Source organism: Dermochelys coriacea, chromosome 7 (assembly GCF_009764565.3).
Source record: "Dermochelys coriacea isolate rDerCor1 chromosome 7, rDerCor1.pri.v4, whole genome shotgun sequence".
Taxonomy (NCBI): domain Eukaryota; kingdom Metazoa; phylum Chordata; order Testudines; family Dermochelyidae; genus Dermochelys; species Dermochelys coriacea.
Genome location: NC_050074.1, coordinates 23,902,166 through 23,973,832, shown reverse-complemented (window position 1 = coordinate 23,973,832; position 71,667 = coordinate 23,902,166). Strand labels below are relative to the sequence as shown.

Below are 71,667 nucleotides of genomic sequence, written 5' to 3'. Positions count from 1 at the left end.
ATCCATCTCGCTGCCGTGTACCTGGGCATCTTGCTTATTTTGGAAGATTCATAAACACCATGTTGAGGTAACTGCTGGACCCTGTTTAATAGGGGGCTGTCACTGCTTTCAGGGCATAAAATAGTCCTGAAATATAGCCAGGGGCTGACCCAACCTCACAAGAGCATAACACACACAGCACTGAGCAGTGAAGCAACCTCAGTGTGGTAATGGGGGCATTCCCACATTAGCTTATGTGAGAGGTTTCCTTGGAGCAGAATGTTAATATGTTCCTTAAATCCTGTGCTTTGAAGCCTCTTTTACTCGGCAGTCAGCAATAAGGTGGAGGGGAGACTTTAGCAACCAGGGAGCTAGCAAAAGCAGCTGTTGCTACAGTTGCCAAGGAGCACAGTATCCTCTGACAGTCTCAAATGACTTCCTAGACCTACCTGATTGCTGGATTATCTGCTTTTCATGAACTGCCACATCAGCAGCTGCCCTGCAATCCCTGCACTACTCACTTGACACAGTCTGGTTTATGCTTTGCAACTGGCAAAGTCAAGACCACAGTAATAGAGGTAAAGGATCAACCCCCTGTTGCAACTATTTTCCTTGCAGACATTGATTTTGAGTGGTGGAATTTGAGAACTTTTTTTTTCTTCTTTTTTTCCCCACAGACTGTCAGGTCTGGTTCATGAAGAATCAAGCAGCAAGTTAGGGAGTAATTTTATTTTAGTCTCCTGTTGTAGTTTCTGTAGCTGTCCCTCAATGCCTGGCCCTGGTGTACCCCTGCCCACCACTCACCAACACAGCTGGAAAACTGCAAAGCCTGAGCCTATAGGGACAGCACCTCCAAATATTTAGCTCACTAACTTTAGCTTTTCACTCAGTAGTCAAACTGCTTCCAGACACTAAGGTCAGCTTCCTAACTGCCCCGTTCTGTAGTTCTGTCTGGCCTCATTGCTCCCAGAATTCCTTGTTTTGTAGTCTTCACTATAAACTGATTCCTCCTTACTAATCACACACACATGTATGGGCAGAACTTTTTCTAGTCATAGTTTTTCAGAGAATGGCTTATCCTGTACCAAATCAAATACATGATCATCTTCACCTGCTGCTGTGAAGCTCAATTTATACTCTTGCTTCCTCTCTCTCATTTAAATCTCAGTCTCTGTATATCAATCACTAACCAAGTGCCACATTTACAGAAGTGGCCTCTAATTTCAGGTTTCTCTGCTTCTCAGTGCCTAGTGTTAGACAACTCAGTATCTCAAGCTGATGTTAGAAAGTGAGGCACCCAAAATTAGAAGCTACTTTTGCAAATGTGGCCAAAAATTAATTTTCACAAGTACTCCCCCCCTTGATTTTGGGAACCCAGTTTCAACCATCAAGACACCTGAACTGACTGTCTTCAGTGGGATGGATCTGTGTATGTGCAGCACCTCTGAAAAATGAGACCACTTCTCTTGGAGTTTACATACGGACATAGATCACTAACTTAAGGCAGACATGCTTGAAAACGTTGGCATAAGTAACCTGCCAAAGGTCACAGAGAGTCATGTTTAGAACGCAAGTTACTTTAGCCACAAGACCATCCTTCCTCAGTACAACTGTGCTAATTCCTACCAAACCAACAGCACAATCAACTCAGTGTCCAATACACTGTTCAGTCTGTAATAACACAGGAATCTATTATTATTTATTTATTTTACAGTTGGCCAAAGTGTGCTACCTGCTTCCCAGTGCAGACAAGAAGACACAGTGCCTTCTGCAAAGAGCATACAGTCTTAAAGTGAATATTTGTAAAGTTTAGCACAGGCATTAGGGTTTGCAGGATGGGGGCCTGAGCATGCATTCACAAATATGGTGACAATTTTAAAATAAAATAGAACAATAGAGAACACACTGGTCTGGAGTTTTTTCTCACACATGCAAAATCCATTTTACAGCTTGCATGCGGTAGCCCTGAAACAGCCCTTTGATGACATGCAGGCCACGACATGGAGGTGCTGGTTTTTGCCAGCAGGAAAGGGAGATTTTGTGGTCTACCTTAGTTAATGAAGAATTCATTTTACATATACATCCTTATGGTATTGCCAGGAGGCTATATTTTACAGCTGTGACACTGTACCTATTCAAGAAGGCAGCACTATCTAGCGATCACCCCCCCAGGCCTGGAAGCCTGCATTCCTGGGTTCTATTACCAGTCATCTGTGCTATAGAGTCCTCGTGTGACTTCGGGACAGTAGTGCAGGAAGTGCTCCGTGCCTCGGTTTCCCTGTCTGTAAAGCCACGATAATACCTCCTGCCTATCTCAGAGCTGCTTTGTGAGGCTTTATTAACATTTGCAAAACACTTTGGGATCCTTGGACAATAGATGCTGTGAGGTACAAATTGTCAAGGCTAAACATGGCATTTTCAAAAAGCCTGGGGAAACCTCCAAACTGTGTGTATAGTGTTCCATCATTCACACAGCACGATCATCACCCCACAGGTTGGTCTGTCGAGCTATCTACCCTCGGCCCCGCAACAATTGCTCTTTTCCCTCCTCTTCTTCCTCCCCAGGCAGTAGATAGGGCAAGACTAATAATTCAGATGACAGAACTAAGCTGATCCTGATTAGAAAAGCCTTACCCCCAAAGAGACCCGATTCAGGCTCTGTTCTGCCCTGTAATCCAATAGTCTCTCCTGGCCTCAGCAGCAAACTCAAAACCTGCCTCCAGGCAAAGACACTTTGTCTTGAAATAAGGGAAGTTAAATGTGTCTTAATGGGAACTTTGACACGCTTTGCTTTGATTTTACTAAAGTTACAAAAGTAGCTGTTAGAAAATATTTCAAACCTTCTCACCCCCCCACCCCGCCTCCCGTGAGGGACTCACTCCTGATGCATGTCAGCTTTCCAAAAGGAATCAATGATTGCAGAAATTAAAAGCCTGGGTGCCAAATCTCACTCAGCACTCCCTCCCTGAGGGCACAATCTGACTATTTAATTACAGTTTTATCGGGAAACTGGCATCCCACAATCTGAAACAGTCGTAGTCTGACAGGTGAAGAAACGCACCTGCCTTGGCTCTGAACACTCAGCTGACGAGCTGGCACTGGGGTGCCAGTATCATGATCTCACAGTACACTGACCAGTCCAGGAGCCCATGGGAATGGGAGAGAAGGGTGGGGGTAGGGGATGTCAAGTGAAGGTTTGACTACACCATTCCAGAACATCTTGTAAACCTTAAAGGGGCGGTTAACCCAGTGAAGAGACTCCTGGGTCCCGCTACCCCAGAATCATGGAGTCTGTCACCGGGCTGCACACAGAAGGTAACTGAAGACACTGGAAGCTGGAGGAGAGGGAGTGGGCAGCCCAGATTCTGTCTAGACAGAGGGTCCATAACTCCTATGAGATGGCCCTGCAAACCTTCAGTGAAAGAATGTTTCTGAGGCACAGGGGACACCAGAGAGGGAAATGAAGCCACTTTCCACAACAGAGATGGGCAGAAGAGGCCTGGCACAGCTAGTTCACTGTGTCTAGGGTGGGGATCATGTCAACAAACTGGAGTGTGGGTATGTGCCACTGCCTCTGCAAGATAGGGTTAGAACAATTCAACTGTGTACATAGGCCTTATACAGCTAGCAGCTAGTGGAGAGTTTCCTCTAGTTCAAGTAACAGGAGGTTTGTCCTTTTGGAGCAGGAGGATCTGAATTCTCACCTTGCTAGGGCTGTGAAGATCCCAGGAGGCCACAGATTTGTTGCATTAACTTTGTCACTTTCTTACCTGTTCAACACAGGCTTCACTTCATGTCAGGAATGTCATTTCAGCCTCAGAGAAGTTCCATGAATATGATGACCCTTCACCCTTGAGTCCTAAAGCAGCATTGCTATCGTCATGCAACGTCATGCAGTCTGGAGCAAGGAAGAAGCACACATTGCAGGACAGACCACAAAGACTGTCTGACACCAGAAATATACATATAGAGAGGTCTGGCCCTACAGAGACAATACCTGGGAATATACACATTATGCAGGTTACGCCAGATGGCAGGATGTTTGCTGCTCTAGAATATGCTGATTCCTAGCCATATAGGACTCCTTCCTCTGAACCACTATTCTTAGCCCAACACATCAGCACAGTGTTAGGAGAATTGTACTGAAGCAAGGACTGTCATTGGGTTAAGATGAGTTACAAAACCAAGGTCCATGTAAGGTGATCTGGATTCCATGGCATTTTTTGTAAGAGAAAGGGTCTTAGACCCAGTGTCCTGGCCAATCTCCACTTTGGGTAATTGTCCTCCCTGTCTAACTTCTGCCTTGTAACTTCAAGTGGACATGGGATTTGGCATCATTTCCTGTCCTCATGGCTGTATCGTGTTGCTGTCACACAGAGTGGCTGCCTTTCAGAGGTGGGTGAAATGACCCCTCTGTATTGTACAAGCTGTGAAGCACTATAGAATAAATGGGGCCACAGAAATATAATACTTCCATGCCCTGCCCTGGCTATTTTTGTTCTTTTCCTCATTTGGGGTTTCTGATCAAACAAGGGAACCCTGTATCTTGCTTCTATCTTTGGGCCATGGCAGGCCCCAGCCTCTTTGTCTGGGCATATACACGTACTTATGATTACATGACTAGCAGGCAGCATCTGAATTCTGGCCTGACTCTTCTTCCAAGGTCGTATACTCTTTAGGCTTTTCCATTATTATTTCCAACTCTGGTTTCTGTGATGGAATCTCTCATCTCCCCCAATCACAGCACAGAGGGATTCAATTTGAAAAAGGCAAGATAATGACATGAGCATGTTATTAATTTCCTGAAGTTGCATAAACTCAGCTCCATTTGGCTCTGAAACAGCAGCCAGTAACCTACCAGTTTTCACTGACATGATCAGTCTTGCACGGGGAACATGCTGTATGCTGCGTAAATCTCACTGCATGATTCATGAAACTGTTAGTGCAGTGTAATGACTGGATAGCACAAGTCAGTCCTCTATAAAAAGGCTGTTAATGATCAGTTGATACCTGGCATTCAATAATTGCATTAATGCACGTAAAGCGAGACTCTGCAGTCTCTATTTTATATTATCATCAGCTCACTACTAAATACTAAAGATGGGCCATGAGAAAAACACCTCTCAGCTCTGGGGTGTTCAAACTTCACCTCCCAATTTTGCAGCTGGGGCCCCTCTCTGACAAACTTATTTAGTAAATTGTAATAATTATCCAGATAAAATTCACCTCTGCAGCTGCAAACTCTGGGGAAGGGATTTCATAGTCTCTAGGGCCCTATTTCACCAAGCTTTAAGCATGTGAGTAGTCTCACTGGGCACAGTGCTTAATTACCTTGCTGAGTTGGGGCCTATAGTAACAGAGTCAAACAATGGTAGTTGGAATGAAGTATTCCTTCTACAGTCTGATTCCATCTAGCCTGTGACATTGTGGGGGTCAGGTACTACAGTGATTGACATGACAAGACAGGATGGATGGATAGAATAGGGACAGGAGGAGGGAATGAGGGTCTTTGCTAAATATGCATAGACAGGGACATCAAAGTAAATAAAATGTTTCTCTATCACCTTCCATTCTGCAAGATTCCAAAGCACTCTTGGGTGGAATGGTCAAAAGGAGTTTGTCTCCTAACTTCTATTTAGGCAACTAACTTCTGTTGAAATCAGTGGAAGTTAGGCACCTAAATAGAAGTTAGGAAGTGAACTCCTTTTGACCATTCCACCCTTTACAGACTTGATGTCGATCTGTTCATCCGCTGCTGAAATGCAGCCCACTCTAGGGTGGAACCTATCAGGTATTTAACAGTGCACAGCAATGCTACACAAGAGTTTAAGACAGGAAGCGAAGAAGAATCCTGGATCCAATATGCACTGCAGGGGGAATCATTTTAGGGAGGCAGAATGTAAATACCCAAACTGGAATAAATTAAACAGATAAACAATAAGGGTTCTGAAATTACAAGTGGAGTCTCTTGCACTCATCCACAAAGGCAGTGTTTACATGCTATTGTGGCTGGTGAAGCCCCATTCTTGCCCTGACACACATGGTATTACATTTGTAAGCTATTTTTTGTTGTTTTAAAGCAACGCTGCAATTTTAACCCAGAGTCTCAGATTGTCAAATAGTTTTTCTTTTCTTTTCTTTTCTTTTTTTTTTTAAATACAGCTGAACTAATTTGATGAAAGGAAAAAATAAAGCGTAAGCCAGACTAAACATACAGAGTTCCTACCTACAACCAGCATTCAGCTTCTCACTGCCAAAATCAACACGTGTCAATTTTTAACATGACAGGATTTTAAAGAGGAGGTTTAATTCCAGGACAAAGGGTGGCTGGAAAACATTAATAATGGGTCCTGTACAGGCTGGTATGACAAGCTCTTACAAAGGGTTTGGACTTTTATTTGGTGAAAAAATTATTTATGAACTTTGTCTATTAAGCTAAAACAACAGCATTTTCTAGCCTGTACACACCTTGTACTGGCCAGCGGGGTATATGTACCTGTGTGTGTACGAGTGTGCATGTCTTTGACTGTGTATAAATTCTATGAGGATAGATAGAGTGTGTGTCTTTGTGCATCTGTGGTGTGATGTGTGTGTGTAGATGTATTGATATTAATGTGGCTCTGTGTGTTGTGAATACTATATGTAAGTAAAAGCATGTTTGGGAGAGAGTTTGCCTCTGGGTGTGTAAGGGGTGATCTCTCTGTGTTTGCAAACATTTTTTTTTCCTCTCTCTCTCTGCAGGAATACTTATCTCTGCTTGTGTCTGTATCTGGGACTGCGTGGGTCTCTATGCAAGTCTGTGTGATGTGTGTGTATGAGCATGAATTTCTGTGTGGATATTCGTCTCTGTGCGAGTGTGTCATGTGAAGGTTTCTCTGCATGGCTGAAAATTGTACGTTTGGAACACATTGATAAATTAAAGAAAAACTGGTTATTTATTTAGGAATCTGGAGAACTGACCGGTTACTGAGAGTCAGGAGTAAAAGGTCAAGGACGAACTTTACCAAAGCTCATATTCCTGCCCATCCCATGCCACGCACCAGGCCATTTTACCTGATTTTATCTGGACAAGATGAGCAATGGGCTGGCTGGCCCAGCTCACTTGACAGGCCTGTCTTGTCTTGAGTCTGCCTTATCAGGGAGCATCAGTGTCAACCAGACTTCATAGAATTTATTGAGCCGAACTGACTTTTCCAGTGATGTGCCTGTCACATTGGAAATGGCAGTTTTGGGTTATAATGAAAAGCCACCTTTATCAGCCATGCAGAAACAGCGTATCGCTTCTGTGAACGGTGTGCACTTTTCATAACAAGGCATCCACGCATATTTAAAATAGGTCTGAAAGTGAATGAAAGACGCAGAAGCTAAAATGTCCCTGAAAAGTGTCTATTAAACTATACTGTAGGACCAAATATACTGAAATATGGAAACAAATCATATCCTAAGAGACGTTAACATTTGGCTGGTTGGCGTTATCTTTCAATGGCTTGGCATAATTCAGCACAGGGCCTGACTCTTCTCTCTCTTGAATTGGGGAGAGTCAGGAGTTAACATCAGAATAAGACCAGTTCTTCATTACCCTGCCCCTTGTGGAGTCACCTAGACACTGTAAAAATATGAGGGATCGTAGCCCTCTTAGAGATCAAGATGACACCCAACATGGGGGACAGATGATTTCACACCGGACAACTGAGGGATTCTTACACCTTCCTCTGAAGCACTGGCCACTGGCCGAGATAGGCTACTGGGCTAGATTGACATCATGTCTGATCCAGTGTGGCAATGCTTATGTCTCTCTCTCTGTAAATGACTGTGCTTTGCTAGGATATCTGAAGAGATGATTCACTTCGCTCAGCGTGAGGCAAATGAAAGTCACAAAGGGAAGACAAGTCAGCTAATGCCACCCACTTGCTGCTGTGCTTCCCCTCCTCCCACGCACCCCTTCTAGTGGCAGTGGCAGCATTTACAGGGGCATCACCCCATGACACAGGCTGAGAGGTCTCTAGGATTTTTCTATGGATTTGAAATAAGTACAGAGGGTCTTTTGAAAGTGTTAGAAGTTGGCTAAGCATCAAGTTGGTTATGCTTTTAGTGGGACTGTGACCCAATACGTTTCTTTTTTTTGTATTTCAAGTGCGTTTGTGTGCAAACTTGACACTGCTGTATAATGCAGGCAGGTGCTAAGCAAGCTTCATACACATACAGCTTTGCCAGCGTATCTCAGTCCTGATCTGCAGCACCGCCTGCTATTTCAGGCCTGGGTTCTCATACATGCAGCTTTGCCAATGCACCACATTTCTAACCTGCAGGCAGCCCCCTGCTACTCAGATATTCCAGCCCTGGGCTCCCGTGAACACAGAGCTTTGTCCATACACCTCCATCCAGACCCGCAGCAGCCCCTGCTATTCCAGTCCTGGTCTTCCCATTCAGCTCTGCCACAGCATTTCAATCCTGAATGGCAATACCTCCACTAACCTGGATCTGGGCTGCTTCTTGCCAGAGGCTGTTAAACATGAGGCCGGATTCTCTGTTGTGCTGACCCAGTCAGTGCAAATTGGAAAGGTCATGTTGCACCAGAGTAAATGACTCCACAAGGTGCAGGATAATGGTGAATGGGGCATATTGACTTCACCAAAGTTAACTCCTGATTAGCACCAGTGCAAAAGAGAGACGAATCAGGCCATGTGCACGTGTAAATTGTGAGGATTGGATCGGGGGTTAGGAGGTTAAAGAGTTACCTTATTTGTTACTTTTCTCACTGCCACAACACTCAACTTTATTTGGGTTTAGGGCTTTGTAGCGAGGGTCTTGGTTTCACTTGTTCACTTGCAAGTAAAAATTCTTTTCACCGTTACACATTAAAAGGACAAGATAAAAAACTAGTCAACCATTTTTTAAAAGGCCATCTTCTTTTTAACAATCCCACTTATTCCCTCTTCCTCTATTTCCCCCTTTAAACGTCTGTAGCAGGGTAGTCAATAGGCAGAACATGGGCCAAATGTGGACTGCTAGATTCTTTTTATTTACTTATTATTTTTGTATTATTTTCTGTGGAGTCTGGGCCTTGACTATACCTTGACCAGAAAATTTGATCTTGACAAAAAAAATAATCTACTATCCCTGGTCTATAGGAATAGAGGATGAGGGAATACATGGAATTGTTAAAAAGAAGGTAGCCTTTTAAAAAAAATGGTTGACCAGTTTTCTCCTGGTCCTTGTAATGTCTGTAATCGTGGAAAGAATTCTGGATTGCTAGTCTGAACAAGGCATGTGACTATATATATCTATATATCTATAGATATATATATATATATAGTATCATGGCTAAACTGCTCATGTTAAAGCCTAAGCCTCCCTATAGGTTTTAAAGCAACCAGTTTAGCAGATGTTCGCGGCAGCATGCCTATATCTTTAAAATATATTGGTTAACTCCTCAGCTAGACCAGGCCTCGGGCCCTGTCTTGGGCAGGCCTAGGCTATAACTCACTCTACTAAATCAAGTCATTCAACTGCATCCACATTGGTGTTAAGTGGGAGTTTCAGCTAATTCAGCTGAAGAAAGTACCATTTTCCTGGTCTAGACGAGGCAAAGGAGCGTGTTCTTCATTCAAAATGAGCTAACATGACTGAAAATACACCCTTTTTGTCTATTAAAACAGGGCCTTACCAGTCAGCTGCTCAGGCATCGGGGTTCGCTTGCCATTTGGTCAGAGTAGAGTGTCAACCAGTTGCTAGGGCTGCTGCCAAACAGAGAGCAAACAGAGAGAGAAAAGAGGTAGGTGGAAAATAGAATGAGGAGGAAGGTTATTCACTGGGGATGGGCTAATGGAAGGAACCTTACATCTCTCTCTCAAGAGTTGCTGAGGACACAGCCGTGGAGACAGTGATGTTGTCTGGTACCCTTCCTCGCCTTTCTGGTCAGAACATCTTTCAGGTCCAGGAGATAAATCCCCGCTGCCTCCCAGTGTTTGAGATGGTGACAGCCATGAGGACAATGCTGGTTGATGCTTCTGGCCATGCACAAGCAATTTGCCAAGTGCACCCAGGAAGGAAATGTCTCAAAGGAGGCAGCAAGCATGTCCCATCAAACCAAGAATCTGATGCTCACATCTGGGGACACTTCCTCTAATCTTAAGGGATTTTTAGTGTGTTACTATAACAATTCCATAGGCTCACAGGAGCCTGGGAATGCTCTAATCACCAGCTTTTTCAATTCAGACAAGCTCACTTCACATATTCCTTTGGTTCTGTTCTGTGCTTTCTTTGAATAATAATTTAATGTAACATGTTTATAGATGACAGCGATCTCTCTGCCACCTTCTACCCACTCCGGACAATTTACAGCTTCATCCAAAGGTAGGAATCAACACAACTAGAGGACCTGTGAGCCGGTAGATGCAAGTATTTTCAGGTTCAACATAGGACCACCTGTGAGAAGGGACCAGCCGTTTAACTTGAACTTTGGAGTCTCAGGCAGCATCTACCCTAAGTATTTCCCACACAATTGCCTATCATTGCTGTCTCTGGTTGTAGCAATGGTGGGAGTGACCGTGTGGATAATGCTGGCATCCACCACCATGTGATCTAGATCTTCTCTGAGCAGGGTTAGCTGACATGGTGTTAAAATGCCAGCTACCAAGAGATCTGTGTCTATACTAAGGCTCCCACCATTGCAGTCACCCATGGAGCTGAACTAGTGGGAAATGTTAGGAAAAATGGTTAGTGTAGACGCAGCCTTAGTTTTGGAATGGCCACGTCTAGTGTGTGCAATAGAGGAGATTTAGCCTTTTGGCAGGCAAAGCTCTTGACTCAACAGCTCAGAAAGTTATTTGATGTCAGTGTTCTGTGCCCATAACTTCTAAAAAGCACTTACCAATGCATTTTGTGAACCTGCTCCCTACCAGCCCTATGGTAACCAAACCAAAGTCATCTCTGCAGGCAGCTGCCTAGTGCATGAACTGGAAAACACTACCCCCAAACAATGAGAGCACCTTGTTCAAAGTCAATAGTTACTGCTTGTTCACTTTGAGGCAGTCATTTAAATCATTAGCTCCTGGTGGTTGCTAACAAACCCCATTCTCAGTAGCTATGTAATGGGTGAATGATTGCTGTCAGCACTCTGCTAACTCAACATTCCTCAGGACAAAGTCAGGGCTGCTCCTCCTGGGAGGTGGGGTAATAAGTGGGGAAGGTATAAACACAAGCAGACACAACCTAGGCTGATTTATTGGTCTTCAGCCAATGTATTGGTCAGTCTTGGTCTTTTTACATTTATGTAATTACAACTCAGTGAATGAGGGTGGGAGTGGGGGACAGAGCTCTCTGGTCAGGCAGAGGAAAGATGGGCACTGTACCAGCTGCTTAGGGCAGACAGGCACTGTTCCCGCTGCCCCACATATTCTGCCAACACATCACAAGCCTGATAAGCAGGTCCTCCCCTCCCCTGCTGTTTCAGTCCTAAGCCTGTGACATAGTTCTGCTGATGTCTCTCCAGCCTGATCCAGCAAGCCCTCCTTTTATACCAGTGCTAGAGCTCTTCTGAGCAGAGATTGGGAAGCACATACTCAATTCTGCCAAACTAGTTAGTGTGTTTGTGTTGTGGACACATGCACTAGGAGTAAGATTCATACCTCCCAAAACAGATTTCAAGTGTGATATCATCTACACACAAACCAAGTTCTCCACTATGGAGAGGCTAGTGCATTATCCTACTGCACCCCTTAGCTTCTTCTCGGTCTTCATGCTGGCTACAAGTGCTACCATCCCCAACTCAATGTTTGCCTACTAGGTTCATAGACATTGCAAAAACAGGCCTTTTAAATTAAGTCGTCCCTGCCCCCCCACCCACAAGAGAGGATAATTTTCCCACTCCCTGTTAGAAAAGGCATCTTAGGTGCTAAATTCATGCAATATTTGATCACAGCCAAAGAAATCAAGATTATTTACAGAATTCATTCATCTTTAAATGTAAGCCATGCTATTTTTCCTATTCTGAATGGTGAAATTACTATATTTCCCCATTTTCCTATTAGAATAGTAGATCATGTAAATAGGAGACCTTTCCATTGTAGGACTACTGTAACATCATCAATCTGAGACTGAATCTCAACTCAGCAGAACCCCAGGATGGAATTCTCTTGTTAAATATATATTGTTATTACTGTAAAATAGAGAACTTCCATTTACATTCAGTGGATCATATTCTGCTCCCAGTTATACTGGTATAAATCTGGAATGATGCTACTAAAATCAATGGAGTTACTTTAGATTTACCTGGGTAACTTAGAGCGGAATTGGGTTCAACTTGAGATCATTCAGAGTAGCATGACTGTGTGGTACCGTGGTGTGACTGCTTAAGAGTATCATGATGGTATGATGCGATAGGTAATAAATTGAAAGTCTCAGGGCTGCATGACATCATTGAGAGAGAATCTCAGGGCTCTATGAAATCATGGCAGGACTAATAGGACTTATCTTGTCTGCAAGTCTAGGTGACTTCAGACACACAGGTGAATTACAGAAAGAAGAAGTTCAGTATCTCATGTATACTAAATATGAATAACTAGCACTCGGAGGAGAAGTGGAACTGAAAGACTCTGCTTCCGTGGCTTATAGAGACTGTTTTCTGAGGCTTTTTAATAGTGAGGCTGATGCCTTTCATCATACACTACCATCCTCCAGCTGGGCCTCTTCCTGGGAACTATAAGTAAAGTGCCAGATGCCACAGAGAGACAGAGAAACAACTGAGGACTAACCTGTGGCATTTAGCCACAGTGCTGCATCCAGCACATCATGGAGCCATACCTTCCCACGCCCAGCAGTGAGCAGAATGCCTCTTGGAAGGCCTAGGTCACAGCGGATGCCAAGCAATTTGCTGCACTCTTTCGGAGATATAGTTCTCCCACTTGCACAGCCAGGCAGCTCAGCTGAGCAGCAGGAGGTGGAGTGGAGCCACTTGTCAAGTGCTGCCCCATGGTAGCCAGGTCTAATGGTCAGAGCAGAGATATAAGCCTGACTTAAGGTTGGGACTGGTCCGAGGGAGCCTGGAGAATCTGATATCTGACAAGGAACCTTCCTCCCAGTGTAACACTGTTGCAAAAACTGATCTGCAGCTCTAGTGGGGTTGGGGAAATACCTGGGCCTGAAGGTCATCTGACCCAGGCTCGGCTCAGCCATAGGCTGCTGCCACTCGTGCCTGAAGGCTGAGTCACTGCAGGCATTGTGGGAAGGGTAAGTCCGTGTAACTGGGTCCCGGCTGCTTGCCTGCATGGTGACTCAGCTCAGCTCTGTTGGAGAGGCACCTGTGTGAGCAGCCCGCCCTTGGCTGTGGGTTTGCCTCCCATCATGGTTCCACCTAATCCCTGCTGCCTTTTGGGTGTATTGCTCCTGGGCAAGAGCAGTGCACTAGCAGCCCCTAAACATCCCAGAGCTTTCCCCAACCAATAAATAAGCACCCTCTGTAATTAGTGTAAAAGCTTGAGTCCCAAGTGTCTGTTACCAAGCTGGTACCAGGCCATGATATACCACCACCAAAAACAAATCAACCAAAACTCTCCATGCTAGCTTGCAAAGGCATTAGCAGGAGTATGTGCGATAGACACTCAGGACCTGCGGTTCCCCCCAGATGAGAAACATCAGCTAATGCAGAATGTGGCTGCAGCCAGGCAGGGGCAGCAAGAACACAGAATGTGCATGCTCCATATCCTGCACTGGCTGCTAGAAACCCCCTAGGCAGGGACATTCAAAGAGCTAGGCTGGGCCCAACTACATCAGGGATCATCTCTTGCTCTCTGTCCTGGCACACAGCTAGCTTTCAGGCAGAATGCTTAAGCCAAATGTCTCAAGGGTGCTGGGCTCAGGGCATTCCCATTAGCAGACCTTTCCTTCTGGCAGCTATTAACTCTAGGAGTTTGCCAAAGCCCAAGACAAATTACAATGAGAAAATACTGTAAGACTTACTTATTGGTCCAGGCTTTCCCCTAAGTGTCAGCTCAAATTCCATTATGATCCACCCATTGTCAGCATCCTCATCATCTCTATCCTTTCCAATCGCGTCATGGAGCGGGGAGGCCTAGGGGTATTAGCTCCCTATACATGGGAAATGTTTTTCTGCCAACCTAAGCCTTACCTAGTTCATTCAGATACTATGGTGATGGGTACCACATCAGTGCTAGTAATCAGATAGATAGATATGCTTTAATACCCAGGCTCTAATGATAGAGTGAACTTTAACAAGAGAGGAGCTCTGATCCTCAGAGTATTTCATAGTTATTTTTGTTACCACTCTTCTTCTGGACTTATACAGCTCCAGGCCAAGCTTTGTGGTGCTTCACCACATGAGCATGAAACATAACTAAGAGTCACAAGGAGAGAAATTCATTCCCAAGCCACTAAAACCTGAGCAATAACAGTATTTTTAAGGCTCCTTCCTACAGCTTTGAACCCAAGGGTTCAAAAAAATCACGAGCCGATCCCCAAAATCATGGCAGTGGCTAAACAATCCCATGAGACTTTTTAAAAAAATACTAACTATGGTGTTCTCTTAGTTTGCCTCTCTCTTTTGGAGCTTTCAGGGTGCACGCAGATCAGATTCTCCAGCTTTTCTCTGCAACCACAAGTACTAGAAACTAATGCAGTTGTAAATGAGACCAGACGCTGGCCCTGTGGAGGCCCACACAAACAACTATTACTCCATTTCAGGCCAGAGAGATCTAAGAATTTCATTTCAAAAGGTAAGTGACACACTCAGAGCACAAAAGCAGTGACACAGCACAGTGGAGATATTGTAATGTTACCAGGCTGGTGTTCTGAGTCTGTGCTGAAAGCCTGCGGCCTGGCCTCCAATACGCTGCTGTCCACCTCCTCGTCATTCCCACCTTCTGTTGCCACTGCTGCTTCCAGGGCTGCCAGCCGCCCAGTGTCACTACTATCTCCTGAAGAGGATGGACACCCATAACAAGGGGGCTGGGAAGGGTGTGTGTGGGGGGGAAAGAAATAGAAAAACAATTCTTACTTCTCCTCTCTGACTGTTCTCCAACTGCTGTTGCTACCGTTGCTTTCCCCCACAGATATTCCCATATTTAAATATTCCAGAATAATCTCAAGAACAGCCCCTCCGAGTGCACAAAACATCATGGTTCTAGATAACAAACAGGCTTTTTGTACATCATGAGTGCACATGTACGTGTGCACACACACTCCTTCCCTCTTGGCCAGGCTCCCAGCAGTGACCTTGGAGGAGAGAAGAGCTGTAGTTCTTCATGTTGCAGAGAGAACATATTTGCCACCAAACTGTCTAAAGTCATAAAATAAAACCTGGGCAGACATTTCCAGGTGTCACCAAACCCCTCCCCCACATCTGCTTGATAACATGTGACTTTGTTTTACTTCTTTATGCCAGCCTGGGCAGGGTGGTTTAGATGCAGCGATTCAAATCTGTCAGCTTGGAAAATGGTGGTGTTTATATAATACAAGGCTTTTTAATAAATAAATAAATAAATAAATAAATACGTATTTAGCAGAAACCTGCAGTCTTCACGACAAAACCACCATGTAAATAAATAAATAGAACGTGGATACCAATTGTCGCAAAGGTAAACGCATAGTGAGCCATAAGCACTGGAAAAATGTGAAGTTGATCTTTAGCATATTATGAGAAGCGGTAGAGAGATCACCCTTGTGAAATAAAAAAAAACACATTTATTTACTCTGTGCCATTACTCTGCTCTGTTTGGTGATCAGAGACCCTCTGCAAAATTTCCTAGCTAATAGGAAGTTATAGAGAGAGTTCACTGAGAAAATCAGGCTTCAATACACCCAAGGACTTAAACCCATGATTAACTCTAGCTGCATATTTATATCTGGTTGACTTCAATGGGATTTCAGCACATGCTTAAAGTTAAGCATATGTTTAAGTGCTTTGCTGAATAGAGATGGACTTCTGAACTGGGGCATAGTTCTTAAGGCTCATTACTAACACATATTAATGGTTATATAGAACACTGTAGAAAAGGCTGTTGAAAAAGCTAACAGAATGTTTGGAACCATTAGGAAAGTGATAGGTAATAAGACAGAAAACATCATCATGCCACTACATAAATCCATGGTACACCCACACCCTGAATTCTGCATGCAGTTCTGGTCGCCCCATCTCAAAAAAGATGCATTAGAATTGAGAAAAGCACAGAGAAGGGCAACAAAAATGATTAGGGATATGGAACAGCTTCCATAGGAGGAGAGATTAAAACAATAGGGACTGTCCAGCTTGGAAAAGAGAGGACTAGGGGGAGATTTGGTTATAGAGGTCTATAAAGGTCTCTAAAATCAATTATAGAGGTCTATAAAATCAATAATGGTGTGGAAAAAGTGAATAAGGAAGTGTAAGTTACCCTTTCACATAGCACATGAACCAGGGGTCACCCAATGAAATGGACAGGCAGCAGGTTTAAAAACAAACATAAGGAAGTACTTCTTCTCACCATGCCATCAGCCTGTGGAACTCAGTGCCAGGGGATGTTGTGAAGGCCAAAAGTATAACTGGGTCTAAAAAAGAAAAGGAGTACTTGTGGCACCTTAGAGACTAACAAATTTATTAGAGCATAAGCTTTCGTGAGCTACAGCTCACTTCATTGACTTCACTGGGTCTAAAAAAAGAATCAGATAAGTTCATGGTGGAGAGGTCCATCGATGGCTTTTAGCCAAAATGGTCAGGGATGCAACCCCATGCTCTGGGTGTCCCTAAACCTCTGACTGCTAGATACTGCGACTGGACAACAGGCGATAGATGATTCAAACTGCCCGGTTCGGTTCACTTCCTCTGACACATCTGGCATCCAGCCACTTTTGGAAGACAGGATACTGGGTGAGACAGATCCTTGATCTGACCCAATATGGCCATCCTTATGTGCTTAAGGTCTCATCTCTTGTGAAACTGTGCATGTCTAGTGCTATGACTGTGAAAGGCAGCAGGATGGTGAGGATTTATCCCCTAATAAGGTTGATCTAATTTCTTCCTACTTTAGCTCATAATTAAGCCCAGCTTTTGCTTTTCCCCAGCAGAGTGAGTGAAGAGCTAGACAGGTCTGTTGCTCTTGGCCTTTCCTTGAATCCAGTTATCATGAAAGGTTTCAGAGTAGCAGCCGTGTTAGTCTGTATTCGCAAAAAAGAAAAGGAGTACTTGTGGCACCTTAGAGACTAACAAATTTATTAGAGCATAAGCTTTCGTGAGCTACAGCTCACTTCATCGGATGCATTATCATGAAGTGAACCAACCAAAAAAGAAGGGACAGGACACATCTACTTTTTATGTAAGATAAAGAAGAATCTTTATTTTAAACACTGATTAAATCCACTAGCTAGTACAATAAATAATAATAATATTATAGCCACTGGCTAGCCTGAATGAATCTGAGCGTGGGTCATTTTGAAAGCGAGAAGGCTAAATAATCCCAGCCACAGGAAATGGGTCTTACCTTTCCAATCCACGAGCTGGTCTCTTGGCTTTCTGACAAACCAGGAACACTCTTCATATCTCTCTGGCACATGATAGCTGTAGCAGAACAACCTTAAGTGCAGCTTTCTAGTCTAGTTGGCCATGAAATGGGTTCTCCTTTCCGGGCTTAACTTCTGAGTCCTACTGCACCATAAACAAACCAAGCGCTTTTGCTTAGGAAACTCGGATGCTTCTCCAATGCTGGCCAGAAGGTGGCGGCCTTCACCTGCAAATCTCAAAGAGCCCAATTAGCTGTTCAATATCACTAGAAATCATTGCTGTTGATAGAGATAAATGGGTAATACACTATCTATGTAACAATAGTTATTTTTTTTTTAAAAAAGAACTTTTCATCAACGGCTAATCATGTTTTTTTAGTGCTTTGCTTTGCATTTTCTGGGGAATAAAACCTCAGAGGAGCCCACTCTGGTGGAAAATGAAAGGGCATATAAAAATGAATGTACATGGATTCTAAATATTTCAGGTTGTATGACTTTGTGTTTGACCTTAGCAGAAGATGAACTAATCCTGCAATATAATAGACTTTCATAGAGATATGGAAAATGGCTGCTTTTTTATCTCAGTTGCCATGGGAACCATCAGAGAGAAGGCCTCGCTGAGATGCAATAGAAGGTTATTAAATGTGTGCTTGTGTATATTGGAAAAATACAGCTTTTTGTCATCCTGTGTCACTCATAGGTCTTTAATACCTAATGTTTAGGTTAATAAACTAACACAGGTCCATTTTTTGCAGGGAACAGCAGCGAATGTAGCTGTAAAAAAAAATTAGTACAAGTTGGACATTTGCAAAACTCTTTAATAGGGGCAGAAGTGTTGGGCTGGTTTTTCTGAGCTATTATTTCCCTCAAGTTTCCACCAAAGTTTGCATTCCTCCCTTAAGGGAAAGCGAAGGAATACAGGAATGGAGCCCACCTATTCAAAAATGAAGAGGTCCAGCACACCTCCCCTCCTCTTTGTCTTGTACTGGCATGGAAGCTGATGGGACTAGAAGGTGGTGTGTGTCTCACACATAGCTGCTTCAGCACAAGGCAGCCAAGGTGAATCATACTTTGTGCTGGGTTAAGACTTAAGACCCAAGGGGGAAAAAGCTTTAGAAATATTTCTCGGCTAGAAATGTTCCCCTTTTACATGTTTTTTAAAAACCCTAGGCAGCAAATTAAAGTAATATAGTCTGCAAAGAAGGAGAACAAGAGGCAAGGATTGATGGCTGAGAACAGCCAAGGAGAGCCAACACGTCTCTCCAGGTGAAGGGATAGTTCCCCTCTCCCCCGCACCTCCCTGGAAATTGGAGCTGGGGGCAGACCAGAGCCAACTCTCCCTGGGCTTTGGGGCCAGGGTGGTGGGGCGGGGCGACCCTTCCATGGGCACGTGGCAGCCCGGCTCTGGGGAGTCAATTCACTGTGCAGGAGGCATTTTCCTTAGGCAGATGTTCGCAAAAGCTCGGGCTGCTGGTGCCCGTGTCCCGGGCTGGAGATCAGCGCAGTCACAAGGCGCCGTACCCGGGGCAAGACCCCCATCTCCTGGGAAACGGTGCGGACCACAAGATACCCCTGCTCTGGGCTCCCCGCCGGAGCGGCCTGTCTGCGGGGTGAATGCTGCCTGCCTGAGCCCGGGACATTGCAGCCAGGCCCCCAATCGCGGCCGGGGGCAGCGGGGATTAGATCTGCTCCCGATCAGCCCCGGCGCCCGCCTAGCCTCCAGCTCGCACGGGAGCGCCAAGAGGAGCCCGGCCTACCTGCCCCCGTTCACACTTGCCCCGAACCGCCTCGCCCGGCCCCCCGAGGAGAGGAGGGAGTGAGGCAGGGCTCCCCACGCCTACCTGCCCCGGGGTCAGCCGGGTGCCTCTGCCCCAGCAGTCCGCGTGTCCCCGCGGCAGAGCCCAGGGCACGGGGCGCTCCGGAACGAATCCGAATCAATCTAAAAGCAACAAATCCGGAGCTAATCGCTTGGGGACGGGACAACCCAGCCCCGCGCGGGAGCCGCTGAGCGCAGCCGAGGGGTTGGTTGGGGAGTGTTGACCCAGCACTCGCCGATAAATGGCCGGGCGGCCGCGACCTGCTCCTCAGCCATTTAGCGCCCTAACCCGGAGCCGGTGTGCTGGGCTTTGCCGGGGAGTTAACCCCTTCGCTGCCTCGGGCCAGCGCGGGGCGCCCTGTGCTGGCAGCGCCTCGGAAAGCGAGGTGGCTTCCCGGAGCGGGGAAGCTGAGGCTGGAGGGTTTGGGGAAGAAAAGGGGCGAACCAATGAGTGCCAGATCCTAGCGGGGTCAATGTAATGCCGGACTGTCCTAAATCAGCAGCCCTCCAGCTGCCTGGCGCCAGCGACCCCAGGCCAGGGCACAAGGACCGCCCCGAGCCAGACTTCGGTTTCGGAGCTGGTCTGAAGGCAAGTGAGCAAAGCTTCTTATTTCTCCCAGGCAGGGGACCCCCAGCATGTCAGGACTGGAGGCAGCCCCTGCGCAGAGGCTGGGCACCTCCCAGTCACAAAAAGGGGGGACCAGATCACAACTAGGAAAGGAGTACTTATGCTCAAATAAATGTGTTAGTCTCTAAGGCGCCACAAGTCCTCCTTTTCTTTTTGCGAATACAGACTAACGTGGCTGCTACTCTGAAACAGATCACAACTGTTTGTCTTCATTTGGTTTCCCACCGAAAAACAACCTCTCCCACACCCACCTGTGTGTAGATATAAACGTAACGTAACGATCTCTCTCCCTATGATCACACACTTGGGCGGGGGGGGGGTCTGTGTGTGCCGTTAGATATATATTTATTCAGGCAAGTTTGCCATCTCCTAAGTGGTCCAACCAAATCTAAAGGAGTCGTTACAACGTGTGTGTTCCCCCCCCCCATATTCTTGTGCCATTTTTCTCGCCAGTGTCAGAGATGGTAGGAGCGCACTTTATTACACAACGAATATAACGGTGAATAAATGAGTGCTAACAAAATATGAGCTGTTAAAGATACCAGCCTCACGAATAGCCCATGCAATGCACACACACACACACACACACACTCATGTGTATATTTCTAGACAATCGCTAGCTGGGCACACACATGCAGGGCACACACACAAGCATGCATGCATGCTAAGTCAAGCAAAGAATACATAGATTTTGCCTATCTGCCGATCAAACGCGGAGATCTGCTCTGGTAAATGATGCATTAGATGCGGTGGCTGTATTTGTTGTGTGAGTTTTGAAAGGGTCCTGATAATCTGGAAGCGAGAGATAAGGAACACCATTTATTCAGCAGCACTTTGGAACCAATTTTCAACCCTGTTCAACCCCATTCTCCAGCAGCCTCCAGGAGCCCAGGAGATAAGGATTGGGCTATTCATTATCTTCACAAGGAACAAAGATTAGCTAGCAGAGATGAAAAATTACCCCTGGATAGTAATAAGGAGGAGAACCTCTAGAGTAGCTGAGCCTATATTCTCTCTGCTGCTACTACTACTGCTTTTAAATTCTCTCCCTCTCTTTTTTGTTAAATCGATATTGAAAAGGTTGGGTTATTTGTTAAACCTACTCACTGTCTATCATATTTTTCAATATGCAGAACGTGGTTGTTACAGTGGAAGAAAACGGTGAGGGTTTTTTTCCCCTTACCCTCAGACTTTAAAATGACATCTTTAGTATGAAACCTAAATGGTGCAGGCAGAATAAACCATCATTAGCCTATAATAAGCATTCAGCAAAATACATTTTTAAAACCTGTATTGAGTCATAGTGGAGTTTGGGGATTACTCCATACAGACATCTGACTAGCCGGGCAGATAGCAATGCAGTTGTCAAAGAATAGAAATTTATCCGAAACTCTGACCTTTCTACAAAATTAAAGCAAAAACACAACACACACACACAGTGCCTCTGGGTTCAAATCCCCATCTATATTAAAATGCAAGCGTAAGAACCCCACGGCTACTAACCCTTTGAATTACACAGGACCTTTCAGTTTAGGGGACTTTTTTTTTATTCGAATATCTGGATTTGCAATAGCACCTTGCTTTTGCCTTTAAAATATGAACACTTTCTAAAAATAATACAGCTTTCTTTTTTTTTTTACCCTGAATAAATCTGGTTCTGTATCTCATCTCCTAGGACGAAGGGTGATATAGGCGAGTAATTAAAACAGTTACTTTGGAAATGGGCTGCTGGGGGCTGATAAGAATTATCTGTAGCATATCAAGGACCTTCCCTCCCCCACCCCAGAATCATATCACAAAGACAGACAGAAAATGCCAGCAAAATAGGATTTTTAGTTGTTTTTGTTGCTCACATAGTTTTACATCCATTATTATAATTCTTCTCCGATGAAACTTTTCTGCTTCCTTCTTGAAACGCATTTCTCCCTCCCCTCCCCCCCCCACGGATTTTTTTTGCATTAGTGTGATCATTTAAATTGGAAAAGTGGGGTTCCCCTTGCCCCCCAAAAGGAATTTAAAATATTTGAAGTGTTGGTATTGTATCCCATCCTTTCCTAATCGAAGGGCAAATTCCTAATATTCACACTCTGCCTTTTGCCTGAAGAGCGGATATACAGTTTAGACACAGCCCTTGCTGTGTAATGTACCAAAGAAGTTATTTTGCTGGCTGTACTATGGAGGGTGGGGGGAGTGAGGGGGGACAAGGTGAAACTCTCTATAAACCAATAAGAAAATAAAGAGCAAAGGTGAAGATTTCAAGCCTTGCGCTGAGTCTAGTTGCTTGCAAACATTTTCAAACACATTAGTTCTGGCTGACTTGCCTAATGGGCTGGGATAGATGCATTTTAACATTTCTTTCTTTGCGCACAACGACTCGCTGGTTGGTATCTGCTTTTTAATTCCCACCTCCGGCCCCCTCCCCACACACAGAGCTGATATTACGTGCAGGTGCATAGTCCAGCAGATTAAAATTAGGGACAGAAAAATAAGAACGATTATAAAAGCCCAGCATGTTAAATGCAAGATTTACTCCCCTCACCAGGAAGGGAAAAGAATACAAACTGTTCTCCTTTCTTGAAAGAAATAGGAAATAAAGGAGCAAATAAAGAGAGACTGCAGCTATATGACCTTAAATCTGAATCCCATATTTCTTAGGAGACTGTAGTGTCTTTGTGTGTGTGTGTTGTTGGTATTAATATCAATTCATTTAAAAATATGAAAGTCAAGTCGCGTAGACTGTGACAGCGAACGCAACAAAAGGTGCAAGCAGCAGACAATGTGATGTGCTTGTACAGATATTGTAATGATGCAAATGAAGTTGAGGGGACGAGCTGCCTTATTATGTACATAAATACACACTAGCTCGCTGTGCCATCCGTGAATGCAGGAGAGGGAGAGGGAGAAGGGGAGGGAACGGGGGAAAAAGACCAGCTCGAAAATTGCTGCCAGTTTTAAACTGCCTACCCCTGGCAACCCCTCTGCTGGCCTGCTTATGCATTCACCAGCCATTTAGACACTTTCGTTCCTCTTTATTCAAATACATGAAGGCGAGCTAGGCAGAGGCGAAAGTGTGGTCACTATTAGCGAATCCAGATGTGCCTGCGCCGTTGTAAATGAGCCCAGGAAGAGAGAAAAAGACCATCAGCCCCCCCAGCAAAGAACACAGTGGAAGGAGCTCAAGAAGCACGAGAAGAAAAGTCACTGTAGGGAAAAGGTAAGGGTATTAAAAATAATAAACTCCTGACAAAGTGCCCTGAGAAACCGGGCTGGGGCTCTGCTTCCCCGAGCTGTAGATTAAAAACCTTTCATTTCGGCAGAGGGGGAAAATGCCAATTTAAATAGAGAGCTTTGGCTGCGGATGTGGGGAGCCTACTCCAACTCTTCCTCACCGGGGCTGTGATGAACTGGAGAAAGTGTAAACAGCGGGGCTCCCAGGGAGACAATGCGCTGGGAAAGGGAGAGATTGTCCTTGCAGCCAGGTGTTCTTAGCAAGGGGAGATGGAGCGTTGTTTATTACAGATTCTCCCCTAAACCGCCCCTATGCTATTGTCACTGGCTGCTTGGATGGAAATGCAGAATATTTTGGGTGCTGTTCCCAAGCCACTTCATGAGGGACCCGTGTATTTAAAGAGTGGCTACTGCCCAGTGACAGAGAACAGCTTGGCATGTCAAATAAAGAACTAGTGCTCGGTGTTTTAAATAAACCAGTCTTGTCTTTGCAGATGATTTAGGGCATTTCTTGGGGTAGTTCTTCCTCTTCCAGAACAAATCACAGAATTTGTTATTTCTATAAATGTGCTGATCTACTACATATCCGGTGGGGGAAAAATCGTTCGCGTTGCATGGTTGCCTTATAACACGGCTGGTTTCTTATTTGAACTAGATGCAAACAGGTAAAGCCATCCTTAGAAAATTTAATAATTTACAGACCAAATTTACTGACCAAATGAAGCGACGCTTCAAAGAAAATCTAGAGACATACAGCGCGGAAGAGTAAGCTCCTGTGAAATAATCTTGTTCTCATTCACACTGGAAATGAGTGTTTTTTATCTGTTTTCAAAAACATTTCACCCCTAGCGAATAGCAGGCTCAGAGATTAAAATAAACCAAGGAGGTTGGAAATTGGGAAAGAGCTGGTAGTTTTCTGTTTATAATGTAAACCTTGTGTCCCCAAATTATCTTGCAACTCAGGTATGAAAGGAGCGACCAAAGATTCAAACTGCTTTGCTGGTATATTTATATATTAGATGGATCTAGGTCTGAAACTGATTTCTGATGAACAGTGTTTTTTCATTCTTAAACTAGCAGCCACTTTAGAATTCCCAGATACTTTCTCTTCTAATAGACTGGCCCTATTACAGCTAAAGAATGAGAGCGTTTTAAACGCCACATCATCCTGCCAAACTATTCCTTTCGCAAAGAGGGAAGAACACGGATTATTGCGATGACCCAATAAACAAACTAAACCAAACCACCGTGAATTAATAGCAGTGAATCTCCCAGGATTAAGTATGTGTCTTTATGGCTTATCATTTAAAAAAAGAAAACAGCTCCACTTCGGAACGTTTATTTCTTTTCACCAATGGGGGGTGCAATGTTAAATTGACCCCCCCCCCCACACACACACGCTTGGCCCCGTCCTATCCCCCTTCTCTCATTGTTGTCAGATTTGTTAATAAAAAGATGCGAGGGTTTGTTCTCCCCTGGAAAGCCCCGCATCTCCGCCGGCCCTGGAGTCTGCTCCGTTTGCACCTGCCTAACCAGGGAGCCTTTGCAGCCCCAGTCCCGTGCAGCAGATTTACACAGCTTTGCATGTTTTAAAATTACCCAACTATAGACTTCAACCGCGTTTTTTTTCCCAAGGCAGCTCTTCCACCCCCACCCCACCCCCTTTATTCTCCTTTTGCTGTGGGGTACAGAGACTGGGAGAGAAAGCCACACTGGAGACTGAATGGCTTTGAGGCGATTTCAATAAGAATAGTTCGGGTGCAGGATTTGGAGCCAGGGTTGGCTTGTTTGGTTGGAGAGCGAGAAGCTGAAACAAGGGTAACATCTTTATTAATTTTTTTAACTCAAATTTGGCCATGTCCCAAGAAACTGGCAAGTAAAGCAGCTGCCCAAATACATAGTATCATTCCAATGATTAGTTATTATATATATATATATATATATATATATATATATATATATATATATCAATATATATAAAATCAGTTGTCGCAGACAGCTAATTGTACCAAAAACTAAATATCTGTGTCTGAAACTGACATCGGATTGTTCTCTTCCGGGGCCCGATCTTGCAGCGTTAACTCAGGCGATTTCTCCATGGAAGTGTTGTTGCCTGAGCAAGAACTGCAGGATCGGGCCCCAAATATCTGACACCTGAATTGACATCGAAATATGCGTCCAGAAAATCGAACCCTGCAACGAAATCTTTGGTATGAGAGTCCCATAGACCGTCTACCATTACAATAGAGGAAGCATTTATTAATTGCACGTATTAATTATTATTAGTACTATCCTCGTTATCGCTGCAGTTGCTGCATTTTGAGCACAAGTAGCTTTGGCAATTTCCAAAGCCGTGTGGTGGTGCTTGGGTTTGGGGCTGCCTGGCACTACCAGGTCTGGGGCAACAGACTCTGGGTTGGAGGATATACAGTATTAACCAATGTGGCTCAAGTAAGGGATGCCCTGCAGATCGTTGAGCCCAGCGCCCGGGATGAGGAGAAGTGGGGAGCCAGTGAGGTGACCAGGGAAGCCAGGATGGACTTTACCGGGATGGACAAATTGCAAACAAATTGCAGGGGAACAAAATGAATTTACAAGTTGTCAGGCGCGTCGAGAGGACAGGATCCAAACAAGCAAAAAAGTCAGGAGGGAAAACAAGAGCCACGAGGGGTGACCCAGTGGGAAGTGAAAACTCCCATGGAGAAAGGGGCAAAATATCCAATCTAAAATCACCTGGCTGGGAAAGTGGGGGGCAGATCTAGGCAAGGCTTTTACAGTAGTTAAAAAGAGTACTTGGTCGGTGATTTATTCCCTAAATCGGTCTGTTTTTATGCCGCTTAAATGGGGGCTTGCGGTTAAGAGGTAACTGTGTCATTTTATAACCTTCTTAGCCAGCATTAAAAATGTACTAGTCATGCAGGTCGTATTGTAAGAAAGAAAGCAGGAAAGAAAAAGATAGGAAGAGGAACACTGGGCAAAGTCTGGAGAGAAGGGCTGGAAAGTGACTGCTCGTATTTCTAACCAAAGACTCCATGTAGCGGCTAGGCTCTGAACAATGATTAGTATTTTAACTAACAGCAGAGGACATAATCATGACAGTAACAAACGCGGCGGTGCCTTGCTCTGCCTGGCAGACTCTCGGTTCCCCCTCCCCGGGGTGCGGAGCCGATCCCACAGGACCGACACCGCCCGGGCTGCTTGTGCGCGCGGGCAGGGTCCCCCACTTCCCCGGGCCACAGGGGGAAAGGCTCTGGAGGGCTCTGTACCTGCCGCAGCAGGCTGCGGGGCGGCTGGCTCGAGGGCTAACCCGGAAGAGTGTGTGTTTGTGTGTGTGTGTGTGTGTGTGTGCCTTTCTGACGCCAGTCATACGTGTTTCTATTTCTGTACCTGACATAGCCAGATTGCTGGAAGACTCGGGGTTGCAGCAGCCCCTGCGAGCAGCGAGGTGGCTGTGCGTTACATCCACAGGCCTGCTCCCCCCCCCCTCCAGCGCAGCCGGCTTCCTCTGCCTGCCCCCCCATACACAGACACATCCCACCCTGCACCCCATGCTGCTGGCACTGAGGATCTGGCTCCTGCTGCTGCTGCAGGGGACGGGCGTCGCCGGAGACCGCCAGCGGCCCTCTCAGCAGTGAGTACCTTGCATTGCGCTCCGCCAAGGTCTGCACGGAGACGCAAAGGCGCCCCCGAAGCCTGCGTGCCCTCCGACATGGCTCGTGCCGTGTGCAGCCCCTCTTATCTCAGACCCTGTAGGGGTTAATTAAGTGCGCCCCTCTCTCGCTCGCTCTTTCCTCCGTTTTTGATGGCTGCACCAATTAGTTGCACAGAGGAAAGGACGAGAAGAATAGGGCTACAAAGAGAGGAAAAACTTCTGCTGCCCCTGAGGTTTGCAGTCAGGGTGAGTGAAGTTTAAACAAAGAGGAAAGTCGATGCGGTTGCAATTCGAACAATGCATCTGAATGAGAGAGCGAGAAGGCGAGGCTAGGAATTTATGCTAAATCATAGTCTGTGCTGTGGTATGTTAGATGACATGTTAGTGTACGCCACTGTACCTAGCACTTCAACCCTGTGAAGCAGGATCGGGGCACAGAGATTGCAGCTCTGATGGCTGGGGCGGAGTTGGGGCAAGAGATTTCTTGTATTTACCTCGCGGCGGCGTGGTCTGGTGAGAAACCTTGCCCGTGAAGAGTTTACAGATTGCGATAATTATGATCCGTTGTAATATCTATATCAAAGGCGTAAAAGGAGGTAGGAGACGGTCAGAGTTCCCTCCTCACCTAATTAACAAGATAAATGATAGGAAAAGTCCAAAACTGCCAAAAAGAAAAATGTCACAAAGAGCAAGGTTGAATGTTCCCTGGTACCGAACCGCTCCCCATCAGCACAGGCAAGCCAGGGATTATCAGACAATTAGCTCCGCCACCACTTTCCTCCCCAAACTTTCAGTATCCAAATTCTGTCACAGCAGAGCATGGGGATTTGGTTATTTCCCTGTTGAACCTTTGCCCACTTCTTGTTGTTTTTAGAGTCTGGCATAAAGTCTCTTACATTAAGATTTCGTCAAATAAAACAGGGGCAAACCTTGAGGGCATGTAAATAAACAGTCTGCGTGTAGGTCTGGGCACATATGTTTTCTGCCTTCGAATATATTTGCGCTTTGATCACCGATACAGGTGTCTTGCTACATCAAATGGCCCCACTAACTGTTGCTAAAACATGTTCCATCCCCCCCTTAAGGAGATGACATCACTTGTCAATCAAATTAAAATAACCAGCTGTGCTTCCATATCTGGAAGAACTCGCTTTAAAAATTACAATAAAAAACTAAGGTTAGGAAAACTGTTGTGTAAAAAGAGATACAAAAAGTCCTGAGAGATAGCCAGTCTGAGGAGAAAACTTTATAACTCATAAGAGGCATTTCTGTTTTACCAGTTTTCGCTCTCACTAGATAAATCCAAATAGATCTGCATGACTATCTAATCTAATCTAATCTAATGTAATCTATCAGAAAACACAGATAGCTGATTTATCGGCTTGTCTGGAAAATATACAGAGAGACACTTGAAAATAAAAGGTGGGATTTGATGTTTGGAGTTCATCCTGACAATTCTTTCTTTTCTTTTCTCAGTTGCCATACCCTGTAGACTATGGTATGTGCAAAGAAGGAGGGCGATTTGTAATGCATTTGGCATACCTTGTGTTTGCGTATAACAGCCAATAAATCTAGCAATCTATTGGAAGAGGCGATGGAATAGAGATGGGGGAATGCAGGGCCCACGGAGTGACTTCAGGGACTGGAGCCGGCTGGCTGCAATCCTGCAGCTCACCGCCCGTTCAGGCAGATTCTCTCCAGAGAGGACTTTAATAAAATTGACAGAATAGTTGTTTAACCAGCCGTGTGAAACAGGCTGAATCTCAGCTCCAGAAAATTAGTTAAGCTTCTGCGCCGAAGGTCCTTGTGCGGGTTAGTTTATGTTCCGATGAGTGCATTAATTAAATAAACGTCCCCAGCATGCAGCCTTACTCCTTTGCCCCCACGGTGTTGCTGAAGTGGGGGCATTTAATAACAAACCCATCCTAACAAACAAGACCGAAGCACTGAACTGCCACGCGCTGAACAAGCAGTTGGTAAATCAGAGGCGCGGAGATCTCTGAACCTGGAGTTCTCAAAACGCGTTTGGAATCGAATTCATAACCATCTATTAAGCACGATTTCCACTCTCCCGCCCTGCCCTCAAGTAAGTATCCGTGGAGGTGGATCTGAAATACAGACAGGAGTTCTACGCTGTGTCGAGCGATTCCACTGGAAAGAATGAAACCGCCTAGGAACTCCTGTATCCCACGGGGAAGGGGTATTTTGTTTTTTAAAAGGGAGGACGATTTTATTTGCTGTTTATTGTCAGGAGTTTAAAGAGAAGAGCTGGAAAGCGCGATGGAGTGGTCATCCCAAGGCGGCGGGATGTAGTGCATAAGAGCAGTGGCCCTACAGCTGCTCGGAAGACATAATGAAACTTAATAATACATAGGGACACTCATTAATGATAAGAGCCCGCCGATGGGAGACCGTGACTTTTCAGGAAAACAAGAGGATAGGAAGACGTTGCCCAGGAGCCTGGGCGAGGGCAGTGAGAGTGTCAGAGATACCCCGAAACCATTGGTGGCAAAGGAAACCAGTGAAGGGTTTCTTTTAGCGCCACGATCCAGAGAGAGGCGGCGGCGGGGACGGACAGACAGGGCATGCGGTTGGATTTTGTATTTTCATTTCTGCGGAGGAAGCGGCACCCCACCCCCAGTGTCTCCCCAATGCCCCGCGGACGGGTTGGGTTTTTTTCCCTCCCGCTCCTTGCCGGCATGTGGATGTTGTAGGCAAGATCTGCAGAGGAAGCAGCGAGCTCCCCTGGCTGCAGGGAAGTGGCAAGAGCCGGCTGCAGGGTAATCTGACACGGGGGCTTCAGGGAGAGTTTCCTGGGCAGTTTTGGGGTCTGTCGCTCCATAAATCAAGCAGCCTGATTAATCTTTACAATTTGTCCTTTAAAACAAACACGAACGAATTATCAGCTCGTTAACTGCGATTTTATCACCTGCCTAAAACAAACAGCCCCCCCCAACGCCGCCTTGCTCACTGCAGCGGGGAAATAATTAAAAAGGTTGGTATTAATTAGTAAGAATGCATTCGGAGCGCATTAAGGCCGGTGTTAATACGATCGCATTAACAACCCAGCCATTGCGGCGAACTTGGGTTCTCCCCCACACTTTCGCAATCACGTTCTGCGGGGAGCTGCTGGATGATCTGTGATTTTTCAGTGTGAAATGTTTGTTCGGATCTGTTAAAACAGTCTCCCAGCAGCCCCCTCCCGGTTAATTTTGCAAACGGGGGCAGGAGAGCATTTATTTCTAGTAAACAAACACGGTGAGATTTGTCGTTCCCCCTCTGTTGTTTGCAGTTTGATTCTTGGAAGTAAAGATACCTGATCTGAAATCGCCTTATTTTCATTTAACAGATCGATTTGGGTGTGTGAAAAAATATAGATACATTTTAATTATTTTTTTAAAGAGGTTGTCACCTCTCTCCCTCCTTCACACCCCAGGCCTGGTACAGAGCCTGCGGTCTATACAGCCTGATATTGGAAGATCGTATCAGCTAAAGTGCCCTTACACCAGAATCCGAATAAATCATCCAGGAATTTCTACCGCTGCCGAGTTTATCTTTGAATTTATACTGTACTAAATCCTGTATAGGGGGCTGCAGTGGCAGCTTCTAATTCAGTCTGTATCTATGTTAGGGTACGTCTCCCCGCGCCCCGATTTCACCGGAGCGTGTGTGTGTGGGGACGCTGACAGACTTACTCGGACGATCCCTTCTCTCCTGTTTTATCCCTTTCACTGGCTGAAAAGAAACGGGAAGTGTGGGGGAGGGGGCTGGGCAAGAGGGGTTCGGGGTGTCCCACGCCTGGGGACCGCGGGTAGGCAAAGGGAAGCCCGGAAGGGGGGAGAATCCGAGGACATGGGAGGTGGTGGTGTGAAGACGGGGCTAGGCTCAGGATTCTGTGCCCGGGTTGTCGCACAGGATGCGGGCTTGGGGCGAGCTCCCGGCCGGCCTTGGCTCAGAGCCGGGGCACAGACATCAGTACCCCCGCTCCCCACCAGCAGAGCTGGGCTGGCTGAGCCCGCGGGGGGCTGCGCTCTGCTGCCCCGGCGAGCTCCGAGCAAGCCCGTCCCGGCCGACGCGGCCAGACCTCCTGTCTCCAACCCCCGACCCCTCCCGCGGCCGGGCCGGCCCAGCCGGCTGCAACTCCATCGCGGCTCCTTTCTGCGGCTCCCACCCCGCCGGGGGGCTGGGGAGTGCAGGGCTTCCCCGCTCCCGCAGGGGCCGGCGGCGGCCCATCCTCAGCCCGGCTCCCCCGACCCGGGTGCTCCCGGCCCTAAAGACCCCGAGCAGAGCCCGGGCCTGGAGCTTGCTGAGCTCCCACGGATCCCCACGGCCGCGCGGCGCCCACCTCCCGGTCTCCGCCTGCACACGCTGGGGCCGGGCCCGGGGCCCGGGGGATCCTGGCAGCGGAGCTAGCAGTGCAGGAGTCCGGCTCGCCTTAGTTTTCCAAGAGGGGCGAGGAAGCCCGGGCGGGGGGGGGGAAGGAATCCTAGCCCCCCCCCCCAGTCCCCGTAGCCCGCTGCCCCGCAGCCCGGCCCAGCCTCCAGCCAGCGGGGAGGCAGATGCCAAAAAGGGGGGGGGGCGGGGAGGCTGTTCAGTGTCTGGCCCCCGCTTGCCTTGAAAATCTGGACTTGTTTTGTCTGGGTGGGAAGGTGGCAGGGATGGAGGCAGGAGCAGAGGGGGCAGGGCAGGAATTGGGGGTGCCCGGGACCCCTAGTTCCCAGGGAGAACCCGCCCCGATTCGAGGAGAGGGGTTTGTCTTGTATTATTATTCTTATTAAAAAGTTCATTTCCTGGCGAATTTGGCAGCGGCGGGTGACGTCAGAGCCCCGGCGTCTCAGTGACTGGGGCCGCCTGGCTGGGGAGAAGCAGCCTCCTATTACCCAATTACTGACTGTCAATCCTCCGAGCCGGCCCCCCTCCCCTCTGCAGGGAGACCTTCCCCTGCCCACCCAGCCCTGCCCTGCGCTCCGTGTGGGGGGCGTTTGGGGGAGGTTATATAGCCTGGTCACCCCAACACACCCAGCCCTGCCCTACCCTCGTGTGTGGTGGGGTGTTTTTTTTGGGGGGGGCCGTTATAAAACCTGGTCACCATCACACACCATCGCTGCCCTACACTCTGTGTGTGATCATATAACCTGAGCACCTCCTAAAACACACTCCTGCCTTACATTGCCCACCACAAGACACCCTACATTGTGGGTGTTGTAGGATTATATAACTTGAACACCCTCCCAATCCTCCCCTAATCCCTCCATGGGGAATTATATAATTTGATCTAATCAAACAAATAATCCCCAGGGGGCGGATATCCCCGCAGGACAATACAACCTGATCACAACCCCCACCCCAACACACATACATCAATCTTGCCTTACAGTGGGGAGGATCTACGCTCCTTCTCTGTCAAGCATATTACACCCTGCTCACAACATCTCTCCTCTCTCCCCCAACACAGGCTTCTGGCCTGGTGCAGTGGGGGGACTCCCCAGCCCATGATATAAACCCGATCATAACTCTCCCCTGTCCCCCAAAGCACCCAAATCTCACCCTACAGTGTAGGAGAGGTGAGGAGATGTACACCACCCAGAATGATACAACCAGATCACACAGACACATACACCCCTCCTCTCCAAACCAGCCACCGTCTTCACCTCTTCCATTGTGACCTGAAATGAGTCGGTAGAAGGAATAATAAGTATGGAATTTACACATAAAGTAAGGAATGTGACAAGACTTGGGGCCAATCTCAAAAACATCTCCACAGGGTCCCCCGCACCCACCTTTCTTCCCCAGCATTGTCTTTATTTCTGAGGTGGACGGGAGAAAGAGGCATTTGTCTTGCTTTGATGCCACCATTGAAATCTATTCATGTCAACAATTATTTTCCTGCATCTAGGAGATAAGAGGATTTACAATAAAATGAAAACAGCCTTTAAAAAACCAACCAAAACCTATCAGTCAATTAGTTCTTTTTTAATATCAACATTTTTAGGGTTAGGTAGGGACCTGGCCCACACCATGTTAGTCCTAGTTGTATTTTCCTGACGCCCTGTTGTTCTTTGCCTCTTCTCCCTTCTTTCCCCCTCCTCTGGAGTCGCTTTTCGCAGTACAGAGGCAGTTAAAAGTGGGACCTTCAAACTGTGATAAATTAATTAGCTCCCAGCATAAAAAGCCTGTTGATTCGGACTCCACTTTTCATCCGCCCTATACCAGGCGGGTTGAAAGCCTCCGCTGCTTCAAACGGATAGAAATACGTCAAAAAACCAACCCAAAACAAAGAGAGGGCTTATAAAAAAGAGTTTTAAAAAGGTTCCTGATGAAATAGCACAGTCGGGCTCCGAGGGCCAGGACCGGCCCCCTGCGCTTCAGGCTGTTTATTGTCTAGTACAAACATACACTTACTTAAACAAGGGTGTTTTTTTCTCATTATCTGGGTGTTTCCTAGATTTGTAACGTTGTAATGTCGCTTTGGGCCTGACCATGCTTTCGGCGCGCAGCCCAAACTCACAGGCAAGTCAGCGAGCCCAGAGCCTGCAATACTCAGAGATTTCAGGGAAGGGTCCCAGGGAAGTCCGGGGGGGGGGGGGCTCTGCGCGAGAGACAAGTCGGCAGGATCGGGCCCGAAAATATACAACCAACGACAAGCTATAAAAAGAATGACTCAAATGGATTTTGGGGATCCTAATCCCTCTAGTTTACACGCCTACCCCAGGTGGGTTCCAAACAGGCTTGTGCGGGTTTATTTTCATTTTAATCTTATTTTATTTTGCTGATTCAGTTCCTTCGAACGCACAGGACGGTAACAATTCGGGACAAATCTGACATCTGCTAACGGCCCGAATCCGGGGTTTTCGAACATTTAAAGTCCTGCTTCGGGAAACCTAGAGTCCTGGTTAAATGAGAAACGAGCCCTGTATGAATGCAACTGGCTAAAATAACCTGCATTCGTTCTGAGCAAACAGCCAGAGTTCACTGGGACAAACGTATCACGCTTAAACGTTTAGGAAAGAAAACGAGCATGTTCTTATCAAATCTCTACCTATCAAATACCTTTTCTGTTTAGGAGCCGGTTCCACCGTCCTTACTCACACAGAAATCCCATTCACTTTAATAGGAGATTTTGTCTAAGGAGAGCCTGCACGATCCGATTCCGTCTTTACAGCGTGCTCCCGATTGAGGTGCACATTCCAATCAAATAAACAGATCAACATAATTTTGCCTTAATTTTTTTTTTTTACAGATTTGTGAGGCAATTAGCAACTCAGTTAAAACGGGTTTGTGAGCGTCTTCTAACAGGCTGCTGCCCGGGCATCTTTCCTGGGAGAGCCTCCTGACTCACTTAGGTTTCCCCCCTTTCACTCCTTTGGTGCATGTATTTCGATCCCCAAAACTGGTTGGAATAATTTGTTCATAACTTTATTCTGGAGCGTGGCGGGGTATTTAACATTAGCCGCAAACAAACACCAGCTCTGCAAGACAGGCGGACCTGGATGCTGCTGCGGGGAGGGGAGAGTGGAAGCGGGGATAGTGGGAGGTGGGCGGAGGGGAGGGGGGGTCTTTTCTGTCCTTGGCGGGTTCGGCTCTTTTAAGATGTTTGGAGTAAATTAGGGGAATGTGGATTTCTGGGGCCAATGGCAGCGCGAGGCTGGGCGCTAGGACGCTGATTGGCTGGGCGGAGGTTCTTAGCCCTGCGCGTCGCCCCTAGTTCATGTCTACTGAACTGAGTCCAGCTGGCGCCAGGGCTGACATAGGATGCTTTGGGGATGTTACAAAAAAGGCCAGAATAAGTGGAGCTTGCCATCTGAGTAAGAACCTCCATCCAATCCTCCTCTTCCTTCTCTCTCTCACTCACTCTCTTCTGCATTCACATCCTCCAAACAACCATCCATCACCACCCCCCTCCCACCCTCTAAACTTACAACCCCAGAAAGAAACTCTGCAAACATTTGGAATTAGATTCATTCCACTTGGAGGGACTTTGTGTAAGTATGTTGGGGGGGGGAAAGAAGAGCTGGGTTTATTCTGCAGGGAAATTGCTTCTGAGCTACTGCTGTTTCCCCCCCCCCCCCCACTTCTTCTCAACATTCCGTTCACTTTTCCTTTTCCTCTTTTGCTTTTGTGTCAGTTCGAGCTGGCAGAAGTAGGTGACATGAGACCTGCTGGCTTTACTTTTCCACCCCCCCACTCCCCACAAGGCAGCTGGAAAAACTCTTATTGACGTTTGTAGAAAAGAGGAAACCTTTTTTTAAAAAGCTCTTGAAAACAGATGCTGTTTATTTGGGGGGAGGGGAACCCAAGGTAAGAACTTGTGGGGGCGACGGAACACAAAGTGAGACTTTTTTTGGAGGGGGGCACAAAGAGGGACTTCTCCTACCCCTATTCATCTGCATGTTGGGAATTGCGGAATTAGATCAAACCAGATGGAAAATGCGGAGAGTGACGCGCCTCCCTTGAATAGCCATGTAAAGTACTAACCACTCCTTTCCTCTTACAGGTGGTGTCCCGGGCGTGTCGCAGGGAGCCTCTCGCCACAACTTTCCAGCTAAGAGAGGGACACGTTGGCTTCCCCCCGCGGCCTGAGACAAACACGAGCCACCTGCCGTTTGTATCATTCTGGTTTTAGAACCGACCCATCACCAATCCGTGCCGGTTGGGGGGTGGGCTGGGGGATACAGCGCCGGCATGGAAGTCGCCACCGACCAGCCTCGCTGGATGGCTCACCACGCCGTGCTGAACGGGCAGCACCCGGAGACGCACCATCCGGGACTGGCTCATAACTACATGGAACCGGCGCAGCTCCTACCTCCGGATGAAGTCGATGTCTTCTTCAATCACCTGGACTCCCAGGGCAACCCCTACTATGCCAACTCAGCCCATGCCAGGGCCAGGGTGTCCTACAGCCAAGCTCACGGTAAATCTGCACCGGTCTCCCCCTCCTCCCCCAAGTTTACTTTCTCCCCGGGTCCTCTGTGGGCTTGTGCCGGGCGGGCGGTGACTAGAGACCAGGCTTGTCTGGGGGCTGCTCCAGTATCACTGGAAAGGGAGAGCCGAGAAAAGAGGCTCGAAAGGGAAGCCCGGGTGGACTTTAACCCTAGACATAACCGATGGGGGGAAGAGAGGGAGGAAGGGGAAATAGACTTAGAGGGTGGGTGGGTGCGCGCATACAGACCAAAGAAACTTCCTAGTCCCGAGACACGGGCACTTCCCGGATATGAAATACAAACTAATTCAAATCACGGGTAGATCTTATTTTGGGGGGACCTGGGTATTAGTAGCAGCTGAGAAAGTGCTCCCCCAGCCTGCAGAGCCAGTGGGTTTTTTCTTTTTTGGGGGGGAGGGGCTGCTCCCCCCGACACTGTGCTTTGGTCGCTCCCCATGCTGTGGCTGCTGCTTTCTTTGCTGTTAAATCCAAGGGGCAAGTGGGTTGGGAGCCTTTCGGGACTTGCAGGGTGTTGCTGGCGCCTGGATAGGGAGAGGAGAGGCGGGCATGGGGAGCCTGCGTTGTCCCCCTGTCTCGTCAGGGCACGTCTGCTGTGAACCTTTCACCCCAGCCACAGCGCTGCTCCGTTGGCTTGGGGATGGTGGGTGTCCTTGTGTGGGCGCTGGATCTCCCTCCCCCGCGATCTGGCTCTGGGCTCGTCCCACGCAGAGAGCACCGGAGCTGAACCGAGAGCCGCCGCTGGACACGGCCCCGGCCCGCTCTGCGCCGGGCAGGGGTTCTGCCCGCGCCCCCCAGCGCTCTGCAGGGCCCGTCTCCCTCGCCGGGCTGGTCTGTGTGATAGTGAAAACTCCCCTCTCCCCACAGCCCGTCTGACTGGGAGTCAGATGTGCCGGCCTCACCTGATCCACAGCCCCGGGATCCCCTGGCTGGACAGCGGCAAAGCGGCGCTCTCGGCAGCCCATCACCACAACCCGTGGACGGTGAATCCCTTCACCAAAGGGCCCCTGCACCCTTCCGCCGCTGGAGCCCCCGGGGCCATCTCCGTGTACCCGGGCAGCAGCACCTCCAGCACGGCCTCGGTCTCCTCGCTCACCCCAGCCTCGCACTCCGGCTCCCACCTTTTCGGCTTCCCACCCACCCCTCCCAAGGAGGTGTCCCCGGACCCCAACTCCACCAGCGCAGCCTCGCCTTCCTCCTCCTCGGCGGGGGCCAGGCAGGAGGAAAAGGAGACCATCAAGTACCAAGTATCCTTGTCGGACGGGATGAAGATGGAGAGTGCCAGCCCGCTGAGGACCAGCTTAACCTCCATGGGGGCCCAGCCCTCCACCCACCACCCCATCCCCACCTACCCCTCCTATGTGCCGGCTGCTCATGAGTACAGCAGTAGCCTCTTCCACCCGGGCAGTTTCCTCGGCGGCCCAGCCTCCAGCTTCACCCCCAAGCAGAGGAGCAAAGCTAGATCCTGCTCAGGTAAGCCCTACCACTCCTTGATCTCTGCAGCGCCTGTACAGTGTTTGCTTGGGGGGCTGGTTGATGTCGCGGGGAGTAGCGGGCGGTTGTAGGTCAGGTTTGTGTATGTGTGTTTTTGAGGAAGGCAGGAATGTGTGTTACATGATTCTAGTTTGGAAAAAAAAAACCCAAGAGGACAGCTTTTTACGTGCACTCCGACGAGGAGGTTAGGATGGATTTACTTTGTTTGCACCGAGATACATCTTAATCTCATCCCCCGGGATTTTTTAAACACGCTGTTGTTGGGGCAGCTCTGAAAAATGGACCTAGCTTTTCTGCGATTAACTGTTGGTAGGGCAAGCAGTCTCCCTTAAAGGTCTAGTCACTGTGTCTCTGCTCTGCATCAATCTCATGGCAGGGCCTACGGGACACAGTAATCCCTACAAGAAAAAAAACTGGCAGACCTAAATTATGCAAATACTGGTTTATATGGCAAAATCTCACACACACAAAAAGAAAGACAGTAGCTGGTTCTAGTCACTGGAAATTCTGGGCCAGATCCTGCACTCTTTACTTCGGTGAAACTCCCATTGACTCCATGAGGGGAATTTACTTCTGTTTCCTTGCAATAAATTTGCACCTTCATTAATAAGAGAAAAGGCCAGTCGTGCGCTTTTAGCATTGAGCGTACATTCACAATTGAAGTTTCCAAGCCAGTTGCTTAAAACTGAAGAGGGCTTGATTTCTTTCAGATCACACAAGGAGCAAAAGTTCAATAGTTTACACACCAGTACTGAGGACCAAAGGCACCTAGTAAACGCCAACTTAAACCAACGCAATAAAAACTAGAAAACGCGATCGGACATGATTGTTCTCTTGCCTCAGACCCATCCCTGTTTGCTAAAAACGGATCGCAGAGCATTCCTCTCTTCACTCCAGTTTTCCCTAAAAGTGTCTTCTGAAACCAGCTCGTTCAGTGATGGCTCAAGTTTTGATCTCACTTTCAAGTGTCCCCAGCTGAATATCTAGACGAATTAAGAAAAGTGTATGTTGTTCTATTCACCTAAGTCATCTTCCCCGTTTGTCTTCCCAACGGTGGAACAAAATAAAAGTATATATTTGGGATAGCGTTTTAAAGCTACCTGTAAACAAAACTAAATATGTGCGCGCACACACACACACCTCTATTTGCTATTTTGAAAGCGGCCATTAATTAAGAAACATGATCTCTTTTAGGAATTTTGCAACAAAAAGATCAGACATTTTACAATATCAGCTCTATTTCAAATTGCTCTTTTAAGGGATTTGTCCCCCCAGTGTTTGAAATGCGGCTGCTGTGTTTTCTTTTTTTAAACCGTGAAAAGAAAATTAAAATAGAGTTGCGGCTCCCCTCACCCCCCCCCCCCGCCCCCGACTGCTTTTAGAAACAGCTCCAAGAGTCACTGCAGAGAAATGGATCCTTAATAGCCTTTTTTGGGTCCCTTAGTTGTCGAGGGTTTTATTAGATGGGGGAAGTGAGCGATCTTGATTTTTTTTTTTTGTTTTGTTTTGATGGGAGCCCCCGCGCATGGAACTGGGGAAAGTTCGTGACCACTCGCTGTTTTTGTAGGGAAACTAAGCCTCACGACACGATGACTCCTGCAGCTTCCTGCCCTAGGAGGGACAAAAGTTAGGAACGCAGAACTCCCCTCATTTTTCACTGCAGACTGTGTTGTTTAAAAGCCACCCACTCCCTAGCTGGAAGGAGACACAAGCCCTGCTGAACTCGACAAGGCCTGCTCTAGTTACTAGCAAAAATAATTCCCTCTGCAGTTAAATACTGTACAATTTGCATAAACTATGTTAAGAGAATTTCCTATATTAAGCAGACCAGCCCTCAAACCATCAGAGGCAGTGAACTTTAAGCAAATAGCTTTCTGAGGCCAAAGCAAAAAAACAACAAGAAGAAAGGCAGCAGATATCTAAGGGATTACATGTGGTATTCTAGTTGGAGATACAAGATGGGTGAGCTAATATCTTTAATTGGATTTTGGGTATTTTTAAATGCTAGTTGGGCCACTGTAGAATACAGTAAAAAGAAAAGGAGTACTTGTGGCACCTTAGAGACTAACACATTTATTTGAGTCTCTAAGGTGCCACAAGTACTCCTTTTCTTTTTGTGAATACAGACGAACATGGCTGCTACTCTGAAACCTGTAGAATACAGTGTTGCCACTCACCAAAAATTAAAGTATTAAAACAAATGAGGAAAGAGTAGGAGTCAGATAAACCTCTCCACCAAATCAAAATTTCCCACTTAAAAAGTAAAATACAGAAAAAAAGCTGTTTTTATAAGTTCCAGAGTGCCTGCTTAAATACAATTTTTTCAAGTGTTGCATTTCAACCAGTTTTGCTAAATTAAAATAAAAATAATTATTGAACCATTTAGATGCTGTATCCACTTCCAAGCTGCCCTGCTTTATTTTAGGATATTGCAGCACTTGCAGTAAAGTGTCTTTTGGCCCAGATACCCCTTTTCCTTCAAATTTTTTGCTTTGTGTTTGTGTGGCAGGATATATATAATCTAGCCATAGAGGTGCAATAGGTATGGCAGGGGAACGGTGCACATTACATAGAAGGGAGCTCTTGTTGTTACTGAAATGATACAAGTTCCATTTGACACAACAAGAGTGTCCCTCTTTCTCACCTTGCAGAGGGAGCAACTGTTTTTTGATCACAACATAGAGTGCTAGTTTGTATTAGAGACACTAAGGAGAGCCTTGCCACATGTACTGTAAATAATCAATGCTGTCTAATTATGCTTGAATAATGCACTGTTTTGACTTCTGGAAAATGCCTAAAGGACAATGCAAAAAGCTTTTGTGAATTTGTTTTTAAAGAAAGAAATCCGGTTTCTTCGTGTTTCCATTTAGAAGGCAGAGAGTGTGTGAACTGTGGAGCTACTGCCACCCCTCTCTGGAGAAGAGACGGCACTGGGCATTACCTGTGTAACGCCTGCGGGCTCTACCACAAAATGAACGGTCAAAATCGACCACTCATTAAACCTAAACGAAGACTGGTAGGTGTCTGTCTCTGCTGGGTTTGGGGATAAATTATACAAAGAGACCACACGCAGACCCACCCATGGTGTGTCTCATCTCCTGTGCTTCAGAACCTGCATGGATGCTAGATGTTATATTGTACATGAGACTCATGTCACTCAGAGGTCACGGCATAGCCTAAGGACAGATTGCAGGGACTCCACCCATAGCAGCTACATGCCAAGGTGTAGAATGTAAGTAGGCTAGCAATCTCAATTATATTCCTACACTCTGTTCCTGTTGGAAGATATGGGGCACAATATGTTGCTGTCTTTCTCCTTATGAACACACACTTTGATCCTTAGATGACAGCTTTCATTTGATTTCTCATTTATTTGGCCTCTTGGGGCAGTTCAGAAGTGAAAGGGTTACAAGCGTGACTGCACTCCAACATCTACTAAAAAAAAAAAAAATTCCAGCCCAAAAAAACAAAACAAAAAAAATCAAATGAGTCAAACCCACTGCTCCCTACTTAATAATTATTTGTATAAAGGACATGAAGTAATTTTCACTCTTCTATTCCATGACAATATTAATATTGGTTCCCTCCTCAGACAATCCCCTAATGTGTTTTTTTTAACCCTATTATTTTTCCATGGAGTCACCTATACTTTGTATTTTCATTTGAGTGATTAAAAAAAAATGTCCTTTCTAAGCTCCTGGTAGTAGTTTCCTATCCGGATATCTGTACGTTAAAGATAAGGAAACTTTGTGTATCTGTTTCCTGACTCTAAAAGCTTTAGAGAGTTTCTATAGGCAAGCCATGCCAGTCATGCTTGCTGTTTTGAAATTTCTAATACATTCTACTCCACAAATAGTGTGTAAAATGCTAAGAATAATAAATATATATATTTTGGAGTCATGTGATTTATAGTCCCTAAATCTCTTGGCCATTTTGGGGACATTTTACTGGCCTGGGAGGAGGGAAGGAGAGTTGGTTTTAATGATATAATACTGGGATGGGATAAAGAGGATTTCTGTAGTGAGCCAGAATTTCAACTATGCAAGCTTCTTAATGACTTGCTTTCCTTCTAAAGTGACTGACACATACAGAAAAATGTTAAGACAACAGTGTAACATTATCTGAAGTGCTTGCCAGACTGAATGGGACAGGCCACAGAGTTAAGCAGCAAAGTTTAGTATCAATAAGCCATTTCAAATATGCAAACATAGCTCTTCACCTTCTAGTGGGCTGGGAAATTGCCCTACTTAGCTCACTGAAAGGAGTTTTGGAGAGCTAGATTTTTTTCAGTTGTGTTTTTGTTAAATGTTACATATATAATTTCCCCCATGGTTCACTCCATTTGTTGGGACTGGAAGAAGACTGTCTTCATTTACGGGTTTATTAATATTAGTTTTTTTATTGCATGTCACAATGACATTGTCAAGGCTTGAAGGCCTAAAGTTAGTTGTGTTTTGGTTTGCTTACATGTGCATGCACTAGGGGGTACAAACTGCCTCAGCTCTGGCTTTTGGCTTTGTTCTTGCAGGCTAGCAGGGGGACTGAAATAAATAAATCTCCACGGCCTGATTCTAGTCTTACTTTACTGAATACTCCTCTGTCTTCAGTGGAGTTACTTCTGATTTACACCAGCATGTACTATAAATAAGAGCAAGATCAGGGCCATAATCTTCAGAGCAGGACCAATCTATGGTTTGATATTTAGCCAACTCTCCAGCAGAGCAGATGGGCAGAGGAAAATGCATTATGAGTTGCATAAAGCCCTGATCACAGAGAAAACCCAGTGTTCTAGGATGTTATGTTGTAGATTCTCCCAGAAGCTCAATGCCTTGAGAGGAGCATTGCTGGGGTGCAGAAAGGGATGGGCATAGCTTGTCCCTAGGATTTTTGTAGCCACTGTAAAAATCCTTAGGGAGCAGGGCCCCCAGAAAATTAGCACAATATAGGTGTTTTATAAATAAATATTTAAATATCAGAATTCGCTGGGTTGTACAAAATGGAATGTATTCTAAACATTTCCTAGAGCATCTTTGAACCTTCCTAATAAGGATGTCTCCCCAAAATACGGGGTGCATTTTGTCTATTCCTAACATCTTCTGAAATGCCACCCTTGTCCAAGGATGTGTTATTGTAGGGTCTCTCACTCAAGTGCCTATACTGAAATCAATTGGGACATTTGCATGCATTTACATTTTTCCTATCATGCTATTCTCATTTGGGGAGGCTGAAAGGTTCCCTCTGCCCCGCCATGGTTCAGCAGAGCAATCTGATTAAAAGCATCATATTTTAAGAGAGGATATTTTTGAGGCTTATCAGCCTAGAAAATGAATAGGGATAGAGGCAGTAGCAGGGGCAGCACAATGAGATTAGGTTTGCTAAATATTTAACAAAAGTTGGAGCTGGTTCTGTTTTCTCTTTCACTTGTAAATGGAAACTGAAATTTTAGTGATGGCTATGATAAATACTGCACCCATCTAAGTAATACGGCTGGTTTTCCTTGCTGGTCACCTTTACAGGGACACGATCAGTTTAAAAATCATATTCTAAAAGTCCTCCTTTCTTGTATTGCACTACAAACACTGTTGGTGCTTAACAAATTCATAATAAGAATATTTTAAAAATCAAAGTGATCTTGAATTTATGTGGAGCATTACAAGGGAAAGCTTTTAAAAACAAATGTATTTCCCCCACTCCCCTCTGCCCCTTATTAGTGCTGTTTAGGTTTTGCATTACTTGAGTCTTGGACAAGGAAAATAGACTAGTCAGCTTCATTGTCTGGTTTTCATGCAGTAGCCAAATGTTCCAATATTTGGGTGGCTGTTACAATGGGGGACCATTTAAATACAAACAAGCAAAACCCAAAGGGAAAAAAAAAATCAAATCAACATTTCTCTGACCTTTTTGTTTTGTAAACAGATTTGGGATTAGTTACAAATCCTACATATTGGACCTAAATTGACCTTTAAAACGGGCTTGTTCCAAGTATACACAATAATTTTCCCTCTCTTTTGGTTAGTCAGCAGCTAGGAGAGCAGGAACCTGTTGTGCCAACTGCCAGACAACCACCACCACCTTATGGCGACGTAATGCAAACGGAGACCCAGTCTGTAATGCCTGTGGACTTTACTATAAATTGCACAATGTGAGTATTTGCTTGTCTTGTGTGTCTCTGCTTGCTTAGCTGGGATTGATGCTTTAACTGGATGGCATGCACTGGCCTTTTATTGGTTTCAGGGTTTTTTATTTCTCCCTCCCAGGTTCCCTGGGGACTCAGAGCCATTCTTTGTTGGCATAGTGATGCTAAGTTCACTGACATTACAATGTATTAGCTTGGCTTCTAAAGCTTGGGCAAATCAGGCAAAATAGAGTTACAACACTAGTTTTAACTAAGCATGTTGTATGCGCTTTCTCTCTCCAGCAATGCAGAGGCCATTTGAAATGGATTCTGCGCAAAGGTTAATCCCAGGGGGATGTAACCTCTCTGTAGAATTGTCAAGTTTTTTGTTTGTTTGTTTTTAATAGTAAAGATTTTTTTTTTAAAAAAAGAATCAATTTGGAGCAGGAATCATTCAACACATTAGAACATTATTTAAAATGTAAGTAACTGAGGTTGAAGCTTTCCTAGGAAGAAACCACTCCCATTTTAGAAGGGAATTCAGGTCAGTGTGTGCTGCCTTGTTTGATCTCTTCTATTAGGAAATGAATGGGGGGCAAAGGGTAAGCATAAGGGAAGGATGGCCATCAGCTGCCAAAGTCAGTCCAACTTGTTTTTCATGTATGGGATTTGTGTGTGTGGCTTCATTAAGCAAATCAATATAAACAAGATCTGCAGAGAGAAACATCATTTTGTTTGGCCAGAAAAAGTTCTCTGTCCAGGAAAACACATGGAGTCTGTCCAAATATTTTCCTTTTTGCACAATAAGGTCATTTTGTCTGCATGAGCCTGATTTTCTCATTTCTTGCAGGTGAACAGGCCACTGACCATGAAAAAGGAAGGAATTCAGACCAGGAATAGGAAAATGTCCAACAAATCAAAGAAAAGCAAGAAAGGCTCTGAGTGTTTTGAGGAACTGTCCAAGTGCATGCAGGAGAAATCCTCTCCATTCAGCGCCGCTGCCCTCGCCAGTCACATGGCACCAATGGGGCATTTGCCACCTTTTAGCCACTCTGGACACATCCTACCGACACCTACTCCCATTCACCCATCTTCCAGCATCTCATTTGGACATCCACATCCATCCAGCATGGTTACAGCCATGGGATAGAACCTGAGTATCAAGAGACCCACACAGAGATTAAAAACACGGGGCTCTGTCTAAGATGACACTGAGTAAGGAAAGATTCTGCCAAGAGGAGAACATAGGGAAGGAAAAAGGGGACCTTGCGCCAATGTGGTTGAACTCTTAGGGTTGGACTAAAACCCTGCAATGATGAGTCCGCTGCAGAAATGCTTAATGGTGCCTGTTATGCACTTTGCCCCTCAGGTATAAGGAAAACGAAGAACTCACTTGTTTGATACCTGCTGGCCCAGCAGAAAGCAAAGGTGGCAGAAGCAGCAGAAGACGGATGCTGGAACTGGCTCTCCTTTCTGTCTCTGTTATTACTGTGAATATTGTAAAGAGATAGCAGCCTCCAAAGGCGGAGCAGGCTGGCTGGTAGCCACCCATACTGGATTTCTATGGTGGATTTTGTCTGGGGGAGAAGGGGTGGGAAACCAGGACAACTTTATAAAAACTTAATTTTTAAAAGGAAATCAGACACAGAAAGTCATCATTTATTTTGCTCTTGTTTTCCACAAAGAGCCTCAAACCTTCTGACTTGCATGATTTTGTGCCTTTTTTGGGGAGTGGGGTAGGGGTGGGGTGTCAACCCTACTAGAATAAACACAGCTTTATAACGGGGGAGGGGGAAGTGTGTGCTAACCAGCCATCCCTTGATTGTCTTCATCAACATTACATACAAAAAGATCTGTTAGGGAAGGGTTGAGAGAGAGGGGAAAACAAAGCAAAAATGTATCTGGAATATGGGATTGTAATGGGCCCAAGATGTGGATTATTTTGATGTAATGCCTGCATTCTTTTTTCTTAACATGAAAGATTTTATTTAAAAAAATGTTATTCCACAAACAGCGAAATAGGACAAATCACTAAAAAAAATACACTGTAGGGAACAACTCTGTGCCAGGTGGGAGTAGCTAGAGGAGGTCTTATTCATCTGTCCCATCTAACTTCTAGTAGTCTATCAGTAACAGCATAAACCAGTGCAAGGCATAAAAAATCCCATTCAAACCCTTTGAGGAGGTTTAAGCATTTTGTTCTGCCTTGTGGGCAGCTGTTGCTTAAGACACAGACTATCTGCTTTGGTAAACTCACCGTAGTTTGGCTACCACATCCATGCAAAGCCAGAGCATGTGCTGTCTGTGGCTACGGCACATTTCACATCTGGGAGTGAGGAAGGGCAGAAAGTGGATTAAGATCACTGGACAAGAGAAAGAGAGAGAGACAATCAGTTTCAGCTTCACATATCCTTCAAATCCAAGAGGCAGCAACAGCTGAGGAGTTGAGGGACGGTAACGTTCTAAGGGGGACAACTATTTCCCATAGCACATTTTATATTTAAAAAAAATAAAAAATGAGTCTCCCATTATTAAACCATATTGTACGTAAACAACTGAAAACAGCTATTGCCAATGTGAAGTGTGTTCTATTGATTGTTATGACCTGATGACTCTCATGAAAACAAGCTCCAGTATAACATATGATGTACATATTTAGCTATACTTCTGATGAAAATGCCCCAGTGAGCAAAGGGGTTCGATAATGTAAACTGCGTAAGCTTAATTCTGTGACAAGCTTTTTCTTTTTCTTTCCTTCTCCATGTTTTTTTTTTGATCAAGCCAATTGTATCTTACTGCAAAAGTTCTGCTTAAAAACGAACCCACATAAAAATGGATGTACATTTTTTTCCTAAATAAGTAATTGAGATATTTGATAATGAAGTAAGGACCAAGCAGCCATGAAAATCCTGCTTTCCTCCTTTTTCTGGTCTGTGTAAGGTGCACTTTGTAAAAGTGGAAATAAATGAATCGGGGGGGAGGGAATTGGTTGGGAGATGCTGTAAGAATTTTTAATTTACTGAGTCAAAATTTGGTCTTTTTACTTTTTACCTGTTACTATGGTACAGTTGTACATTATTTGTTCCCAGCTCAAATTTCTGCAGGATTTGGGGGGTGATGGGTGGGGGGGAAAGGAGTGGGTTACTGATACAGTTGACAAAGTGCAATATATTGTCAGTCACTGCAGCATAGACAACGGCAGTCAAGATTTAAATTATTTTGTACTTGTATCAGCATAAAAATTCTGCAGTATTTTCTGTTTTAATTCTTAATTTTTTATTTTGCTTATTTTTGGATTAGTGAATTAAGTTATTGTTAATTATGTACAACATGTTTATATATTGTCTGTAAAAAGTGTATGCTTTCCTCATATTCCTTCAAGGTGAATACTGCTAAGAATAATAAAATACCTTTTTTGTGAAAGCAATTGTGCCCTGTTTCATGCAATCAAGTTGTGTGTGTGTGTGTGTGTGTGTGAGAGAAGGGCTAAAAATATTACAAGAGTGATTATGACCAGTGGAATGATCAGTTTAAAATTTGTGAGGCTAGATTATCAATATGTTTTAAAAGCTAATGGGTTTAGAGAAATAAAAACAACCTTTTGAATGTTCACAGAGCAAGGAGCATTCTCAGGGTTGTATGTTATCATAAGGAGTTCAATGTATTATGGACTCTAAACCAGTTTAGCACAACACCAGTGTTTCTAACAACAAACTGATTTTTAAAGTTTAAAATAATAAATCCTTTTAAAAGTGACATTGATGCTGAAGAAGGGTAGCATTTTGCTTCAAGGATATCCAATGGTTTGGTTTGGTTTGTTTCTTTTGCTATTGACTTAAATGGGAGCAAAAGTGGGGCCTAAGTTTGATAGCCCTAGATACTGAAATTCTGTGTCCCTAGAACAGGCAACAGAAGGGGACGCTTTCCTGAGATACTGCTCTGCCCTGGGGCTGCAGGACCCCACAAAGGATGGCAGGGGAGTTCAGCCTCTGGCCTGTTCAGTCTATGGACGCTGCTAACCAGGGGCACAGTTAGTGCCAACTGTGATGATGTGTTGGGAGGCAGGGCTGGGTTTGTGTGACTGACGCCTGTGCACTAGGACTAAGGCAGTAACACATTTCACCCAGGTCACCAATCAGCTGTCACAAGATTACAATTTTGAGGGCTGTTCTAATCCAGTTGGCTGATCCTGACATATCTAAGGCACTCATCTGGGGCCTTACAGCAAGACAGGCTGAGCATTTGCAACCCCCCTTGACTTCTGTAGGTGAGGCAAGGGGGTCAGCACCCCTCTAGGTAAAGCAGAATGTTAAAAGCAAATGAAAGACATGCTCCTGCTCCTGCTGAGGCTGGGGGAGTTTTTGGCCCTACTTTCAGTGGAAACAGGCTAGGGTATAATTGTTTAAGAAAAGTAACCTTTTGAAAATGCATACATTTCCCATCAATGGTTCTTTTAACCTGCAATCTCCCCTCTGGCTCCCCACTGAGGCCATGTTAGTAAATAAAAAATGACAGATGATACAAAGACACTAAATTAGGAAAATTAGACAAGCATAAGTAACAGATACAAGGCTTCCCTGCATCATTTCAAGTGTGTTAGTCACTTTTCTAACTTGCTTAACAAGGGTTAATGCAAACACCCATAAAAAATGGTTTACGGGCACAGATACAATTCAAGTTTACTTTGCAACTTCTATTTAAAAAGAAACAAGCCAACCATAAAACAGGTCTAAAACTGGGTTATATCTAGAAACCATAACACACCCATCTTGTTCTGATGGCTGCAAGAATTCAGCCAGCTGATGATGGTTAGGCTGAGGGGAGAATGGGAAGAGCTAATATTATTTAAAACAACACTTTACAATTTAGAAGCACTGAGCTATTAGCTTCTATTGTTTGTAACATATCATTGTTTGTTTCTTAGGGTTTGTCTATACTATCGGCTGGCTTGATGGGCAGCGACCAATCCAATGGGGGTCGATTTATTGTGTCTCGCATAGATGCGATAAATCGACCGCCGATCGCTCTAGTGTCGACTCCAGTACTCCACCTCAACGAGAAGCGCCTCCTATCAACACAAGGCAGTGAAGACACTGCAGTAAGTAGATCTAAGTACATCGACTTCAGCTATGTGAAGTTGCATAACTTAGATTGACACCCCCCAGTAGTGTAGACCAGCCCTTAGACTAGGCCTGGTTCAGTAATTGACTCTGCACAAACCAATTCCTGTGCGTGGCCTCATGGATCAGTTTGCAGAACCCAGGCCTAGATTGTAAACTTTTCAGAAAAGGGACCATGTTTCCTATTTTGTAAAGTGCATAGCACAAGAGGCTCCTTCTCCTGACTGGGGCCTTTGATTGTGACTGTGACACAAATAATAAATAATCCTGTTTCCATAAAGTGGCACTAATCTGTGAAAGATCAAAATGTCTTTCTGTACCACGATGTCTTGAGATATTTTACACAGTGGAAGAAAACAAAATAGCAGGGAATGAAAACTGAGTAAATGTGTAAAGTTAGATACTAAGTATAAACACAGAGCAGATATCAAGGCAACAAATCTGGATTTAAACTCATTTCATTTCAATCGAACACTGGGGGACAGCTTCTCATTGATGGGGAGCCCTGATATTACTTGCCTTTGGTTCCCATTGTTGGGATTATTGTTTTAAGCCGTGCTTAATTGTCATGTCTCTACGGCCACATCAAAAGCCAAGGAGATTAGGTTACAGGGAGTGTTTAATGTCAAAATACAAAATAAATAGAATGGAAGCTGGAAAAGGTACCCTACTTGCTGAGATTTCTGCTCAGGCTTTTGCCTCAAACATTTTCTATTTTTAAAGTTTGCTTTTTTAAAGATAGTGTTTCTTTGATTTAATCTTTCCTTTCCCCAAATGACTTCACTGTTTTCCTACAGCAGCACAAAAGAGTTAATGTTCATTCTTAAATGACAAATATGGTATAAGTTATGCAAGCTTCTTAAGCATCTTGGTAACCTGTAGATGGCTACAGGAGAATTTTATTATTTACTGGCTTGCCAAACATTTATCGCTTATAACTAGAAAACTAGGAAACAGATATTAATTCTGACGTCCTTATCTGTAATTGTATGGAAAGTTCCTACCGTACAGCATGTATATATCAATCACAATTAAACATTTCTCTATTTATTTATTTTTAAAAATGGATTTCATGTTGGTGAAAGGTGTCAGATTGACAGACCTGAATAATGAAATCCTCTCTGCTCACAGAGCAGGTTCCACATGGCCAGTGACAGGACAAACTTCCCCTACACTGTGACCTTGACCTGGAGGGTAGGAAAGGAATTTAGTTTCCATGGTCCATTCAGACCTCTGCCACTCTGTGGTGTTGTCAAAAAGGGAGCCAATCAGTGCCAACCTCTGTGCATAGATTTTGTGGTGAATTCCTATTCACTAGGAACTGGGCTGAGAACCCCGACACAGGATACAAGACAGCTATCAGGTGATAAAGTTCATTTATTACCAACCTGGACTGGATTAGAATGCATGACCTAGAAGTGAAATGCTTTGTTATACCAACTCCCTGAGCCATCTGTTGCCTGAAAATAAACATTTCTAAGTGACATTAAATGATCGTTTTTAAAGTACATTGATATGACTGAAAACAAGATTGTGCTGGATCTAATGGCTCTGACCTCAGCATCAGGATTTCTGTTCCGTGCCTATTTAGGAACTTCATTGACTTTGAATAGCCTTGAGCTGGATTCTCATCTCATTCTCACCAGTTTTGCACTGGTGTAACTCCATTCACTTCACTGGAGATACACCAAATTAAATCAGGAGTGAGATTCCCAAAACTCTATGCAGTATTCTAGGTGCAGTCGGTGGCCCGCTTTCTAAGAGGTAGAAAGACATCAAGAAATAAGAGGGAATTCAGGGAAGGGCAATAAAACTGAGTACAATCTTGGAAGTACTGAAATGAAAAAAAAAAACTACATTTTTTCCCTCCAGAAGTTCAGTTATGCACTTGTGCACCTAAATTTTGCATGCATTTCTGTGCTGGCAAATTATTGCACTTGCAAAACATAAAGAGCTAACTGAGATGTGTCCTAAATGATGGTGTAAATTGCATGTTGGTAAATCAGCATCAATTGACCAAATCTTGGTCCTATTGACATGCAATATAGTTTTGCCCTAGACTTCAATGAGTTAGTGTAGTAAAAGTGAGGGCAAGTCTGCACTTAAAACACTGCACTGGAGCAGCTGTGCTGCTGTAGAACTTTAATGAAGATGCTCTAGGTTGATGGGAGAGAGCTCTCTCATCAGCGTAGTTAATCCATCTCCCTGAGAGGCGGTAGTTATGTTGGCGGGAGAAGCTCTCCCCCCGACATAGCACTGTCTACCTGGGTGGCATAGGCACCAACTTTCTAATGTGCTGGGGGGTGCTCCCTCCCCAGCTCTGCCCCAGGCCCAAGCCCACTCCACCTCTTCTTCCAAGCCCCACCCCACCTTTTCCCACCCCCCTCCTGCCTCTTTCCACCCCGTTCCACCCCTCCCCTAAGTGCACCGTGGCCTTGCTCCTTCCCTCCTCCCCCCAGTGCCTCCTGCATGCTGCGGAACAGCTGATCCACAGCAGGAACCAGTATTCCACAAAAGATTGGTACCACTAGGGCTTCTAAACAAAAGAGAAAAATTAGAAGAGTATGAAAATAACCCCAGTATGACAACACAAATGAAAAACCAGTGACCTAAATATATTCTGCACATGTTTTCTCTGCATGGTTTGGTTTTTTTCACTGCAGTGTACTTCTTGAACAACAGTTAGCTCTGGCATAAGGAAATTTAAATCGACAGGAGCTGGGCCCATTTATGCCAGGGATGAATTTTGGCTCTTGTTTCTTCCAAACATTTCTGTTCCTCACCATGAGTCTCCTTCAGCTTCTTTAGTGATGCCCGAGTCTGCTTTGGAGTTTGACTCTGCTTTGCATACTGATTGCAGAGGAGAAGCCTGAGACTCTGTATGGCAGATTTCTTTCCCTGGGGTATAGAGGGTTGAAGAATGGGATTAGGTTATCTGTTCTGGTTGTTGATCAGATCTTTATCTTTAGCCATCTCATCCATTCTCCCACCTGGCCACTCTGGCATTTTGGTCCCTATTCCAGCAGAATATTTTGCTGGAATCTTTCCAGGCTCATCCCTACCATGGTTTCACTCTAACATTTTGAATCATTTTCTACCTCCATAATACATTATTGGCCTTAATTTTGTTCTTTCCCTTTCATGACCTTGTATAGTTCTATGATAAATGCACCCACATGTTAAGGGCCACAGTGGCCAGTAGCTAGAAGGGCTACAGTGAAATTGAATAAAATAGAGCAGACTGAAGACATCCTAGAGTGCAGTCCACGGAAACTACATGTCCCAGCATGCAGTGGGTCCATCTTTAGCTGAGCAGCTTTATACAGCTTTCCTCATGCCAGAATAAATGCTTTCACTGCAGAACTCTTTTCATGACTAATGTATGTTAGGAGAGAGAGTGCTATCTGGTTAGTCCAGGTGACAGAGTCAGAACTCCTGGATTCTATCAGACTCCAGCAATGGCTTGCTGTATGAGCTTGGGCAGTTGCATCATCCCTCTGTGCTTCAGTTTCCCCATTTGTAAAATAGGGATGCTAATAATGACCTACCTCACAGGGTATGTGAGTGACTTCTTATATGTCTGAGTGTCTATGCATACTTCTGGGCAAGTGAAAACAAACAATAAATAAAAGTCCACGGGATGCTTTGAGGTATTCATTGCCAGGCACTAAAAAAGGGCACAGTATTAACATTTTTAGGCTAGTCAGGCTCCTCCCATGCTTCCCCGTATAACTGTTGCACTGCCGTTAGCCTTTCTGTACAGCTGTCTGTGGCAAAAGTGATGCATTAGAGCGATTAATCATTGGAGTGTGTCAGCCTCCACCACCCCACGTACCCGACCCCCAACTGCTCCATACACACACAGTAAAATAGTTCAGCCCAAACTCATTGTGAAGTAGCCCTGTCTCTATCTCCCATGCTGTCATCCCTTGACCTTTCTTTCACGTGTGCTGGTGGTCACTATAAAATCCTGAGCGAAAACAGCATCACTATTAAATAGCACTAATTTGTCTCCAGCCTCGCCCTCCCCCACCAATTTAACGTTTAAACGAGCTGAAGTTTACAACAAATCAAAACCTCCCTATAGACTCAGATTGTCTAAATACAGAAAACAGGAAGTGAGTAACCTTCAACAGGAAATAGTTCAGCTGATGGAGGCCAAGACCCAAGGCCCAGTGCCTTTCAGGCCTGCCCGGAGCAACGCCAGACAAAGTGTGTGATCTATTGAAACGGACACTCAGGGTTTCAGATGAGGGAGTGGCTCGGGGAAGGGCCTCTTTTATGCTTCTCTTGTGGTTAAGTTGAGACTGTTTCAAGAACGGGGATGAGGTTAATGTCTGTGATGAACAATAGATGGGTAGATGTTGGGCTTCAGTTGGGGGGGGGGAGGAACCCAGGAAGAGGGGGAGGAGGAGAAAAAGGTGACTGGAATTGAAGTGACTGCATATTGCTTCCTATGGAGGTGATAAAGTAAAGCAGTGTCAGGGACTGCATTGGGATGTTTCCAGCTTATAGGGGTGGGAAGGTTTTTGAACTCAAGCCCAATCTGTGAGAAAGGAGGCTATTTAATTTCCTAGGCAGATATAATTTTAAAAAAGTTTTTTTATAGAAGTTTTTTTCTTTCCAGGAAGAATTCAGAAGTGATTTACAGACTATACATATAGGGATCACACTACCCACCATTGAAATGCAGCCCTCTCTGGGGTGGAACATGGCAGCTGTTTGAACACTGCACAGCAATAGTTTTTAGGAGAGGAATATAAAGAAGAATATCTCTAACTGAAACTGAAGAGGTAATTTCCGGACACAGGCTAGACTCCATCAAGTTTAAGCTTTGCTCAGATTCTAGATTTGCAACTCCCTCAGCATCACAAAAACACAAAAGAAATTGACAGGTTTCAGAGTAGCAGCCGTGTTAGTCTGTATTCGCAAAAAGAAAATGAGTACTTGTGGCACCTTAGAGACTAACAAATTTATTTGAGCATAAGCTTTCATGAGCTACATGCATCCGATGAAGTGAGCTGTAGCTCACGAAAGCTTATGCTCAAATAAATTTGTTAGTCTCTAAGGTGCAACAAGTACTCCTTTTCTTTTTACAAAAGAAATTGGGACACAGACACCCCTCTACCCCATCTGCTTTTCTTCTCCAGGACTGAAGAAAGCTGAGTGCATGTTATCCCTCCTTCAAATATAACCCTGCCATGCACACTGCCAACAGGGTTAATGGAAAAACACACCAGGTGTGGCAGCTGGGAGCTGGACACCTCCTTTACGTGCTCACCGTAGTATACTTTATACTCATTTTCAGATGGGGATTTCACTCTATCCTAATCACCACTGCGGTGGAGAACCATCAGCAGCCTGGGCCACACAAAATCAAGATTGAAAAAGGGAAAGAGAAAAGGAAGGCATGCCGTGACCTGTGACCTAAAGTTTAGCAATACCATGTGGGAAAGCTGGGTTCGAGTGGTCAGTCCTGGTGACTTGTCCCTGGGTTGGGGCTGAGGGTTCTACACAGGCAAGTACACTCATCTGCTGATGGGCAGGGGAGAGAAAGGAAAGTCTCCTAGAAGTCTGGATTAGCAAGAGCTTGTATAGAGGGGCTCTGGAGGGTATCCATCTTGAATCCTCAGTTGGACTCGAGGAAGCTTTATCATGAGGCCTCAAGGGAAGAGGGATATAATATGGGGGATTTGGAGTCCTTACAGTTCAGTCAGAAATGTGAAGATTGCTTCTCCACCCCATCCTCAGAAGAAAAGTGTTAAATATAGGGAATGGAAATGTTAATTCACAGAATAAAGTCCCCTAATCCCAGAGCGATGACTGTCATCTAAATGCCAAGATAAAGATAAAATGCACGCAGGATCTCTGCACAGAATGTCACATTTTCAAACATTGATGCCTGAGAAAAATGTGCAGGAAATGGCCGTGTGCACTGGGGGATGAGGGTAGCACATTGTGGGGCGGGGGGGCAGGTGGAGGGAGGGAGGGAAGTGAGAGGTTAGGCAAGCTTTTGCAGGTGCCCTCTTGCACTGATTTGAAATACTGGCCAAAAGTTACATTATGTTTGAAATCCCGCTTTAAAACTCTCCTCTGCCATGATGCCTACAAAAAAACTTGACAACAGTTAGGTGGCGGGTGTGCCAAGATCACACCTTATCATGCTGCCCACTGTTGTCTCATTGTTTCCTTGTAACTCCCGTCTGTCTGTCTCCATCTGTTGTCTCTTGTCTTATATTGAGATTATAAACTCTTTGAGACAGAAACCATCTTTTTATTCTGTGTTTGTGCAGCACCTAGCACATGGGGTTCTGGTCCTTGACTAGGCCTCCTAGATGCTATGGTAATATAAATAATAATATAGTACACAACTGTTAAAACAATAGTACATGACTGTAAAAAATAAAAGGCAGATTCTCCTCTCGCTTACACTGTTTTTTCACCACTGTATCTTTGCCAATTTAAACAGACGTCCTTCTAGTTTGCATGGGCATATTGGAGAGCAGAATCAGACCCAATATATGTGTTTCTCACTGATTTTGTCATTTGCACTGACACAGTTTTTCATTTGTTTTTTAACTAACAGTCAATAAATTTACTGCTGGCTGGCAAACTAGCTGGGCAGAGGAAGAGGCTCTCCAATCAGAAGGGGATTCCCTGCCTCTCTGGGGAGAATTCTGTTTTTTCCTCTCACATCAGGTTTCCCCTTTGTTCTCTAGTGGGCAGGTGTTGTCCCACTGGGATGTGGAAAAGGGCAGGCACTGATCTCATGACAGATACCCCACTTGTAATAGATCAAAAGGGCATCCCTAGCCTGTGGGATAGTCTTGATTCACTGGGTAGTGAACAGGTTTCAGAGTAGCAGCCGTGTTAGTCTGTATTCGCAAAAAGAAAAGGAGTACTTGTGGCACCTTAGAGACTAACAAATTTATTTGAGCATAAGCTTTCGTGAGCTACAGCTCACCTCATCAGATGCATTTGGTGGAAAATACAGTGGGGAGATTTATATACACACACAGAGAACATGAAACAATGGCACATCTTAAGTGATCACTCTCCTTACAATGTGTATGATAAAACCCATTGTTTCATGTTCTCTGTGTGTATATATCAATCTCCCCACTGTATTTGCCACCAAATGCATCCGATGAAGTGAGCTGTAGCTCACGAAAGCTTATGCTCAAATAAATTTGTTAGTCTCTAAGGTGCCACAAGTACTCCTTTTCTTTTTGGGTAGTGAACAGTAGAGATGGTTAACAGGGGCAGATCCAGGATTTTAACTGGGGTCCTGTTCTCCAGAGGCATAATGAAAGACAAAGGAGCCTGAAGAGGGAGGGCTGCTGACAACATTGCCAGAAACTGCCATTGATCCTGCAGCAATGAGCATGCTTGTCAAGCTGAGTCCCGCTAGTTACGAATGATATAAAGACGTGACCCCATCTCTACAGTATGTGTTGCTTTTTCTATTTGCCCTCTCCTCCATAACAGTTTTATTTTAATGGTTTCAAAGCAAATTTTATGTTGGTGAAAGGCGAGGAACTAGCAAACCTGCAGATCGGTGTCCTCTGTTTATCCCCAGAGCAGGATGCATCCGATGAAGTGAGCTGTAGCTCACGAAAGCTTATGCTCAAATAAATTTGTTAGTCTCTAAGGTGCCACAAGTACTCCTTTTCTTTTTGCAAATACAGACTAACACGGCTGCTACTCTGAAACCAATTAGTTAGTTCAGGTTAGTGCAGTGCTTTGAAAATGTGAAGTCCCAAGGAATTCAGCTTGAAGCTGTGTAACTGTAGCAGCCATAATAGGTAACTGAGCTTGCACACTGTGCTACATGGATGTTACTAAAGTCTGTTCCAACCCTGCTGGCCAGCAGACTGTTTCAAACAAGGCATTTACTCCTGCAGGAACTGTGTTAGGGCATAGACTTCTTGCACTCTCTTGTCTCTTTGCAAGTCCATGGAGGGCTAATCACAATCCATCCCATAACAAGTGGTTACATGGCACAGTAGTGCACTGATATGGCATTTTGTAGGGAGCAAGGGCCGGACTGGGTGATGCTTAGTGTGCCTCCTTTCAGGTGCCGAACACTCCAAGTTCCCAATTAATCAAAGGAAAGGCTGGGCACTCTGCAACTCGCAGAGTCAGGCCTGAAATTCAGCCCCCATATAAATGAACACACCTACTGAAATCAACAGCAGTTGTACCCGGTTGTGCTGGGCTGAATTTCATCCCAAAAGGGCCGGAGATGGTGGTGCTGGCACAAGCAAATGTGTCAGGAAGCATGCTTTACTTCTCTCCGCTTAGTTCCTTTTCCTGCTACTCCCCTCAGTTCCCTTGTTATACTCCTTTTGCACTCTCCAAATATAAAGTGCTTGCAAGTCGTGCTGCTCTCTCATTTGCACCCATTTTCTGGCCAATGTACTCACCGTGTTTTACACTTCCCGTCACATTACTGATGAATTTGGCTCAGTGGCTTGTAGGGGAGTTGCCCTCCCTTACTCCTAGATATGTTTACCTGAATGTGGCCTAGCAAGACGGATCATTTTCTTTGCAAACCCATCTTTGTATTCTGCTCCCTAGCATAATATGGCCCAGCCGCTGCCACTCCTGTCTGAATTCACTGCTTCCACACTGCCATGGCTGAGGCCACTTTCACTTTTAGGCCTGACTCCAAACAAGCCCTTGAAGAAAACTGACTATATATAGAGAAATATATTTTGCAAGATTTAATATTCTCTGAGCTCTGCTGTGGACTCTTTCTTCCTCTTTTGTCAGAAGTCGTGGTTTCAGAGGAGGCTTTGTGGGTTTCAGTGAGTCCTTGGACGCCTTGGGAAATGTTCTGTAAAAGCAAACATCCTCTCCAAAGGATTTGGGCTCCAGCCGTGAGGTCCTGAACTCTGGTACACAGGCCCCTCCCCGACCTGGATTAGCACAAAGTCTATTTTTCATTCAGTTATATTTTTCTTGCTTTACTAAGATAAGTTTGTGCTGCCTCCCTATCCCTGCAGTGCCATACACAGAAATGAGAGACTGAGCTGGATTCTCTTCTGGCACCTACATCATAGAATATCAGGGTTGGAAGGGTCATCTAATCCAACCCCCTGCTCAAAGCAGGACCAATCCCCAATTTTTGCCCCAGATCCCTAAATGGCCCCCTCAATGATTGAACTCACAACCTTGGGTTTAGCAAGCCAATGCTCAAACCACTGAGCTATCCCTCCCCCTCAAGAAATCCAGCTTGACTTTGAAATCCTAGGCTGAGTTAGCACGGCTGGTAAGAAATGGTTAGAAGCACCATCAAATTACTTGCAAACTAAGCACATTTAATCTGGAGTCACTGACGGAAAATAACCATGGAACAACACAATACTAGTTTGAGAGAGTCGCTTTTCAGAGTATGACTCTATTTTAACTGCTTCTTTAATTTCTTCAGTGGGAAGAATAATACACTACCTACACTGCACAATTCATTAATTCTATATGAATTGGCCTCTAAGTACCAAATACAGTCTGCAACGCACAACAGAATTATGGGCCAGCTCCTCTGGATGGCTGGAGGCAAGGAGAGGGATAGTTTCAGGGCAGCAGTGGTAGAGCCAGAGCACAATATGCTCCAGTGATCCTGGCAGTGGAGTGGCTCCTTGGGAGCAGTTATCAGCCATCAAGAGTTAGAGCAGCCCAGAGGCTGCTCTAATGCTAACAGATTATAGGCGCCGAACCTGTGGATGCTCCAGGGCTCAAGCACCCACCAAAAAAAACAATGGGGGGTGCTCAGCACCAACGAGCCACAGCAAGGGCAGTGGGTAAAGGAGGTTTGGAGAGGCTAAGCCGCCCTCAAAGGAGCAAGAAATGCTGGAGGCAGCACAGCTCCCTTTGGAGGCATGCTGGCCCAATGCCTTTGGAGCGCTGCTGCCAGAAGCTTCTGAGAAGTGGTGGGACCACTGGCATCTAGACCATGGCCCTGCCCTTGCTCCACCCCATGGTCCCACTCCTGCTTGCCATCTGACTTTTCCTCTCGTGGCCCTGCCCATACTGCGCCTCTTCCCGACCCTGCTCCGCCTCTTCCCCCAAGGCCTCACCCTTGCTCCACCTCTTCCTGCTCCCTCTCCAAAGGCACCCACCAGCAAAAACAAAAGTCAGCGCCTGTGCAATGAATGGAAAAGTGGTGTGACCCCTTCTCAAGGCATGTCAAGTGCTGTTGTGGTGCACCTGGTGACCTAGTCCTTTCTGTTCAAATTTCAGCTTGGAGTCTTGGTAATGAGAGCAAGGTTGGCAGGCTGGGACACAAAAGAGGAAAGGGAACTTCCTGCGAGGTAAGATATTTAGCTGAGGATTTTGCAGCCTTATGGTCCCTAACTCTCACCTCCTCCCACACAGCTAAGGAAAGAAATCTCTTTTGTGAAAGTGTGATATAGCCGGGGGTGGGGGAGTGAGTGGAGCTGATATGGTTTCTGGTGTTCGGGGTGGGGAGAAAATGTGAGAATGTGTGTCTGAGGTTATGTTAAAGGGCTGTGGGCCAGTCCAGGGCAGTTTCTCAGAAGTCTCCTCATGCATGTCTGGAAAGGTAGATCAGGCGGCAGAAGCCGTGAAGCCACCAACGTGCTCAGGCCCCAGATGACTGCGTTTACATGTTCATTTGTAAAGCAACCCCCCACATCCTTCTTCCCTCCCTGGCTCTGCCACTGATGAACCACATTGCAGGAGCCAGACAATGACATCTGAAGTAGGGGTCTATAAAGAGGCAAAAATGAACCTAGAGGTTGAAAGCGGCAATTATTGCAAGGGGTGGCAAATAAAATAACCCTTCTCGTCATGAAAAGCTACCAAGTTGAGGCCTGGTCTACACTGGAAAATGAGGTCAGTTTCACTACATCAGTTAGGGTGCGAATAATCCACACCCCTGAGCAGCATTGTCAAGCTGATCTAAGTCTCCATGTAGATAGCACTAAGTCGACAGAAGAATTCTTCCATTGACTTACCTCCCCCCTCTCAGGGAGGTGGATTATGTAGACCGAAGGGAGAACCCTTCCCATTGGTGGAGGTGGTGTCTACTCTGAAGTGCTACCACTGGCAGCGTAGCTGCTGCTGGACCATTGTAGCATTTTAAGTATAGACATAACCTCAGATAGCTCAGTGTCAGAGCAACTTCACCCCCGCCCCATCAAATAAAGAGTTAATCTCTTCTCCCACCCTCTTCTGTGTGTAACTGGTGGACCTAAAGTGAGTTTTAAGATCAGAGCATGGGCTAGCGATTTGAACAAAGAATAGGGAGCCAGGAGCTCCTGAATTCTTTCTAATTCTGGCCCTAGCATGGACCTGGGCAAGTCACTGAACCTCTGTGTGTCTCTGTTTCTCCATCTGTTAAATGGGGATAATGGTACCAACCTGCTTCCAAAGGGGCTAGTGAGGACTAGCTAATGTTTGTAAGTACTTTAAAGATTAAAAGGGCTAAGTATTATCACATGGATTATCACAAAATGATTGTGGATCCCTGTGAGAAAGAGATCATGAGAGAGAGAATATAATTTGATGAAGGGGAGGGAAACAGCTCTATACACCAACTCATTCATAAACATAATTTCTTTCACCCTGAGTCTTGCTGTCTAAGCAGCTCAGCCCCTGAACTCCTAGTGCATCAGCTCCAAAGGCTGACTGGAGTTGTCTGCTCTCTCTTCCTCCATTTATATTTATAAGTGGACTGAGCGCTCAGCACGAGTAGAATAATTACATTAAGGGGAAAAAATAGATTCCAAACTCAGTTCCCTTTCTCTGCTCTTCACACCAGAGAACAAGCCTATTCCCCTTTCACATGGGGCTTGGGAGAGCAGAACAAAGTGCAAGGTGGGCTGAAACTGGGCTGCTCTCCGCTACTTCATGGGCAGGAGGGATTGGCATTGCATTTTGAGACAGCCCCTTCCTTTCACACAGCAGTAACCCAAGAGGCTGGTGGGCCTACAACCCTGACAAGGAGAAGGCTTGTTTGAGGGAAATTAAGGGAGGGTTCTGGCTGCCAACAGCCTGACACATTCACCTGTAATTCATCTTTAATGGGGTCTTTTTAGCATCCGTTACCAAAATAATGGGGACAAAAGAATGGGCTATTTATCACTATCTCCACCCACCAAATTACCCTGTGTACCTGCAGGGCCCATGCTGCTGCCCTGCTCTCCTTGGAGCCTACTCAGGAAGCCAAGGAAGAGCTGGGGTGGGAGGACGGCAAATCGGAGGAAAAGGAGAGAGAGCCCTGGTGGGCACTGATGGAAAATCTCATTTGTTTACACCTGCTGTCATTTCAGTGTTCATTAACATCAAGCCACATCATAAGGGCTGGTTTAGTTCTACCCTGTACCCTGTGCAGTGCACCCTCATTGCCTTTGTTGGGAGTTACACATCAGTGCACAATGTGACAGCGATATAGCTCTTATAGCAATATACCCCAGTGAATGGAAACAGGTGTCCAAGTCCCCTAGACTTAGGTGGCTCAGAGAAGACTAGCCTACATTTTCAAAGCATAACACGCACATTAGGTAGTTAATCCACATGACCCTCCTGTGAGATAAGTGACTTAAGTATAACACGGCCATTTTCCAGAGAGGTCAACTGACTGGCTCCTGCCCACCCAGTCACTAGCAGAGCTGCAGGGCTTAGCACTGAGGAGTCCCTGGCCCTAAGAGCTCTAACCACTAGGCCGTGCTGCTATTAAAGTGAAGGACAAAACACTCTGGGATAAAAGAAGAACTAAACTGAACCTTTGCCCTGAATGCAAATTAAACCAAGTGGCCTTTTTTCAAAAGGTGCAGAAAAGTTTGGTTGTGCTGAAGAGCACAGAAAAGGGTTTGTGGGAGTTCCTGGATGGACAATGAATTCCTGGGAACTACTAGAATAATCGAATCGTAGGACTGGAAGGGACCTCGAGAGGTCCTCTAGTCCAGTCTCTTGCACTCGTGGCAGGACTAAGTATTATCTAGGAGCAGGTTTGGAGCTAGGGATTCAAATTTGTCCTTCTTGAAATATGACTGGATTCAGATTCACTCCTCTTTTCTGGCTGATTCATGGAAAAATTTTTACCTTGGATATTTTATGTAAAATAAAAGAACTTTAGTGAAAGAGAAGAATTGGTTGAAAATGTGAGAATAATAGGGAAGATTGGAACCAGAGACCATGAACTACATGAATTCAGCATAGCAAAGAATATAAATCACATAATACCACAGAATAAGGGAGAGTAAATGATGGGGAATTAAAAATCTCATGAGTAAAGTGCAATGAGAGGAAGTACTGAAATCCACCAGTGTAGGAGGAGGCCGGGAGTCCTAAATGGCACAATAATTTATGCTGGATAGGGAAAAAAAGAAGAAGAATGCAAGAAATAAGAAAGCACAAGGGCTGCTAAGAGATCTAAGGATTAAAAAGAAAACCTTCAGTGGAAATGGAGAACAGGGGAGGCAACCAAACAAGAATATTCTGTCAGTTAAAGCTTGCAGGGAAAAGATAAGGGCAGCAAAAATGCAGAATGAGTTAATTATAGCCAAAGGGATTAAAGAAAATGAGAGGCCTTTTACAAATATATCAGGAGAAACAGAAGCACTAGGTAGAAGATGGAATAGGTCAGAGGAAGAGATGAAAATAACAAAACAAGTAAGGCCATTTGTAGTACGGACATTTTCCCTTTAGGAACTGGTCTGAGACTCCCAAAGCATTTCACGCAAGCCAACAAATAGTTGTTAGATTATTGTGACTTTCATCACCACCAATCCAGACTGGTTTCAATCCACTGACCTAGAGGTGCAAGGCTTTGTACCCCAGTACCAATCCACAAAGCTACCCAGCCTTATGCTTTGCTAAATTAAATTAATAGGGAGCAGGTTTAAAACAAACAAAAGTATTTTTTCATACAACGCACAGTAAATCTGTGGAATTTCTTGCCAGAGGAACTTCTTGTCTTGAAGGCCAAGACTATAACAGAGTTCAAAAAAGAACTAGATAAGTTCATGGAGGATAGGTCCATCAATGGCTATTAGCCAGGATGGACAGGGATGGTGTCCCTAGCCTCTGTTTGCCCGAGGCTGGGAATGGGCGACAGGGGATGGATCACTTGATGATTATCTGTTTTGTTCATTCCCTCTGGGGCACCTGGCATTGGCCACTGTCGGAAGACAGGAACTGGGCTAGATGGACCTTTGGTTTGACCCACTATGGCCGTTCTTATGTTCTTAAACATGAAATGACAGCATCAAGGCAAGCTGTGGACACATGGCCCAAGCACTGAGCAACTCTCCCTGTTGTAGGGCTGCATCCATAGCCAATAGAAGTCAATAGGAGTCTTTTCATTGACCTCAATGGACTCTGGACCAGGCCTTAGCTACCCAGAGTTCTCACAGTAAAACAGTGTTAGGTTATTAAGGAAAACAATGGAAGTTGCTTTAGAAAAAATTGCACTGTCCGTTCACATCTAGAAGGGTTAAGTGAAGAGAAAGGTCCTCTGGGGTGAGTTAGTCCCATCAGATACCTTGCATATGTCCTGCTTGGAATGGGTCTTGGAAGAACTGTCTAATGGTTAAAGCACAGCAATGGGCCACAGAGGATCTGGGCTCTCTTCTTATCTGTGTCACTGACTCAAGGTACGTTTACACCACGGAGACTACACTGGCATAGCTAGGTCGCTGTAAGTATGCTGGCATAACCCTGCAGTGACACAGCCTACACCAATGGAAGGGGTTTTTCCATCAGTGTAGAAACATCACCTCTGCAACTCATGGTAGCTATGTCAATGTAAGTGTTCTTCTGTCAACATACCTACACCTACACTGTGGGTTAGGTTAGCATAGCTACATGCTCAGGGTGTGTGTATTTTTCATACTTCTGATTGACTTAGCTATATCAATCTAACTTTTAAGTAGATCCAGGCCTCGCTGTCACTTCGCCAAGCTGATTTTCTTCTCCACCTCAGTGTCCCCATCTGTAAAATGCAGATAATAATAATAAACCTTGATAACACACTTTGAGATCTGCAGGAAACAGCGGAGATGGGAGTGAATCAGAACCACCCACAGTCTGCATTTTGCTGTATAGTGGGCCAGGATTTAAACTCCACAAACTTTAGGAAAGTTTAAATTTGGATTATAAATCTTCAGGCCAAGTGCGTTTGGATCTGGTCTTTTGTTTCTGCCCATTACAGAGATAAAGTTTGGCTCCAGATTAAGGGTTATGATACAGGCCTATTTGCTCGACAGTGCTATAGCAATATCATCAAGTATTATTTTAGCAAAAAAAGAGGCAAAAATTAAACACAGTTGTCAGAACATGGAAGCTATTTTAAACCCAACCTTTCACAGGAGAAGACGACAGTACCCTGTCTGGATTCAGTGGGTGTGTTCTGTATACTACTGCTGTCTTTGTATGAACAGACATACCCTCAGGCCACCCCCCGTGTGCTTGGGACTCACAACCCAAAACAAAGCACAGGCTGTATTGTCCCAGGAGAGAAGGTGCCAACCGGTCTGGCTCTGTTTACTAAATGGAATAATGTTGCTAATGTGGCAATGAGGGGCTGTGATCACTGCTGGGGTGTTGGCCTTTTGTCCTCCCTCCCACCTTTGAGAGGCTTTCCTTTCATTCCTGCCGCCTCCTCTTTCGCCCTGCAATTCTCAGATCTCTCCTTCTTCTCCTCTTCAGCTTGGCTTTGAAAGTTTTATTTTCATCAGATTGAAAAATGGTTCCATTTCACTGGAGAAGTCAAGGATTGTTTTTACAGTCAAAACCAGAATCAGCTGGTGCCAGCCCCCATGTCCAAGGACCTCCCTGCATCTCCCCCATGGCTAGGATGTACAACCAGGATATGAGTGGGGTACCCTCATAAGTCCCTCCTCTGGAAGGCAGTATCCAGAAGAAAGATGTTGCAGCCAGTCAGCAGTTCTGATGCTAACTGTACCATTCCAAGAGATCCCATTCTCAGGGCTAGTACTGCAAACATGCTGGCAATTTTCTCCAACATATCTCCATTTACAGGGATATTTTCATCTTTTCATTGAATAATTAAAAACCCTGTCTTCCCACATAGCATGATCTTTCACCAAGATCCAATCTGAAGTCAGAACTTGGATTTTAATAACTTTATTAAGCTAAAATGGCAAACCCCAGGTGTGGGTCACTTGCATGTGTAAACTTTGTATAGATTTGTGTGGTTGTATATGCATACTACTGTCTCAGCTATATGTGCAAACAGGTATCTATATATCGAAATACTGTAATTGTATGTGCAGATGGGTAAGTGCATGTGGAAATGTAGTCATCTGAATGCATGCACATTATTATTGTACTGAGGTTGTGTGTGCAAGCTCTGAATATCTGAACACCAACACTACAGCTTTTATTTCATCATGGATCCTATATACATCAGAAAACTTAAAAATAAGTAAGCTGGTTAATAGACCCCATCAAATTATACGAGTTTCACATCATATGTCCAAATAAACACGTTATGTGGTTACTATCTTCAACATATGATCGAACAACTCTGTTGTGTTATATTTTTCACCTTCTTTTTTGACACCAAAAGGCATGAAATCACAAATGAAAGGCAAGGTTGCAAAACCATGTGCTCATGGTAAAAGGAGAGGTACCTGATACATCCTAGGCCTGCCCCATGCTCCAATAGGGGGTATTGATGTTCCCAGTATGATGAGCATTAGGATGTCACATCGGCTTTGGCGTCTCCAGACGCCTGGGTGAGGCAGGATGTCACAGGGTCTATAAGAAAACAAGATGAATTTTCAATTCCCTTAGTCTGGTGAGTGGGATCTATGGTCAGCTCATAATGCTGATGGTGATGGGTGGAGATCACTTATGGGGGAATGTATCTATTTTACTGTCTCTTGTTATGCTCTATTTTCTGGCTCTGGTGTATTACAGGAGCACCTCTGCTTTCCCTCTCTGGTGGCTCAAACTTGTGCTGTAGCATTGCAGGAGCTCCCCGTATTTCCTGTCTCCCTGGTTCAGCCCAACCTGTAGCATTAACAGAGTTCCCCTGCTTTCCCATCCTCACGCTGTGTGCGCCACCCCGCAGATCAGGCTCAGGTGCAGCATGCAGTGCTCCTCTCTTCTTTTCTGCACATTTTGAGCATTGTTCTTATAACTTCCAAACTGCTCAGACAAGAATCTCTTTGGCAATTTGAAAAGAAGAAGAGGTACTGGGAAAAAGGAGAAAGCACCCAAGCCAGGAACCATCAGCTGCAGCAGCAGCAGGCAGTGCTTTGAATAATCTCCTGAATCAGCCAGGACTTATCTACAGTGAAATGCCTGGGAAGGGGTTTCCCATGTCCTGCTCTGACCTGGAAGGTTGAATGCACTGGGCCCTGAAGGGCATTTCGATTGCCAAAGACAAAAGCTAAATAAGAAGAAAATGGTATTTTATTTAACCTCTGCATCAAGGGGGCCAGTGACAGAGTCACAGGGATAATACCATGGGATTCAGAACAGATAACTCGGCAACATATGGGCTTTCATTAAAGCAGCATTTACCACCAAAAAGCCAATTTCCCCTTACATGCTGTCAGTCACTTTCAGGGACTGGGTGTGGAGAGCCTAACACAACCCAGGCTGCTCCTACAGGACAGCAGATCATTGTGATCACAGTGTAATGCTTTGTGTGAACAAGGAATTTCCTTCTGAAAGAGGATAATTACTGCATCTTCCTTTTATACAGTGCCTTTAACCCCAAAGGCCTTACAGGACGACAGGACAGAACCTGAAGCCCTTATTCAGTCAACGCTCCCAGTGATGTCTTGCTGAACCCTGCTTCAATGAGAGCTGAGAGCTTTCAGTGTCTTTCAGAATCAGGTCATTAGATTGCAAGCTCGTTGGTTCAACAATTATATGTTGCTTTATGTCAGAGGTTCCCAAACTATAGCCTGGAGAGCAATTGCTGGTGGTCTGTGGAGAACTGGTGGGCCATGACTTCAATGGACTTTGGACCAGACCCATGGTCTATCCTTCCTACCTGGCTTAAATAAATCACTTTAACAACAGCTACAAACACTTCCATTAAACACTTTTCCATTAAAGAAGTTGCTGCAGTTATCACAGAAATGCTATCTGATCAGGAATGAGAGAACTGATGGGGTCCAGGCAATAGTGAATGGGAGGTAAGGTGACCCATAGTCCAGTCTCTCTATGAAGACCATGAGAGTCCCCATCCTAAGCTGTGTGGAGCTCTGAACACACTGATGACAACAAACAAGTACTAATTTTTCTAATTCTTTTGCTAAACACAGCCTTCTACTCAACAACAGCCTCCTGTTCCCACCTTTCTCTCTCCCAGTTTTCAACAAAACTACAGAAATAATTTGGTGGATTAGAGAACCATAGAAATTATAGAGATAGAAAAGGCTACGTTATCCTGGCAATCTTTCACTCAAAAGTGCAGATTTGTTCCCTGCACGATTTTTCTCCAGTGCTTTGTCATGCAGGAGTGTTGGTATAGACACTCTGTTGAGACAATATCTGCCACCTATTCTCCATGAGCTGAAGCAGCTCCTATGTACTTCCTACTACCAGAGATGGTTCCTTTGCAGTAGAATTCCACCTGATGTGGTCACTGTATATTATGTCTAGTCCTGGTCTGTCAAATGGAGAAAAAAGGAAATCCTCATTTGCATTCCAGTACCTTATTGGCCAAACACTGCTCAGAAGTTGAAGCGGGGCTATGCAATTTTTATTAATATTTGAATACCTAATAGTTTGGAGGCTGATCTAAACTTCTTGGGTCTGCAGCACTAGGACACAGCTCTTGAGACAATAGGCTTTCTTATGACAACTCCAGGACTTCCTGATTGACCAGCTATACTCCAAGGAAAACTTTTCTCACGTTATTTTGGCACTTTCAATTTTTTCTAACCAGGAAGCACAGAGTTGTGCAAAATGAATGGTTATTTTTGTAATGATCAAAAATTTTTGAACCTGCAATAAGGTTCATGTCAAGTTTTGGGTAAAGAACTGGTTCTGTTCATAGTGCATCTGAGGAGATTCCTCTGGACCTAGTAGTTTCTGGATGTTTTGGGGGCAGATATGTGAGAAGCATCAATGCATCAGTCTCGCTGTGTAAAATATCTACAGCACAAAGAGATCCATGGAGAGCATGACCCAAGAAGTCAAAACAGGACCCTTTACATTTTCCACTGCCACCAAACCCGTTTGACTGAATTACAGGTTAAAAAGGCATCATGTCTGTAACTGTTGGGCTTTAGCAAGCATGTCCTTTTGCTTAATGCAGTACCCTGCTCATTTCTTTTGCAAAGAAACCAAAGACTTCTCAGGTTTATCATAAAGTTGTAAAAATTTTATTTACCCCATATTTCCTGCTGGGTTATTTATGAGGCATTTTGTCAGGTCTCATAAAGCTGCCTAGTAAAATATATTTTCTTACAAAAAATAAATAAAGTCATTCGTGTGAGACATCTTGGGAGCAGAGAGGACAGAACTGATGGGATGCACACATGCTCGGACCCCAGGAGAACAAAACAAAAAGAAAAGAAAAGTTCGGCACTGTTGTGTCCTATTATTAAATAACAGCTTTGGAGCTAAATTCTGCTCCCACTGATATTAATGGAAGTTTGCCCTTGAAATGCAAAATGATAGAAGACCCATCTGCCACAAAATTAAGATTCCAGAAAATGAATTTGAAATGCATCAAGGTGCCCAGAAACTATTGTTTCTACAAGGTGCATTTTTCTCCAAAATATTAAGGAATAGATTTAGTTCACCCAAGAATGGGCGTGAATCTTCATTCAAAACTTGAACCAGGATATTTAATGCTCAATTTTTTTAATCTTTTATTTAATGTAGTTTTTATAATTGTGTGTGTGTCTCTCTTTATGTCCCCAGTGGAACCACTGAAATACTGCAAGCAAAGGTATTCTTATAGTGAGTTCAACATGGCTATAGGGCATTAATTCACCTTTATTTGGCCTTCTCCAATTCATTCTATCACATAGATTCATAGATACAAAGGTCAGAAGGGACCATTCTGATCATCAGGTCTGACCTTCTGCACTACGCAGACCACAGAATCTCACCCACCCACTCCTACGAAAAACCTCACCTATGTCTGAGCTACTGAAGTCCTCAAATCGTGGTTTAAAGACTTCAAGGAGCAGACAAGCCTCCCTCAAGTGACCCGTTCCCCATGCTACAGAGGAAGGCGAAAAACCTCCAGGGCCTTTCCAATCTGCCCTGGAGGAAAATTCCTTCCCGACCCCAAATATGGCAATCAGCTAAACCCTGCGCATATGGGCAAGATTCACCAGCCAGATACTACAGAAAATTCTTTCCTGGGTAACTCAGATCCCACCCATCTAATATCCCATCACAGGCCATTAAGCCTATTTACCATGAATATTTAAAGATCAATTAATTACCAAAATCACATTATTCCATCATACCATCTCCTCCATAAACTTATTGAGTTTAATCTTAAATCCAGGTAGATCTTTTGCCCCCGTTGCTTCCCTTGGAAGGCTATTCCAAAACTTCACTCCTCTGATGGTTAGAAACACACTTACCACTCCGAAAACACGGATCACCTTAATGTGGGGGTAGAGAAGCAGGATGAAAACTCCAGACCCCCTTCTGAATGGCACGCATTCTACCTAGAACTCAAGCGACACAGCCCAGCAGGTATGTTGCACCTGGGATGTACATTGTACATTCAGCAGCACAGTAGGGGTGTTATACCTGGGATATGTCAGGAACAGAGGGGGGAAAAGAAAGAAAACTGGCAAGGGCCATTTAAAGAAAAGGATTGGGGAGGAGAAAAAGCAGGCAAGGGTCTTTTTGTTCTGTGTTTGTGCAGTGCCTAGCAAAATGGGGTCCTGGTCCTTGACTGGTGCCCCTGGGTGTTACCACAATACAAATAAATAGACAAACAAAACCAACAGAATGTGATAAAGAGTCAAAGTGTTAGATTTACCAAGGCATTCAGATGTCTAAAGATACAGACACACATCCAGTGGGACTCACAGAACTCCTTAAGCAGGTTAGGCACCTAACTCCCATTGCAGAGAATGGGAGTTAGGTGCCTTTTGTAAATCCCACTAGATACCTAAAGATGCAGATAGGCGCATAAATACCTTTGTGAATCTGGCCCAAAGGCTACTTAAGCAGTTCACATTGAATCCCTTCTTTTCACACCCCTATCTGCATGTTGTGTCTTTAGAACTTAAGCTCTGTGGGGAGGAACCTGCTTTCTTACATTCTTGCTAGACTTCTAGAACAGATTGGGATCCTATGTAAATCAGTTAACAAACAACAACAACGATCAGCAATGCGGCAAGCACTTTCTACCTGGGACGTACCTGGAACACTTGGTAGCATAGAAAGCGGGAGCATTCAGCAGTACAACTGCTCTATTTAACCTGGGTTTTTCTCAGTACACTTAATGACCGAGCAGGCGAAGTCCAGCTGGACGTACTTGAAACATTTATTAGCATTCAAGAGGTAAACATCATCAGATTTTCTAGGCATAAAGTAACTCAAATCCAGAGTGGGAGCAGAGGAAAAGAGAAATGGATCCTAAACAATCTCTGGAGAGCATTCTGAGTCCCGAGGGGTAGAGATGGGGAAAGAGAATAATTTTTACTCCAGCTATCACACAAGCTCTCAGGGAAATTCCTTCTACAGCTTAATTCAATTGTTAAAGAAAACACCTGCGTCTCTCAGCTCGCAAGAGGGTTTTGGAATCCTGACACGAAGCTCAGCCATCTGTTCTGGTCAATGACTGACAAAAAATGGCTGCTTCAGACTCAATGCAACAGGGAGACTGGCAGACATGTGGCAAGGCTGTATTTGCACTAGTGGGACAAATGGTGTTGACATTAACTTGCAAAATGTGAGTCAGCAGGATATTAGGATACTAGTTCTGGTGGCTGAGCAATGTCACCTAAAGAAGTCTGGCTAAGGCATGTGCTAAAAGACCTCCACTTTCAACTCAATCAATTGTGATTCGTGGGATAAAACCCTGAAAAGTGCATCTCAAAGCTCCAGTTCCTACAGGCATGTTGCTAATCAGAACAGGTGTTTCTTGAGTTTGAAAGTTGTCATCAATACTGTGCCTAGAAGAAGCAAATGTCAATTGAGGCAGATAAGTTAATCAGAGAAGTGCAATGACCCTCAATGGTATCTCTGCAAACTGCCACAAGGGCTTGCTTACACAATGCCGGCAAAGCACAATGGAGAGGTGTGATTTGTAACGTGTTGTGCGCTAACTGCCCCGTGTAGACTCTGTTGGCATGCTCGAAAAGTTCCCTGGGTCACGTTAGGACTATGCTAACATGAATTAGGTACCTCTTAGAGAATGCCAGCAAGGTCCACATGGGGCAGATAGAGAGCAACATTTTAGTGTGCTTTACCAATCACACCCCTCTGGCGCACTTTGCCATGTCATGTAGACAACCCAAATCAGATGAGCAGAAGACAAGGATGAGCACATGCCTTGTTTGTAACAGAATGTGCTGTTTCACTCTTCTCTCACTGCCAGTTGGCATCAGCACCAATTAACTCCCAGCAGTGCTAAGACACTGGTTATTTTGAGCCAAATAGGACCCTCAGCTGGGGAAGATACTGATGACATTTATTACAGTTTCAGAGACCACAGCTGAGTATCCAGGCTTTCCCACCACACTAGGAGAAGATGAAATTCTTTAATTTGTTTGTGTTCGAGTGGAACTCATATAAAAGAGGATTTGGGACACTGAGAAAGATTTAGAATGGATTCTGACCGTAAGCTGTGTTTCTGTGCAGCATTCCATGCATTCAGAACGGTCATTCCAGCATCTATTCTGATGATTCAATCCTCAAATTTTAGAGCCCATTTACTTGGTATTGTGGAAGGGACCAGGAGATAGTGTTTACCCCACATCGAACTGTAGTGCAGGCTCATCTGGGATTAATGGGGTTGAGACTTAAAGAAAATCTGTCCTCATTCTGAGTAGAGTAACTTGGATAGACATGCAGACACTGCCTCATCCTTTGTAGCTGGACGTTTTGCTGAACTGAAACATTCAGGAGCATCTAATTGTAGAAAAACTAAATAACTACAATAAAGCCAGATTGGAGGGTAACTTGTACAGAGATGGATGGAGCACAATTTGTATAGTTTAGAAAAGAGAAGATTCAGGAGGACATGATGGCATTTCTTCCTTTTAAGGAAGCAA

At 45.1% G+C, this 71,667-nt stretch overlaps 1 protein-coding gene and 1 long non-coding RNA gene across 11 annotated transcripts; one reads left to right on the top strand and one right to left on the bottom strand.

Moving 5' to 3' along the window:
* Positions 1-14,521: 14,521 nt before the first annotated feature.
* On the bottom strand, positions 14,522-19,523 carry LOC119858862. Of its 3 annotated transcripts, none has more exons than XR_005294028.2 (4): positions 19,311-19,523; positions 17,451-17,704; positions 16,458-16,521; positions 14,522-14,943 (listed from the first exon to the last, which is right to left on the bottom strand). It is a non-coding gene; the product is annotated as an uncharacterized LOC119858862 (long non-coding RNA). The 3 variants fall into 3 exon arrangements; XR_006282738.1 differs by lacking the exon at positions 19,311-19,523 and adding an exon at positions 18,404-19,246 and having other exon boundaries at positions 17,451-18,243; XR_006282737.1 differs by lacking the exon at positions 19,311-19,523 and having other exon boundaries at positions 17,451-19,246.
* Positions 19,524-22,705: 3,182 nt separating this feature from the next.
* Positions 22,706-45,495, top strand: GATA2 (GATA binding protein 2). 8 transcript variants are annotated; one of them, XM_038411654.2, is made up of 6 exons: positions 22,706-23,127; positions 35,288-35,704; positions 36,599-37,204; positions 40,063-40,241; positions 43,242-43,367; positions 44,191-45,495. In XM_038411654.2, exons 2-6 carry the CDS (start codon positions 35,476-35,478, stop codon positions 44,488-44,490), a joined length of 1,440 nt encoding a protein of 479 aa, XP_038267582.1. In that variant the 5' UTR covers positions 22,706-23,127; positions 35,288-35,475; the 3' UTR covers positions 44,491-45,495. The 8 variants fall into 8 exon arrangements, with proteins under 8 accessions (XP_038267582.1, XP_043374799.1, XP_043374800.1 ...); XM_043518864.1 differs by having other exon boundaries at positions 22,797-23,127; positions 40,096-40,241; XM_043518865.1 differs by lacking the exon at positions 22,706-23,127 and adding an exon at positions 26,540-26,772 and having other exon boundaries at positions 40,096-40,241.
* Positions 45,496-71,667: the final 26,172 nt, after the last annotated feature.

Excerpts from the sequence above, each read along its gene's own strand:
- GATA2 (XM_038411654.2), top strand. The coding sequence starts at position 35,476 with ATGGAAGTCGCCACCGACCAGCCTCGCTGGATGGCTCACCACGCCGTG. Across the intron at positions 37,205-40,062 it reads CAAAGCTAGATCCTGCTCAG|AAAGAAATCCGGTTTCTTCG; the intron begins GTAAGCCCTACC and ends TTGTTTTTAAAG. Across the intron at positions 40,242-43,241 it reads TTAAACCTAAACGAAGACTG|TCAGCAGCTAGGAGAGCAGG; the intron begins GTAGGTGTCTGT and ends TCTTTTGGTTAG.